Raw genomic sequence first — 72,089 nt, 5'->3', positions numbered from 1 at the left:
AGGTCAACCCTGCATTATTCAGTTTCGTAATATGTATTTTTACTACAAAATACAGTATGGTGAGTTTCATTTGCTCCCTTTTTAAATGCTTTTGCAATATATATTTTTGGGTCTGAGAATACATGCGTTGCTTTATAAATGTTTGACGAAATAGACACAAGTACTTAAAACTATATTTTATAGTTGAATTATTAAACCGAATATGCCCCTTTTTAGCTTGGTAGCCTAAGAATTAGGGAACTGGCCCCTAATTGACGCGAATCCTAAAGGTAGATCTACGGGAACTAACAACCCCCATTCTGAAATTTGGAATGCTTTAGTACTTCGAGTTTATCATGTCCGATGGGTGTCCCAGAATGATGGGGATATTCTATATGCATCTTGTTAAGGTCGGTTACCAGGTGTTCACCATATGAATGATTTTTATCTCTATGCCGTTTGCAAAATGCCTGATACGAGATGTGTATTTATGAGAAATGAAAATCTTGTGGTCTATTAAAATGATGAAAATGATCGTTTATGATAAACTAATGAACTCACCAACCTTTTGGTTGACACTTTAAAGCATGTTTATTCTCAGGTATGAAAGAAATCTTCCGCTGTGCATTTGCTCATATTAGAGACATTACTTGGAGTCATTCACGACATTTTTCAAAAGACGTTGCATTCGAGTCGTCGAGTTCATCAAGATTATTATTAAGTCAATTATAGATGGATATATTATGAAAGGGTATGCATGCCGTCAACTTTTGATGTAAATGAAAGTTTGTCTTTTAAAAACGAATGCAATATTTGTAAAATGTATCATATAGAGGTCAAGTACCTCGCACTGAAATCAACTATTGTAAATCGTTTATAATGTATATGAACGGGTCCTTTCAGTTGGTATCAGAGCGGTGGTCTTAGCGAACCAGGTCTTGCATTAGTGTGTCTAACTGATAGTTGTTTAGATGCATTAGTGGGTCTGGACTTCGACCGTGTCTGTATGTCAAAAGTTTTGCTTATCATTTAGTGTCGAAAATTATTTGCTTATCATCCTTAAAGTCTAGACACGTCTTACTGCCTCTATTGCATAGACAGTGTATAGATAAATTCATATATTAACGTATCTGTTATTGTTACCTTTGCCTGACAGCTTCCGTAGATTCTTCCGTAACTTATGAGATTTTAGTATTATATATGCATATATAAATTATGTATTGCAGGGTACTAATCTACATCCTATAATCTATTTCTTATCGAAAATCCTTCATCTGATCGTACAAGATGAATCCCTCAACCAGTTCGAGTCCTCAAATTCCGGTAGCTATTCCGATAGTTATTCCGACAACTATTCTGACATGGATGTTCACCTAAGCTCCGGAAATAGCGTCACCGGAATGAATCAATCAATCAGCCATCATCAATTCTGGATGAATTAGGGCTGAGTTCGTAGTTGACTCAATCAATGGAGACGAGAAGAAGGCGATACTTTCCATCAACCAAATTTCCTCTTAACGATGAACCAGAAGCACTTACCGGTGAGCCTGTTCGTAATACCATTTTCTCTCTTATTTCCCGAATATCTCATCACGATTATATTCTATCTAAAATTCTAGATCTTATTTAACCGCTCGTCTAAACCGACAATCATCCCGGCGTAATAGAAGAAGTCAACGAGCTTCGCGCTCGGGTTACAGTTTTTGGAGAATATGGTGCAAAATTTACGAGCATCGGCAACATCACTGGCACCAATAGTACCACCAACATCAGTACCGGTAGCATCACCATCACCAACAGCAACATCCGCAATCCCACACTGTGATGATCGCTCCAAATCCATATGGACGAACACGTCATTCATCGATTTCATTGCGAGGTATTTGACCTCTATATGATACATTTTGTAAACATTGCATTCTTTTGAAAAGGCACACCATAAATGAATATTTAAATCAAAGGTTTTTGACAGCTGATGATTTCTACATATAGACAATCACCGTAAATAATAGTTTACAATAGTACTTTCGTTGACAATACAGTCAAAATAAGATACATGGTGATGATTTGGTGAATGCAATGTTTCCTTGAAAAATATGCCATGTAAGACTCCATGCACATAGCTTGTCATATATATAAGCAAACAGCGGAAGACTTCTAGGGAACCTGAGAATAAACATGCTAACAAGTGTCAACATAAAGGTTGGTGAGTTCATAGTTTTAATGTTTTGCATAATCTGTACATAAAGGTGGATCACAAGATTTCAGTTGTTTCATCCAGAAACGTTTATCAAAATATTCTACAAGATTGAGCACCCTGGTAACTAAACTTAACGTATATATAATTTGTACCCTTTGTATAATCATCTTAATAATACACGCAAACCAACGTGTACGCTTCTCAAATAGCATACGTCCGTTAAAAGGCTAGTGCTCTAGCTCGGACGGGGATATCAAGCCCTATGGATCCATATATAACTACTCGAGCCCACCAGTTCTTATAACCAGCAGTTACTAGTTACCAAAGCTAAGGGATTTTCAGTTCAAACTCGGTGTAGAATTTAGTATGTACTTGTATCCATTGCGTTTAAAATAAAGTGCATGTATTCTCAGCCCAAAAATATAGATTGCAAAAGCAATTAAAAAGGGAGCAAATAAAACTCACCTCAGCAGCATATAAAGTCGTTCACCAAAATGTGACTGAAACTCAGAATATTAAATAATCGTAGATCTCAACCTAGAGAACATATGTTGTTCAATAAATGTCTATCAAGCTGGGTCAGGTCATAGTGTATCATAATCCTAATGCTCGATATCGACATACAAAAGTTATCCAAAGTTGTTTCAAAAAGTCAATTTTGACAATAGTTCAACAAACGAGACGTACCTTATATAAGGATTCATTTACTCGGCTGGTAATATTTAAAAATCTATTTTATCAATCTTGTAAACAAGTTGTTTAAATCTTGATCGCAGATTCAAAAGCAATTTCAATTATCATCAATCATAATTCAGTTGATCATATCTTTTAATCCGTTCATCGAAACTATTTGATATCTAAATGAAAAGTCATTGATTTTTCGCCAGCTTTCCAAAAACATGTATATCATATACCTTTTACCAGTAATATATATATTTAATTCGTGATTCATTATAAACTGTTTAGCGACGAAATTTAGCATACAAGCATGTATAAATATATATACTCGAGCACTAGACATGGATACACAATTAATATATAAAAGATAAATTATGAGTGCTTACGTATCAGTATTGAGATTCAATATTGTAGGAAAGTACGTAGACGTAACGGAGATGATAAACACTAGGTTTGATTCACAAATATACCCCCGAACATTACCCATAACCTCCTTGGCAATAACCCATAATTTCCTTAGCTCTATCCCGCTTGAAAACCATTTTGAAAGTGACACGCTCATAATCTCGTCGTAATATTTTATGTATAATACTAATTAATATTAATAATACTAATAATCATAAGATTAATAATAATATTAATCTTAATAATAATAATAATAATAATAATAATAATAATAATAATAATAATAATAATAATAATAATAATAATAATAATAATAATAATAATAATAATAATAATGATAATGCTAAAAACGAACATATATTTCATAGCATTATTCCTCAAGAAAGACAAGCTTTTAGTTGCAATTGTTCTATTTACAAGTGATATTCGTTTAAATAATAAAAGGTGAAGACAAAAGACAGATTCGACGATTTGAAGACGCAAACGACCAAAAAGCTCAAAAGTACAAAAGACAATCAAAAAGGTTCCAATTATTGATAAGAAACGTCTTGAAATTACAAAAGTACAAGATTCAAAACACAAAGTACAAGATATTAAATTGTACGCGAGGACGTTCGAAAATCCGGAACCGGGACCAGAGTCAACTCTTAACGCTCGACGCAACGGACTAAAAATTACAAGTTAACTATGTATATAAATATAATATAATATATAATTAATTATATTAATTATATATATATTATATATATATATTAAAAACCGTCGGCAGCAAGAAACTCCAAGGGTGTGAGCTGTAAATATCTCTCAGCGACTCGCGGAGTTTTAAGGGCATTTTGCCGCGAGTCGCGGAGCCCCAATTTTCAACTCTGGCTATAAAGCCAACCGAATTCTGATCAAATTAAATCATCTTTTTCCTTCCTCTTCATACGTAAAATTTATATTTATATTTATATTTTAATTTTAATTTTAATTTTAAATCCTAATAATAATGGTATGTTAGCGAATGTTGTAAGGGTGTAAGTCGAAATTCTGTCCGTGTAACGCTACGCTATTTTTAATCATTGTAAGTTATGTTCAACCTTTTTACATTAATGTCTCGTAGCTAAGTTATTATTATGCTTATTTAAAACGAAGTAATCATGATGTTGGGCTAATTACTAAAATTGGGTAATTGGGCTTTGTACCATAATTGGGGTTTGGATAAAAGAACGACACTTGTGGAAACTAGACTATGGGCTATTAATGGGCTTTATATTTGTTTAACTAAATGAAAGTTTGTTAATGTTAATATAAAGATTTACAATTGGGCGTCCCTATAAATTACCATATACACTCGATCGGACACGATGGGCGGGGTATTTATATGTACGAATAATCGTTCATTTAACCGGACACGGGAATGGATTAATAGCCACTAGAATAATTAAAACAGGGGTGAAATTACATTCAAGGGTAATTGGTGTAATTGTTAACAAAGTAGTAAAACCTTGGTTTACACGCAGTCGATAACCTGGTGTATTCATTAAACAAAGTATTAAAACCTTGTTACAATTCGAATCCCCAATTAGTTGGAATATTTAACTTCGGGTATAAGGATAATTTGACGAGGACACTCGCACTTTATATTTATGACTGATGGACTGTTATGGACAAAAACCAGAAGGACATATTAAATAATTCAGGACAAAGGACAATTAACCCATGGGCATAAAACTAAAATCAACAAGTCAAACATCATGATTACGGAAGTTTAAATAAGCATAATTCTTTTATTTCATATTTAATTTCCTTTATTTTATATTTAATTGCACTTCTAATTATCGCACTTTTATTTATTTTATTTTATCGCACTTTTAATTATCGTACTTTTTAATTATCGCAATTTTATTTTATCGCATTTTTATTATTCGCAATTTCATTATCGTTATTTACTTTACGCTTTAATTTAAAGTCTTGTATTTATTTTATATTTTACTTTAGGTTTTAACTGCGACTAAAGTTTTAAAATCGACAAACCGGTCATTAAACGGTAAAAACCCCCTTTATAATAATAATATTACTTATATATATATTTGTATTTTTATAAAAGTAAACTAATATAGCGTTGAGCTTTGCTTAAAGATTTCCCTGTGGAACGAACCGGACTTACTAAAAACTACACTACTGAACGATTAGGTACACTGCCTATAAGTGTTGTAGCAAGGTTTAAGTATATCCATTCTATAAATAAATAAATATCTTGTGTAAAATTGTATCGTATTTAATAGTTTTTCCTAGTAAAATATAAGCTATTTTATATACACCTCGTTCGACACCAAGTATTTTTGGCGCCGCTGCCGGGGAAAAACTCTTAAAAGCCGGAAGCGTAACGCTAATATAAAAAAAAAAAAAAAAAGATTTTTAGTTACTTTTATTAAAAATTCGCTTTTGTAAAAATACGTTTTAATTATTCAAAAATATAAAAAGAAAAACAAAAATATATGTATTTTTAAGATTTTGTAAATATTTAAGTTTTATAAGTTTCTTTATTTCTATTTTAGTTTATAAAAATATAAGTTTTATTTTAAAATCGTTTATTTAAATTAAAAACAGAAAACATAAAAAAAAAATAAAAAAAAAACGCGTAAAAACACAAAGCTGTCAACTGAATTCCTGAACCCCGCGACTCGCGGGGTTTTCTTCTTTAATTGCCGCGACTCGCGGAGGGTTTCTGACACACGGACAAAAACCCTAATCAAGCATTGATTACGGGTTATTTTTAATTATTATTATTATTAAAACCTAATTATTATTATTATTATTATTAGTTTTAATTTTACTTTTACTTTTTATTTATATATTTTAGTTTAATTAGTTTTATTAAATTGTAAAATTAATAGTTTTATTAAATAAATAATATAAAAATAATATTTTTATAAAAATTGTACTTTTTACAACTTTTTTGTATATTTTTATATTTTGTACCTTTTTAATCGTTGTAGCGTAATATTTGTATTTTTAGCTCATATTTAATTTTAAACTTAGTTTTTGCTATAGTTATTTTTACTCCTAGATTTTTAGGCTTTGCCGTAGAATTCCTTAAGTGCTTTTTCTTTAGACTAAGATTTAGGTGCTTTAGAATTTTGCGACGCCTTTTTAAGTTTTAGTTTCTTTTTAAGTTATTTCCATTTGGGATTTAGTTTTTCCTGTAAGCTTTAATATTTTTAGACCTTTTACTATGTATCAATTATCATTCCAATTAGTAATTTCAATTTGCGATTATAATTTTAAGTTAGTTGTAGTAATAAGGTTAGGTTAGTTAAGTATTTTTAAGTTTTGATAAGTTTCTTTTATTTTTCCGTCACCTTTTATTTTTTTTCAACCATTTTTCCTTTTTCGACCTTTTTCGACGAACTCTTTTTCTCTCTTATTTCTCGCTATTCTAGTTTTAGGACTTAGAATTTTTTTTTTTTTTTTTTCTACTTCTTATCTAAATTTTCTTAAAATTACGAAAATTTATTTTAAGTGGTTAAATTAATAGACATCAAAATTTTCTGGTTCGTAGTAATAGTTGGATTTGTACGTGGACCGGGTTATTGGAGCCAAACAGTCCTCAATTATATTGAGACCAAACGAATCCTGCCCCTCTGCTGCATCTTTTGGCTATTCGAAACGTGGGCAAAATCAGAAAAGTCTATTGATTGGATAACTTATTATAATTTTTCTTTCCTTTTTAAAACTAATAGGATATTCAGTGAATGCACCGAGCAAGACGTTCATCACCTTTTGTACGTTCACCACCTGTAACTCGATCAAGACATCGTTTAACAAATATAACCGCCGTTGATTTTTCTTTAGAATCATCATCCAGTCGACCAAGTACTTCAGTTCAAATTTCCAATAATCCATTTTTTGAACCCGACCTCACAATTGAGAATCCAGAGAATATTCAGGAACGGTTCGTAGATCCTGAACCATTAAACTTTCCTCCGGAACCACCAATCATTCAAACAGAGATTGTTGAGGAACGAACCATTAAATCTGAAGCATCTAGTGATACCGATTCAACAAATTCAATTATGGAGAATCTGGAACCTTTAAGTATGGAAGACCGAATGAGAGCTAAACGCACTGGCCAAGGTCACGCAATTACTCATCCAGACATTAATGCGCCAGATTATGAAATCAAAGGACAAATTCTACACATGGTGACTAATCAATGCCAATTTAGTGGTGCGCCGAAGGAAGATCCAAATGAACATCTACGTACCTTTAATAGGATCTGCACACTATTTAAAATCCGAGAAGTGGAGGATGAACAGATATATCTCATGTTATTTCCCTGGACTTTAAAGGGAGAAGCCAAAGATTGGTTGGAATCGTTACCTGAAGGGGCGATCGATACATGGGATGTTTTAATTGACAAATTTCTTAAACAATTCTTTCCTGCATCTAAAGCCGTAAGACTTCAGGCAGAAATTGTTATGTTCACACAAAAGCCAAATGAAACTCTATATGAGGCGTGGACAAGATATGGAAAGTTATTAAGAGGATGTCCGCAACATGGTTTAGACACCTGTCAAATAGTACAAATATTCTACCGAGGATGCGACATCACTACAAGAAAAGACATAGATATAGCAGCTGGTGGTTCGATTATGAAGAAAACCGAAACTGATGCTTACAAAATTATTGATAATACTGCTTCCCACTCACATGAGTGGCACCAAGAAAAAGACATCATTAGATCATCTAAAGCAGCTAGAGCCGATTCTAGCCATGACTTAGATTCCATTTCCGCAAAGATAGATGCTTTCGAGAGACGAATGGAAAAGATGACTAAAGATATTCATGCTATACGAATTAGTTGTGAGCAGTGTGGAGGACCACATTTGACAAAAGATTGTCTCAGTATTGAATTAACAATGGAACAAAGAGAGAATATTTCATACATAAACCAAAGGCCTGGAAATAATTATCAGAATAATTATCAACCGCCAAGACCGATTTACAATCAAAACCAGAATTATAACCGAAATATTCCATACAACAACCAACAAGGTCCTAGCAATCAACAAGTATCCAATAATACTTACAATCAGCAAAGACCAAATTTTCAAAACAAACCACCACAACAAACCGATGATAAAAAGCCGAATTTAGAAGATATGATGACGAAGCTAGTTGAAACTCAAACGCAGTTTTTCACATCTCAAAAACAAACTAATGAACAAAATGCTCAAGCATTTAGAAATCAACAAGCTTCTATTCAAAATCTAGAACAAGAAGTAAGTAACCTAGCAAGGTTAATAGGTGAAAGAAAACCGGGAAGTTTACCTAGCAATACAAATGCTAACCCCCGGAATGAAACAGCTAAAGCTATTACCACAAGAAGTGGTACAACACTTAAACCACCTGAAATACCTGTAACTTCTGATGAAACTATTCCTACTCCACAAGAACCACAACCTGATCAAGATAAGGAAAAAGAACCGGTAAAGGTTAATGAAGATAACACAGTTACGGATAAACCTTATGTTAAACCATACCAATCACCACTTCCTTACCCGAGTAAAATGAAAAAAGAAAAACTTGAAGCCGAGCAATCCAAATTATTGGATATGTTTAAACAGATAAATGTAAATCTTCCTTTCATTGATGTGATTTCAGGAATGCCAAGATATGCTAAATTCTTGAAAGATCTAATCACGAATAGAAAGAAAATGGAAGAACTCTCGGCTGTTACTATGAATGCCAATTGTTCAGCAGTGCTGTTGAATAAGATACCAGAAAAATTATCTGATCCAGGAAGTTTCACAATTCCATGTTTTCTGGGTAGTCTTAGTTCAATAGAAGCATTGGCAGACTTAGGTGCTAGTATAAATCTAATGCCGTATTCACTATACGCTAAACTAGACCTTGGAGAATTGAAACCAACCAGAATAAGCATACAACTAGCCGATAGATCAATAAAATATCCTAGAGGGATAATGGAGAACATGCTAGTTAAAGTTGGTACTTTAGTATTTCCAGTAGATTTTGTTGTTTTGGACATGGAAGAAGATTCTCAAGTTCCTCTCATATTAGGAAGACCATTCTTAAACACGGCTAAAGCAATGATAGACGTGTTCGGTAAGAAACTGACCCTAAGTATAGAGGATGAGAGTGTTACCTTTTCAGTTGATAGAGCAATGCAACAACCACAATCTGCAGATGATACATGTTATTATATTCAAACTATAGATGCACATGCAGAATTATTAGAAGAATTTCCAGAATTACAAGGAACAGGAGAATGTTCTTTAGGAGAAGGTAATGAACCAATTGATGAAGCTGAAATGTTAGCTACACTTATAGCTAATGGATATGAACCAACAACAGAAGAAATTCAAATGCTAAAAGAAGAAGACAGATATCGATATAAATCATCGATAGAAGAACCTCCGAAATTAGAGTTAAAGCCACTTCCAAACCATTTGGAATACGCTTATTTACATGGTGAATCTGAATTACCTGTAATAATATCATCTTCTCTTACTGAAAATGAGAAATCACAACTCATTTCTGTGTTGAAAGCTCATAAACCAGCCATTGCATGGAAGATTCATGATATTAAAGGAATAAGTCCTTCGTATTGCACACATAAAATCCTTATGGAAGAAGGTCATAAAACGTATGTGCAACGCCAACGAAGACTAAATCCTAATATGCAAGATGTAGTTAAGAAAGAGATTATTAAACTGCTAGATGCAGGTTTGATATATCCAATTTCTGATAGTCCATGGGTAAGCCCAGTTCAATGCGTGCCTAAGAAGGGTGGCATGACTGTCATCACAAATGAGAAAAATGAGCTTATTCCTACTAGGACTGTAACAGGATGGCGTGTATGTATTGATTATAGAAAATTAAATGACGCCACCAGAAAAGATCACTTTCCCTTACCTTTCATAGATCAAATGTTGGAAAGATTAGCCGGAAATAGTTACTATTGTTTTCTAGATGGATTTTCCGGATATTTTCAAATTCCAATAGCACCCGAGGACCAAGAGAAAACCACATTCACGTGCCCTTATGGTACTTTTGCTTACAAACGCATGCCATTTGGACTTTGTAACGCCCCTGCAACCTTTCAAAGGTGTATGATGGCGATTTTTCACGACATGATAGAAGAATGCATGGAAGTATTCATGGATGACTTTTCAGTCTTCGGTGATACATTTAAATCATGTCTAGTTAATCTGGAACGAATGCTAATTAGATGCGAAAAATCAAATCTAGTACTTAATTGGGAGAAATGCCATTTCATGGTTAAAGAAGGCATCGTTCTTGGACATAAAATTTCAAAAGAAGGAATTGAAGTGGATAGAGCTAAAGTAGATGTAATTGCTAAACTTCCACATCCCACCAATGTTAGAGGAGTTAGGAGTTTTTTAGGGCATGCCGGTTTTTACCGACGTTTCATAAAAGATTTTTCTAAAATTGCCACTCCTATGAATAAACTCCTAGAAAAGGATGCGCCATTCATCTTTTCAGATGAATGTATCAAATCTTTTAATATTCTTAAAGAAAAACTCACTAATGCGCCGATCATGATAACACCAAATTGGAATCTACCATTTGAACTAATGTGCGATGCAAGTGATTTTGCAATGGGAGCCGTTTTAGGACAAAGGATTGAAAAACGATTTCAACCTATATATTATGCTAGTAAGACATTACAAGGAGCACAAACAAACTATACAACTACTGAAAAAGAACTCCTTGCTATTGTCTTTGCTTTTGACAAATTTCGATCATATCTCGTTCTAGCAAAAACGGTGGTCTATACCGACCATTCTGCTCTTAGATACCTATTTTCAAAACAAGATGCTAAACCAAGATTAATCCGTTGGATCTTACTCTTACAAGAGTTTGATATTGAAATCCGAGATAAAAGAGGAGCAGAAAATCTCGCCGCTGATCATCTTTCTCGTCTTGAAAATCCCGAATTAGAAGTTCTGAATGAATCGGCCATAAAAGACAACTTTCCTGATGAATATCTATTGAAGATAGATTATAAAGAAATCCCATGGTTTGCAGACTATGCAAACTACTTAGTTTGTGGATTCCTTGAAAAAGGATTATCGTACCAAAGACGAAAGAAATTCTTCAGTGATATAAAACACTATTTCTGGGAAGATCCACATCTGTTTAAAAGTTGTCCCGATGGAATAATACGCCGATGTGTATTTGGAGATGAAGCTAGTAAAATTTTAAACCATTGTCACACAGGACCAACAGGAGGGCATTATGGGCCTCAACTAACAGCAAGAAAAGTTTATGAAGCTGGATTCTATTGGCCTACAATTTACAAAGACGCACACCTTCTTTGCAAATCCTGTGATGCATGTCAAAGGGCCGGAAAAATAAGTCAACGTGATGAAATGCCACAAAATGTCATCCAAGTATGTGAAGTATTTGACATTTGGGGTATTGACTTTATGGGTCCATTTCCAAAATCTCATAATAATCTATATATACTCGTAGCCATTGATTATGTATCTAAATGGGCGGAAGCACAAGCTCTCCCAACTAACGATGCACGAGTTGTAGTCAACTTTTTAAAACGTCTTTTTGCAAGGTTTGGAACACCGAAAGCTTTAATAAGTGATCGGGGTACTCATTTCTGTAATAATCAACTTAAGAAAGTTCTTAAAAGATATGGAGTAACTCATAAAATCTCCACCGCATATCATCCACAAACAAGTGGACAAGTTGAAAATACCAACCGAGCTTTAAAACGTATTCTAGAGAAAACCGTAGGATCAAATTCGAAGGAATGGTCCATTAAATTGGAGGATGCACTCTGGGCTTTTAGAACAACCTACAAAACTCCAATTGGAACCACACCTTTTAGACTTGTTTATGGAAAAGCATGTCATCTTCCAGTAGAAATTGAACACAAAGCATTTTGGGCTTTGAAGACATGTAATCTTGATTTACATGAAGCCGGACGTCTACGATTAAGTCAACTAAACGAATTAGAAGAATTAAGACATGAAGCATATGAAAATTCGTTAATCTATAAAGAAAGAACGAAGAAATGGCATGATAAAAGAATCAGAAGTTCAAAAGAATTTAAAGAAGGAGACAGAGTTCTTCTTTTCAATTCACGATTCAAGCTATTTCCTGGAAAATTGAAATCAAGATGGTCTGGACCATTCATAGTCAAAAGAGTTTTCCCATACGGAACGATAGAATTGATAAATTCAAATGGGATTGAATTTAAAGTTAATGGTCACAGAGTTAAACATTACATACATGGTCCGATGGAAGTCGACAACGAAGTTAATCACAATTTCGACACCACAGCTAACTAAGTGTGGGGAGAATCAAGTCTTTAAAGGATAATATGTATTTCTGTTAGAGTTAGATTGTCTGTTTTCGTGTAGTTCTCGAAAATGGAACACGTATGGTCTTTCCCTAGCAGACCCTAAAGAACTAGTCTTCTCCCCCCATTCTGAATTTTTATTTTTTTTAGGTTTTTACAAAATGAAGACTGCCTGTGAACTAAACCATGGTCTAATGCTACACGCTTTGATCACTAAAAGAAATAATGACATACTCCCGAGCGAATTAGTATCAGTAATCAGAGAAAGAATGGACGGAGTTAGAAAAGGATCCAGATGCGAAGATAATAAGTTACAATTTGGTAAAGGAAAATCAAAATCCGCAGCGAAAAGAAGAGCACGACACCTAGAACGATGTCACAAATGCGGAAAATGGTCACATGGAGGTAAATGTTCAAATAATCAAACCTATTCAAATACCGAATTTGTTACTTTATGCAGAGACGGACCGTTCATATGTTTAGAAGAAAAGACAATGAATGCTCGAGGTTACGCCTATGCAGCCATGGAAAACCAATTAAACCGACTATCTTATGAATATAATAGATCATATAACTAAGAAATCTATTTCACAGGTATGTCTGTACAGTTTTTATTTTTATTTATTTTTAACCTTTTGATAATAAACGCTAATTTGTTCGCTAAAAAGTATTAAATTGGTATTAAATAAAATTAGGTTTGGCGACCGAAATTATTGATATCATTCAAAAATTTATTACATCACTGCGAAATTTAACGTTTATTCTTAAGGTATAAATATCTTTAATCAATCAACCCAAAATATTTCAAAAATTCGTCATGAGTTAAATTAGGTCTTGGAACCGAAATTACTTTACCGAAAAGAGGGGCGCATATTTTTGATAATATTTGATTGATTAAAGTGGGATAAAAAGACAAAAAGATTTTTAATTTTATTATGTTTTTAATCTTAATATTTAAATCTTAAATTAATATTGTAAACTTTGTAAAAACAATATATTTAAAATTGTAAATATTTGAAAAATTAATATAAGTTTGATATGAATTTATAAATTTTTAAATTAAGTTTGGTGTGAATTTTTAATTTTAAAATATGAAATTTTAATTTTATGCATTTCAAATTTTAAGTTTGGTGTGAATTTTTAATTTTTAAATTTTTAATTTTGAATTTTATATTTAAGTCGTGTGAATTTAAAAACAAAAATTTACTTTATCTCATTAAGTTAAGAATATGATTTTTAAAATTCGTCGTAAGTTGAAGACTAGGTCTTTGAACCGAAATTACTTTACCCGAGGGAGGGACGAGAACTTTTATTATCATTATTTTTAATCTTATTGATTTAAAGTATGCCAAAAACATTAAAAAAAAAAACCCAAAAATCTTAGCTTTTAAAACAATCGCTACAAAAAGACAAATTTTAAAATTTTGTCGAGGGACGGACTAGGACATCGATCCGAAACGACCTCGTCCTAAATAACAAGGGAAACAAAATTTTAAAATTAAATACTTAATTGTTTTATAAGTTAAAGATTATATATAAAAAAAAAAAAAAAAAAAAAAAAAGCAAACTCCGCGACTCGCGGAGTTTTAAGTGCAAACCTCCGCGACTCGCGGAGGGACCAAATTACAGAAAAAAAAATAAAAGAGCTGCACGATCAGTTCACTCAACCCACACAAAAACACACATAAACACCCAAATACTGCGAAAAAAGAACCCGAAAACCACCGAAAATCACCTCCAAAAATCTCAATTTTTAACCGTTAATCACCAAATTTTTTGCTAAAATCATGTTGAGAAGGATGATATCTAAGAACTACTCAAGAAAAACGGTAAATTTCTACACCTAAACACCATTTAATTCGAATTTTAGTGTTCTTGAGCTATTTTTCCCCAATTTGATTTTGATGCTTTTTAGTGTAATTAGACTTAAATTGTTTATGTATTATGCTTGTATAACCTAGATTGATGCTGTTTAACATGATTAGAAGCCTTAAACTTCAAATTTTGAATAATCTAGGGTTTGTGTTCTTGAGCAATTTGGGGCTTTTTGATATAAACAGGTTATGGCCGATTTTTGTCATGAATTGTTGCTAAATTGAGTAGTGTAACATGTCTAGGTAGTTAAATGATCCAAACTTTGAGCCTAAACATGATTTTGAGAATTAAAGTGGACTTTTTCAAGTCTAAAATTCATGAACTTGATTTTTGAAAGATAATGCCATTTGAGACTTGTTTGATTGCTAGTAATGATTATTTTGACATGTTATTTGAGTTGAATGCTTATGAACTTGGCGAAAATTTTCGTATATGCTTATTTGAAAAAGTGTAGATTTGATAAAAATGTGAAAATAAGCTTAAGTTTGATATAAATTGATAATGTCATTGTAATTATTTTGATTGATGATTTTGCTGACACTAATGCATATTTGGATGCACAAAATTTGTGTTTGGTGTGTTTTGCAGAATGAAAGGGGTGAATCTTCATCCCAAGCCCGCCATGCTCCTGCTGAGAACTTGGAACAACAGGAGGTAGATAACTACTACAAGCAGGATGTACCTCATCCAGTCATGACCTTTTCAGATATGCACTTGGAACAGTTGCACCCGAACCTGCGATTTGACAGACTTTGGATAGATTATCCAAAATATCAACGGGGTTTGCATACTCTTCATTCCAAGGTTGTTGAGGTACCGAGGGTCATAGAATGGGGACCCTTGGAAGCTGTAGAATTGGCCGGGCCAATTAGGGAATTACTTGTACAGAGGTATGGTAATTCTTCTTTTAATGACTGGATATGTTTATTCACCATACGCAGACCTGTATATAAAGTATGGTGTGAAGAGTTGTTATGTAGTATAGAGTTGAATGATCGGGTAGCTAGTTTAACCGATCGTTCTTTTATTAGATTTTTGTTAGGCGGTTCGATGCGCCACATGTCTTTACTGGACATGGCTCAGGCTTTACGTATATATACGCCTGAGGAATTAGCGTCTGCCGATTGTAGAGGATTGATACTAAACGGTAGAAAGATAGATGAGAATTTTGATACACACGGTGTGTGGAGTCAAATGACAAGCCATCACCGTTTCAAAGGGGGAAACTACTCTTATTTGGATATAGATAGAGCCGAATTAAGAGTAATACATAGGTTTTTAGCTAATTCGATTAGACAAAGGGGTAAAAACAAAGAAAAGGTAAATGAACAAGATTTGTTTTACCATATGTGTATTCGAGACCCACACAGCGCTGTAAGTATACCATATTGTGTGGGTTATTATTTATCAGCTATGGTTCGGGGGATGCGTCCACATAGCATAATAGGAGGTGGTATTTTTATTACTTTGATTGGTGAATATCTCGGTGTGGATATAAGTCGGGGGGGATTATTAGTAGAAGAGCCGGAACCCCGCGACACTATAGGCTTAAATGTATACCATGGTGCGAAAGTTTTGAAGCGGCGAAATAACGCCGCAGTACGATACAATGGTAGACATCCACAGGTAGAGAGAAACCAGGAACAAGGTAATGTAGGAGGGGGGAATGAGATGCAAGAAATGCATAGGTTTATAGCTTCTCAGGAATACGAAAATGCTAGACAGAGAGCATTTGAAGATTGGCAAGTTCATCAGAACCAGATCATAGCGCATTGCCAACATATAGGTAGAAACTATATTCCTACACCGAAACCCGTCTTCCCTCCTTGGTCGATAGAGATGCAGCCACCATATCCTACGTATGACCCTGCCGAAGCATTCTATAGCACTTATGGTTATGCGTGGAACCCCTATTGGTACCAATATCATCCTTAGTTTACTTATTATTTTTTTTTATTTTGTAATTTGTAATTATTGATATGTTTAATATTTTTGTTAATATTGTAATCATTTTTATAATTATCTAACTTTTATTCTTAGATTTTAATAATTTTTTAATGTGGGGTAATAAACCAAACTTCAAAAATATGTATATATGTTTGCAGTTTATCTTATGTACACAACAGGGTAAAACAACGCATTTTCAAAGACTGGCATTAAGTTCAGCAAAAGCAACTAATTTTGACGACAAGATGCAAAATATATGTGAAATAACAACAAGACGGAATGAACAAATGATGTGCACCATTTATCATTCAGCAAACAAACGCCAATATATTTGGAAAATTTGGTAAAAATTTAATCATTTTCACACAAATCACCCTCAATAATTTAAATTGTTACTGATTTCTTGCAAATGAGGGCATTGCAAGATCTTAAGTGTGGGAAGGGATTAAATTCTTTCGGATTTTAAAATTTTTATATTAAACACTTGGTTACCATTAAAAATACTAGTAAAGCAGTAGTTGTATTAGAATCTAGTGCTCTCTGATAAAAAAGAACAGCCCTAGTCTTATATACTGACTACCCAATTCTAGTAAAATTTTTTCAAAATTAAATGAATTAAAATCATGTTTATACATATTTATGAACGATAAAACTAGGTTTTAACACCGAAATTATTGTTACCTCGGAAAGGACATAAATTGAGAAACAAACTAAAATGTTAAAATTCATTTAAAATGGAATAGAGGACGATAAAAAGGAAAATAAAAGCCAAGTGTGGGAAAATTTACCAAGTTATTTTAAACATATGTCACATATATCTGTAACAAATAACTGAATATACTTTTGCTTTGAACTAAACTAAACTGTTTTACCCAATGAAAGAAAAGAAGAGATGGATCTACATGATGAATCAATTCCATCATTAAAAGGAAGTAAAGTCTTCCGAAAAAGACACGCGCTTCTTGATTTAGGTCATGAAGTTGTCGTCCAGACCAGCTGTAGGTTGACGAAAAATCTAGAAAAGTCATCACTAAAATCAGCAGGAAATCCACGGACCTCAGCATTAAACAGGGTCGCCATGTGGTCAGATTTATCCTAACCATGAGAAGGATTTATCTCGTACAATGGGGGGGCACCATGCAAATTAGCTGGATAAGACTAATGAATCAGATCCCCAGAAAGGATAATCTCCTTAAAGATTAAAAATCAGCTTTTAAGACTGATATTACTCAATCCTAGAGATTGACCTTAAAGATTGAGAATTCAAACTCATGGAATTCAATGATATCTAAACTCGAGCTTAAACGAGAAAATATTTTGATCAAAATTACAAACCAATTTGTTTTCTGAAAACCCTATTTTCAATGCGTTCATTACCATTGAACGTAAAATCCTAGGAATTCACCTGGAATTCATTAGGTCACCTGAACTAAATCGGGTGTCAACCGTAAGAACGGTGGTTGCATAGCATGGTCAAAGACAGGACCTTGTGCCAGACCGAAAAATTATAAGGGTGAGCTTTACTATTGCTCCTACCAAGGATAGTAATTGCGTCCAACACGTTATAGACCATAATCAAAAGCATGTCACGGGACATTGCCTTAACAGTTGCTTGTTCAACGCTTTCCTTTACAACCGAACGGTAGTTTGCCGAAAGGTAATATACGGGACAAGTAAACTGGACGTGTTGCTTTCCAAATACAAGGTTAGCAAGTGGGTGACACAAAACCGCAAGTTTTGAGCTAAAATTTTCGAATCTGAAACCCACCAAACCCACAAAAATATTTTGCAAACACCGGTAAAGGGTTATTCCGGAAAACTAATCTAGGGTAAAAACTAGATTTCAAAAGATCAAATGTTTTCATAAAGATCCAATTTCCTTAATGGATCTAAATTTTTATAGTCATGTGGGACTGTAAACCATATCGTTACTACCATTGTTTATACCGCCGTATAGAAATCACTGATGTACAAAGTGTGAAGAATAAAGAAGTGATTCTAGTATTTCAAGACAATATTGCTTGAGGACAAGCAACGCTCAAGTGTGGGAATATTTGATAATGCTAAAAACGAACATATATTTCATAGCATTATTCCTCAAGAAAGACAAGCTTTTAGTTGCAATTGTTCTATTTACAAGTGATATTCGTTTAAATAATAAAAGGTGAAGACAAAAGACATATTCGACGATTTGAAGACGCAAACGACCAAAAAGCTCAAAAGTACAAAAGACAATCAAAAAGGTTCCAATTATTGATAAGAAACGTCTTGAAATTACAAAAGTACAAGATTCAAAACACAAAGTACAAGATATTAAATTGTACGCGAGGACGTTCGAAAATCCGGAACCGGGACCAGAGTCAACTCTTAACGCTCGACGCAACGGACTAAAAATTACAAGTTAACTATGTATATAAATATAATATAATATATAATTAATTATATTAATTATATATATATTATATATATATATATTAAAAACCGTCGGCAGCAAGAAACTCCAAGGGTGTGAGCTGTAAATATCTCTCCGCGACTCGCGGAGTTTTAAGGGCATTTTGCCGCGAGTCGCGGAGCCCCAATTTTCAACTCTGGCTATAAAGCCAACCGAATTCTGATCAAATTAAATCATCTTTTTCCTTCCTCTTCATACGTAAAATTTATATTTATATTTATATTTTAATTTTAATTTTAATTTTAAATCCTAATAATAATGGTATGTTAGCGAATGTTGTAAGGGTGTAAGTCGAAATTCTGTCCGTGTAACGCTACGCTATTTTTAATCATTGTAAGTTATGTTCAACCTTTTTACATTAATGTCTCGTAGCTAAGTTATTATTATGCTTATTTAAAACGAAGTAATCATGATGTTGGGCTAATTACTAAAATTGGGTAATTGGGCTTTGTACCATAATTGGGGTTTGGATAAAAGAACGACACTTGTGGAAACTAGACTATGGGCTATTAATGGGCTTTATATTTGTTTAACTAAATGAAAGTTTGTTAATGTTAATATAAAGATTTACAATTGGGCGTCCCTATAAATTACCATATACACTCGATCGGACACGATGGGCGGGGTATTTATATGTACGAATAATCGTTCATTTAACCGGACACGGGAATGGATTAATAGCCACTAGAATAATTAAAACAGGGGTGAAATTACATTCAAGGGTAATTGGTGTAATTGTTAACAAAGTAGTAAAACCTTGGTTTACACGCAGTCGATAACCTGGTGTATTCATTAAACAAAGTATTAAAACCTTGTTACAATTCGAATCCCCAATTAGTTGGAATATTTAACTTCGGGTATAAGGATAATTTGACGAGGACACTCGCACTTTATATTTATGACTGATGGACTGTTATGGACAAAAACCAGAAGGACATATTAAATAATTCAGGACAAAGGACAATTAACCCATGGGCATAAAACTAAAATCAACAAGTCAAACATCATGATTACGGAAGTTTAAATAAGCATAATTCTTTTATTTCATATTTAATTTCCTTTATTTTATATTTAATTGCACTTCTAATTATCGCACTTTTATTTATTTTATTTTATCGCACTTTTAATTATCGTACTTTTTAATTATCGCAATTTTATTTTATCGCATTTTTATTATTCGCAATTTCATTATCGTTATTTACTTTACGCTTTAATTTAAAGTCTTGTATTTATTTTATATTTTACTTTAGGTTTTAACTGCGACTAAAGTTTTAAAATCGACAAACCGGTCATTAAACGGTAAAAACCCCCTTTATAATAATAATATTACTTATATATATATATTTGTATTTTTATAAAAGTAAACTAATATAGCGTTGAGCTTTGCTTAAAGATTTCCCTGTGAAACGAACCGGACTTACTAAAAACTACACTACTGAACGATTAGGTACACTGCCTATAAGTGTTGTAGCAAGGTTTAAGTATATCCATTCTATAAATAAATAAATATCTTGTGTAAAATTGTATCGTATTTAATAGTTTTTCCTAGTAAAATATAAGCTATTTTATATACACCTCGTTCGACACCAAATAATAATATAAATAAGTTATACGGAGTGTAAGATGAAAGAAATATATATCACAAAAACTGAATTCGATCGCTTTATAAAGACTTGGCCTGAAAAAGTACCCCATGCGATCGCATGGGTTTTCAGTGCTTTTGCCATGCGATCGCATGGCCGCCTGATCCGCTTTTGTTTGCTAGTTCGTCGACATCAAATAGTGTTTACTGTAGCAAATAGTGTGTTACTGTAGCAAATAGTATTTCACTGTAGCAAATAGTATTTTACTGTAGCAAATAGTGTTTTACTGTAGCAAAGTCGTTTTCACTGTAGCACTGTAGCAAAGTCAGTTTCACTGCAGCAAATAGTGTTTTACTGTAGCAAAGTCGGTTTCACTGTAGCAAATAGTATTTTACTGTAGCAAAGTCGTTTTTACTGTAGGAAAGTCGTTTTTACTTGTAAATCTTATAATATATATACATACATATAATTGTTCATGAATCGTCGAGAGTAGTCGATGGGTAATTGAATAGTTCAAAAATTTTGAGATTCAGTTTTACAGACTTTGCTTATCGTGTCGGAAACATTAAATCATATCGAGAATTTGGTTCAAAATAAGTCGAAATTTTCCGGGTCATCACAGTACCTACCCGTTAAAGAAATTTCGTCCCGAAATTTGAGTGAGGTCGTCATGGCTAACAATAAAAATGTTTTCATGACGAATATGAGTTGGTAAATAGAATTTTATCACCGTTGAATAATATGGATAAAATAATCCGATTACTCGAAGCGTATGAAGGAAGTTTTCGTAATAGAGTGAAATGGAGAATAGAGATTTGTTTTAATTTATGTTATTTATTTTACGCACTTTAAATATCGGGACACGTATACAAGGTTTTGACATATCATATTAACGCATATATATATATATATATATATATATATATATATATATATATATATATATATATATATATATATATATATATATATATATATATATATATATATATATATATATATATATATATATATATATATATATATATATATTATTTGGAATCACCATAGACACTCTATATGCTGTAATGCTCGAGTTCGCTATACAGGGTTGAGGTTGATTCTTAAATAATATATATACTTTGAGTTGTGATCGAGTCTGAGATATGTACACGGGTCACGATATGTATTAATTAATTCGAATATTATATATTAAACTATATATGAATTATTGAATTGCTAACTGTGGACTACCAACATTGGACAATTAAAATGAATTAAAATACTGATTATAAAATATGAAACTAAACAATTTTTCAAGTTTGCCACTTGATTTTATCTTAAATCTTATTTGTATCTTGACTATTACAATCTGCGTTTAAACCTTTCATGATTCTTGAAAACACCTCAAACGAGAGGATGAACCAACCGCATTTCATCTACGGAAGAAAAGATTTATGCATATAGTTATGCACCTGAAAACACTCGAACCCTGAGTAAATGTTTAACATGTATCTGTGCTAAATTCTTTAGCATTATTATTACCCAAAATAACTTTACAATCCCTTTTCAAGGTAGTAAATTTTGTCACAGCTCCAACGGATCAAATACGACTTTCATTCGGATTAGCCTTATTATAACCTTGATATATAAGTTTGTCTTTCATCATCGTTACCGGAGAACCGTTTATATTCCACCACATTAGTAGTAAACTTACCAACAACTCCATTGATCTTTGGCTTTCTGAAAAATCATTATATTCATTGGAACCCATCATATATTCATCCGCACCTTGTAACAAGAATTGCCATACCAATTACCGGGAAATCAGCAATCAATATTTCAAACCGCGCAACGTTTATCAACAGTTATATGTATACATATAACATTCATCTCCTAGAATTATGATCTTCGATTCTGAAATTCTGAAAAGCACCCAGCCTACGAATCAATACTCGGAATGTTGAAAAAGCTGAATGAAGCAACAAAAATTGTAAATGACGTTAACAGTCGAAAGTTTGATGATAAAAAATGGAGTGTTGTAAAAGCTCAATAGAAAATTTAGTATCAAAAAGCGGATTATGCGAAATTATGAAGGAGACTGTGGACAAATCACAAGGACTAAACTTGTACTTAACAAATTCAGATAATTCTGTATCTGATGAACTCTTCAGCGAATATCTTGCTCCTTATTTATTTTAAATCCTTGCGAAAGGATTTTCTTCATCAACCTTCGATCTTAGAAGTTCCAAAATATCGTCATAAATATCTTCGATATTTCTGCAGATATTTTCATAACTATCCTTATCTGAAATCAGTTATCTTTTCACGTCACCTGTATTACACCATGAAGGAAACTGTTTGGTGTCTATATTCTGTAAACCCTCAAGTTTTAAATATGAATGATATTGAAGTAGTATTGGGGACTGAAGCATGAGTTAGTATAATATAATGACACTTGATCAATGTGATTATATTACAGTAAGTCATGCTGAGTTTTTATTGGAACTTGATGATTCGTAGACCATAACGTCATCAGGTGCCATGTTACACGACTCTTACACTCTATCTAATATATAAACGTATCAAGAACATAATTTCTTGATAATTCTACCTTTTCTCCTGAATTCTGGTAATTTAACCAATCAAGATCGTGCTATTACCATTACTCTCTTAGAACATTAGCCATGTTCATTCGAAACTCCATACCTACTAATTTTGGACCATTATTCGCTTGACTTAAAGTCGGGAAGAGAAAACAAAAATATAGAACTCTAAAAAATAAAGGAAACGAAGGGAGTGGATTTATAGTGAAATATCCGACAGAACAATCGAAACAGATCATCGCATTTAATCAAAGAGGATCCTAATTTCCTTAAATTTCGAAGAATCAAATCTTATTACAGAGATTTTCTTTTGAATCCATTAAATTCCGGAAAACAACCGTGATTACATCACCTGTTAAGTCAAATTTTCATTTTCTCATTTCACTCTTTTGTAATAGCTTCACTTGTACTTTTCACATAAATAAATTATCTGGTCCATATTACTCAATGATGATAAAAATTCTAATTTATAGCTCGTATGTGTCATAAAAACATATCTATTGTTAACTATGACAACTCCACTCAAATTTCGGGACGAAATTTCTTTAACGGGTAGGTACTGTGACGACCTGGAAATTTTCGACCAAATTTAAACTTAATCTTTATATGATTCCGACACGATAAGAAAAGTCTGTAATATTGAAATCTCAAAAATTTTGAACTGTGGTCTTACATTCAATTAACCATTGGCCATTCCCGACGATTCACGAACAACAAATTTTAAATAGATACATATATTGGAAATATAATTCGAAATAAAATATTATTTAAGTATTAGAAATAAACATTTGAATTAAACATGTAAAATAATAAATAGGAGAATTAAGTAACTGTTAAAAACATATATATATATATATATATATATATATATATATATATATATATATATATATATATATATATATATATATATATATATATATATATATATATATATATATATATATATATATGAATTCTATAAAGAAGTATTATGTTAAACATATTGAAGTATATATAAAAGATATAAATATTACATGTATTGCATATATAATATAATTATTAGATATTACATAATTAGTAAAATGTAATATTAATATATGAAATTAAAAACTAAACTATAGTTGTTATATTAGTATTTACGTTATTACTTTTATTATTATTAGTAATATTAATATTAATATCAATATTATTATTATATGTATATATAATATATATATATATGAAATGGGATACTTTTAATTACTAATATATTTATTATTATTAGTAACATCATTATTATTGTAACTGTGACGATCCAGAAATTTTCGATCAAATTTAAACTTAAATCTATTACGATTTCGATACGATAAGCAAAGTCTGTTACGTTGATTCTCAAAAATTTTGAACTAGTTTGTGCATACATTTGACCTTTAACCATTTCCGACGATTCACGAACAACTATTTGTAAATAGATAACATATATATTTAAATAGGTATTTATAATTTGAAATATAATTTGGAATATTATATAATCTATTTATTAGAATTTATATTGTAAAATAAATAAAATAAAATGCGATGTAATGGATACTATATTTATGAATATATAGATATATATAAATATGTATATAAATATTACTTTTAAATATATAAAGTTATATTAAATCTATTTGTTTAAAAATATATAATATAATTGTCTTAATAATTAAAAATTTCTATTTTTAAACTGTTTATATATAGAAAGGGAATATATTAAAAATAATTGATTTCGAGCTTAACTAGTAAACATCAGTAATACTCGGTTGACATTTTGTTAGCGTTCATATAGATTTAGCATGAGTTTATGAAGGATTAAAATAAAAGTTGAACTGTAAATCGATTACGAAGATTTTAGATTTGTTAAAAATATTTTTACCTTTTTAAGTTTAAATATTAGCACTCCGTACATATAAATCGGAACAGAAAATTAATAATTTTCGAACCTTTTTGATCAGGTTTCAAACAAGTAATGAGTGAAATAATTAAATATGTTTAATCTAAAAATTTGGGATTTCTAGAAACATTTTATATTTTAACTGTTTAGCAATGGACACGAAATAATATCCGAAGTCATAAATAATACATAGAAGTCTCCGGTGGCTTTCCTATTCTTTAACATGTGTGTAAGTTTATTATTATATTATTATTATTATTAATTAATAATTAATAATTATTATAAATTATTAGCTGTATTACTTGTACATAGATATAGACACAAAATTTAGAAGATATTGAAAACGTACACCAACTCTGCCAACTTGATTTCACAATCACCAAACCTTCCATCACCTTCATCATTTATGTTGAACATCAAAACATCCAACCTCGATCGATGATTATTATTTTCTATCGGATAAAATCAACCACCACCATACAACACCTACATCCGCCACTCCATCGGTCCTGTTTCTAATTGATAACAAGCCGCCAAAACAACAAAAACAATGCTGCAAATGTTTTTGTTTCAGCTGCAACACCAACTCCACAACCCCACTTTGATCACCCTAAACCACCACTTTCACCTTCACAACCACGGTCTCCACCATCAAACCCATCATAAACTACTGTTTTTATTTCTGTTGTTCGTAGTAAACCACCAGCTGCAACCATTGATGTCGAAGGCTGCTTGATGTGTTCTGTCGAGACCCAAATGAAAACCGAACTTACTGTTACCGTTACTATGTATTTTTTTTCATTCTGTCGCTAGAAACCACCACACATACCATTATTCTTTTTATTTTTTTTCTAGTCACTGTTGATACCTGCTGCTGCTAATACAGTACTTCCATATATATTTTTTTTCCTTGGACGACAAGAGATGTTAGTAATGATGATGAAAACCGTATGATAAAGATGATGACGATGAGGTCGTTGGTGATGATAATCATAAATGATGATTAAGAGATAAAAAGAAATTGATAATGATGGGTCGATGATAGCCGTGAAGATAATCGTGATTATGTTATGATGGTATGATTATGTTATTATACGCGTATTATAATAATTAGAATATAAGTATGATAATAATTAGATGATGAGTATGATAATAATTAGATGATGGTGTTATGCGGTGTTAATAAGTATCCGTAAAGTTATGATGATGATGATGATGTATTAAGAGGGATGATATACGCATGATGATGAAGGTGATAAAGGAGAGTATATGATATCTATTTAAGTTAGGAAGAAGAAGAAAACAGGAGGATATGATGTAATGGTTATATAGGATTGAGCTGCGAATTTAAACAGAAAGTCAAGATAGATCAGTTGGTTTGGTGTGGTGATGAGTTAACGAGAGGTCCTGGGTTCGAACCCAGGCCACTACAATATTTTTTTTATTATCTAGGGAAGCTGTCTGGGCTGTGATTGATTTCTTGGGCTGCTATTCGTATTGGGCTGTTAATGGGCCGTGACCCAACTCAGGTCTTTCTGTTGGGCTACCATGTTCCAAGTTGGGTCATAATCTATAGGGTTAAGAAGATTTAGGATACTAGTTATCTCAGAAAATATTAAGCGAAGGAGTGGTTAAGGGTGTGGATGTTTAAGCAAGAGGTTGCGGGTTCAAGCCTGGGCATGAGCATTTATTTTTAGAAAAGCTTTAAAGGTAGTTTTCAATATTATTATTATTATTATTATTATTATTATTATTATTATTATTATTATTATTATTATTATTATTATTATTATTATTATTATTATTATTATTATTATTATTATTATTATTATTATTATTATTATTATTAATATTATTATTATTATTATTATTATTATTATTATTATTATTATTATTATTATTATTATTATTATTATTATTATTATTATTATTATTATTATCATAAAAAGATACAAAATTTTAATTATTATTATTGATATTATTTTACCAAGCAAATAGCTATATTAGAATATAGTTAAAACATATCGCATAACAACATTAATATTTTCATAATAAATATTAATTATTTATCTAAGGTATATAAAATAAATATAGTTAAAATAGTTACAAATGAAACATACAAGTTACTGAAATAACAATTAATATTAATATCTAAACTTGTTCGATTACAAGTATATATTTTAATAAATATATGAATAATATAGGTTCGTGAATCCGAGACCAACCCTACAATTGTTCATTGACGTCATATGTATTTTTACTACAAAATACAGTATGGTGAGTTCATTTGATTCCCTTTTACTCTTTACATTTTTGGGACTGAGAATACATGCGCTGTTTTTACAACTGCTTTATTAAATGCTTTTGAAATACATTTTGAACTGCGAATACATGAAATGCTTTTATAAATGTTTGATGAGATAGACACAAGCAAAACATTCCTCGAATGAATTATGTGGACGTAATAATTGCCCCCATTGTATTATGTAGACGTGATAATTGCCACAATTGATATGAATATTTTTGCCTGATTATTATTGCTTGGTAACCTAAGAATTAGGGAACATCACTAATTTTGAGAATTAGTGCAGGCCTAATTGACGCGAATCCTAAAGGTAGCTACCGGGTTTAACACCCCCACCCAGAATGTTCACTAGACGGAAGGGCTAGTGGGCGTGGTGTTTAGTACTTCGAAGTTTATATGATTATTATACAGACGAGATGTTCTGTTTTGAGGATATTATTATACGTATTATATGTTAAGGTCGGTTACCAAGCCAAGCTATGAAAGCAATGAAAAGTGAATGTTATGTATCGAGAGAATGATTTTATACACAGGTTATGTGTATGTTATTTTTGTGCACAAGATATGTGTACGGTTACTAAGATTTATGAAAGATGATTTCGTACACGAGAAAGGTGTACTGTATTTAAAAGATATCGCATGTACATTACAGGTGGGTATATGATTCGGGCCCATTTGTACCATGCAGGATTTAAATCTTGTGGTCTATCAAAATGATAAATTTTATTGTTTTATGATAAACCTATGAACTCACCAACCTTTTGGTTGACACTTGAAAGCATGTTTATTTTCAGGTATGAAAGAAATCATCCTCTGTGCATTTTCTCATTTTAAAAGACATCATTTGGAGTCGATCATCGCAATGGGACCAGATGTTGGTGACTTCGTCCAGATGGATTAGGACAGGGTATGACATGTGGTATCAGAGCGGTGGTCTTAGCGAACCAGGTCTTGCATTAGTGTGTCTAACTGATAGTCGTTAGGATGCATTAATGATTCTGGACTTCGACCGTGTCTGCATGTCAAAAGTTTTGCTTATCATTTTTGTCGAAAATCATCTGCTTATCATCCTTAGGAAATTACCTGCTCATTATTCTTAGTCTAGACATGTTTTACTGCATTGACTGCATAAATAGTGTATAGACAAAATTCATATCTTAGCGTATCTGTTACTGTAGACCTTGCCTGATATCTCTCGTAAATTTCTCCGTAATTTAAGGGATCCTGGTACTATATATATATCTATGCATATTATGCATTGAGAATACATCCAACTATCAATTGCTGTCACAAAAGTCTTCATACCAAAAATCTTTTCTGTGATCGCGTAAGATGGTCTCTACGAATCGACCACGTTCCTCTGACTCCGAAGACAGCGTGACAGGAGGACATCAACCAATTAACTACCGTGATTACTGGATGAAAATGGGGGTGGGTTCGCGACATACTCACCCTATGGAGAAGGGAAGAAGGTACTCCATATCATGAACCGAATCTACCACCTAACCTTGGAGTACTCGACCCGCTCACCGGCGAACTTGTTCGCAACACCTTTTATACCCTGTTTGCAAGAATTTTTCTTCTTGAGGCTACCATTAACGGAACTAGAGAAGATATCTGACCTATACCTCACACTGATAACCAACCAGGGTTAGTAGAAGAAGTTAAAGAACTTCGAGTTCGAGTGTTAACTTTAGAGAGCACGGTACACAATTTGCAAGCACCAACAGCATCACCAACACCAGTAACATCACCAGCCTCAGCACCAACAGCAATAGTGATGTGTTCTAGAGGGTGTGTATAAAACGGCTATCAGTTTTATATTTATTTACTACAGGAAATCACCTAAATTAAACTAAAACACAAAAGGCAAGTATACCTATCGTGTAATAATATAGCTAAGATAAAGTCCGGGAGGTCAATCCGTGGACACTATTATTGGGTGTCTTACTAGGTCAAATTAGTTAATTTAGTAGTTAAAATAGATTTAGTGATATATAGTAATTATAGGTAACTTTGGGGGTTTTTACCGTTTAATGACCGGTTTGTCGATTTTAAAACTTAAGTCACAATTAAAACCTAATGCAAAATATAACTTAATTTAAATTGTAAAGTAAATGACGATAATTAAAAGTACAATAAATTAAAAGTGCGATAAATAGAATGACAGTAAATAAAAGTACAATGAGATATAAAATAAAGGAATTATGCTTATTTAAACTTCCGTAATCATGATGTTCGACGTGTTGATTTTAATTTATTACCATGGGTTAATTGTCCTTTGTCCTGGATTATTCGATATGTCCATACGGTTTTGTCCATAATAGTCCATCGGTCATAATTATAAAGTGCGAGGGTCTTCGTCAAATTATCCTTATACCCGAAGTCAAATATTCCAACTAATTGGGGATTCGAACTGTAACAAGGTCTTAATACTTTGTTTAATGAATACACCAGGTTATCGACTGTGTGTAATCCAAGGTTTTAATACTTTGTTAACAATTACACCAATTACCCTTGAATGTAATCCACCCCTGTTTTAATGAGTCTAGTAACTGTTAAATCATCCCCGTGTCCGGTCAAATGAACAATAATTCGTACTTATAAATATCCCGCTCATCGTACCCGATTAAGCATATGTGGTTATATATAGATACGTCAAATCATAACCTTTATATTAAATTAACGAGGTATCGTTTAGTTAATATAAAGCCCATTAATAGCCCATAGTCTAATTTCCACAAGTGTCGATCTTTTGTCCAAACCCCAATTATGGTCCAAAACCCAATTATCCCGTCTTTAATATTTAGTCTAACATCACGATTACTTCGGCTTAAATAAGCATAATAATAACTTAGCTACGAGACATTAATAAAAATAATTTAAACATAACTTACAATGAGTATTAATAGCGTAGTGTTACACGGACAGAGTTTCGACTTACAAACTTAAAACATTCGCTAACATAACCTTATTATTATTAAACTTTAATATTAAAATTATAATATTAATATAAATATATTGAGAGAGTAAGAGATTTAGAAAATAGAAAAGGTGTATCTTTCATTACTCCGTAGTCTCGTTTTATAGGCAAATGATGAATTTGAAATTTTCACTTATGACCCCTTAACTATGCTCAATTAACAACTTTTTATTATTTATTATTATTCTTATTATGAATTATTTAAATATTATATTATATTCTTGTGCATATTTGACTTGTACTTTCAGCTCCGTTGCGTCGAGCATTGAAAGTTGGTTCATGTCTCGGTTCTGGATTTTTGAACGCCTTTTCGTATAATTTAATATCTCGTACTTTGCATTTTGCGGCTTGTACTTTTGTAATTTTGAGACGTTTCTCATCAATAAATTGAACCACTTGAATTGTACTTTGTACTTTTTAGCTTTTTGGTCATTTGCGTCTTCAAATCGTTGAATCTGTCTTTTGTCTTCACCTTTTATTATTTAAACGATAATTACTTGAAATTAGAACAATTGCAACTAAAAGCTTGTCTTTCTTGAAGGATAATGCTATGAAATATATGTTCGTTTTTAGCATTATCAAATAATCCCACACTTGAGCGTTGCTTGTCCTCAAGCAATATAGAACTTGAATATAACTCTACTAGAATCACTTCTTTATACTTCACACTTTGTACATCAGTGATTTCAATACGGCGGTTATGAACAATGATGGTAACGATGTGGTTTACAGTCTCACATGACTATAAAAATTTAGATCCGTTAGGAAATTGGATCTTTATGAAAACATTTGATCTTTTGAAAATTCAATCTAGTTTTTACCCTAGATAAGTTTTCCGGAATAACCCTTCACCGGTGTTGCAAAATGTTTTTGTGGGTTGTGTGGGTTTTAGATTTGAAAATTTTAGCTCAAAACTTATGGTTTTGTGTCACCCACTTGCTAACCTTGTATTAGGAAAGCAACACGTCCAGTTTACTTGTTTCGTATATTACCTTTCAGTAAACTACCATTCGGTTGTAAAGGAAAGCCATGAACAAGCAACTGTTAAGGCAATGTCTAATGACATGCTTTTGATTATGGTCTATATCATGTCGGATGCAATTACTATTCTTTGTAGGAGTAATAGTAAAGCTCACCCTTATGGTTTTTCGGTCTGGCACAAGGTCCTGTCTTCGACCATGCTATGCAACTACCGTTCTTACAGTTGACACCCGATTTGGTTCAGGTGACCTAATGAATTCTGATGAATTCTCAGGATTTTACGTTCAATGGTAATGAACGCATTGAAAATAGCTTTTCAGAAAACAAATCGGTTTGTAATTTGATCAAAATATTTTCTCGTTCAAGTTCGAGTTTAGATATCATCGAATTCCATGATTTTGTAATTCTCAATCTTTAAAGTCAATCTCAAGGATTGCGTAATATCCGGCTTAAAAGCTGATTTTTAATCTTTAAGGAGATTATCCTTACTGGGGGTCTGATTCATTAGTCTTATCAAGCTAATTTGCACGGCGCCCTCACCATTTTACGAGACAGATCCTCTCATGGTTAGGATAAGTCTGACTACATGGCGACCCTGTTTGATGATGAGGTCCGTGGATTTCCTGCTGATTTTAGAGATGACTTTTCTAGATTTTTCGTCAACCTACAGCTGGTCTGTACGACAACTTCTTGACCTAAATCAAGAAGCGCGTGTATTTTTCGGAAGACTTTACTTCCTTATAATGATGGAATTGATTCATCGTGTAGATCCATCTTTCTTTCAAAAGTATTACAATAAATCGGGTAAAACTGATTAGTTTAGTCCAAAACAAAAGTACATGCAATAAGCTTGTACAGATATGTGATATATGTTTTAAAGAACTTGGTGAATTCTTCCCACACTCAGCTTTTATTTATTTCTTTCTTTGGCTTTTTATTCTCCTCTATTTCATTTTAAATGAATTCAAGCGTTTTGGGTTGTTTCTCAATTTATGTCCTTTCCAAGGTAACAATAATTTCGGTAGTATCACCTAGTTTTATCGTTCATAAATATGTATAAACATGATTTTGAATTCATTTAGTTAAAAATTTTTCAAATTTTCACAAAATTTGGCAATTAAACCAAGCGTAAACCCGAGAGAATTTATAACCCTTCCCCACACTTGAGATCTTGCAATGCCCCCATTCGCAAGAAATCAGTAAAAATTTAAATTCATGAGGGTGATTAGTGTAGAAAAATGATTAAAAATACCGAGTTTGAAAACATACTGTTTTATATCACATTTGATATTTTACGTCTTATTGTTAAAATTAGTAGCTTTTGATGAACTTAATGTCAGTCTTTGAAAGTGCGCTGTTTTACCCTGTTTTGTACATAAGATAAACTACAAACATATATATACATATTTTTTTATTTATAAAAACCTTAACTTAATAAAACAAATAATTGAGTAATTTAAAATTTTGTTTTCCTTTTTATTTAGGAGGAGGTTGTTTCGGTACATTTACCTAGTCCGTCCCTCGACAAAATTTTAAAATTTGTCATTTTAAAGCGATTGTTTTAAAAGCAAAGATTTTGGATTTTTTTTTTATGTTTTTGGTATACTTTAATTCAATAAGATTAAAAATAATAATAATAAAATTTCTCATCCCTCCCTTGGGTAAAGCAATTTCGGTTCAATGACCTAGTCTTCAACTCACGACGAATTTTAGAAATTATATTTTTAACTTAATGAGATAAAGTAAATTTTGTTTTTAAATTCACACCAAACTTAAATATAAAATGCATAAAATTAAAAATTCATATTAATATTATTAATATTTTCATGTTTTAGTTTTACAAACTTATTTTAAAAATATCAGTTTTTAAAATATTCACAAACTTAAATATATTGATTTTAAAAATTTACAATATTAATTTTAAAAATATGCTAAAAATAAAATAAAATTAAAAATCTTTTTGGTCTTTTATCCCACTTTAATCAATCAAATATTATCAAAAATATACGCCCCTCTTTTGGGTAAAGTAATTTCGGCTATGTTACCTAGTTTTACTCTTGACGAATTTTTGAAATATTTTGGATTGATTGATTAAAGATATTTATACCTTATGAATAAACGGTAAATTTCACAGTGATGTAATAAATTTTTGTATGATATCAATAATTTCGGTTTTAACACCTAATTTTATTGAATAGCAATTTAATACTTTATAGTGAACGATTCAGCGTTTATTATCAAAAAGTTAAAAGCAATAAAAATAAAAATAAAAACTGTACATACTTACCTGCTAGATGGAATTCTCAGTGACCCGCTTTAGCCGACTCATAAGAGAGTCGTACGAATTGGTTTTCCATAGCTACGTAAGCGTATCCACGAATTTTCAATAAATTTTCTTCTAAACATATGTACGGTCCTTTTCTGCATAAAGTAACGAATGTGTCTGATTATTCGAACATTTCCCTTCGTGTGACCATTTTCCGCATTTGTGACATCTTTCAAGTTGTCGTGCTCTTCTTTTCGCTGCGGATTTTGATTTTCCTTTACCAAAATGTAACTTATTATGACCGTTTCTGAGTTCTTTTCTTACTCCGTCCAATTTGGCTCTTATTACTGATACCAGGTCACTCGGGAGTGTGTCATTATTACGTTTAGTGATCAAAGCGTGTAGCATTATACCATGGTTTAGTTCACAGGAATTCTTCATCTCGTATAACCTAAAAAAAATAAAAATTCAGAATGAGGGGAGAAGACTAGTTCTTTAGGGTCTGCTAGGGAAAGACCATTCGGATTCCATTCTCGAGAACTACACGAAAATAGAACATCTAACTCTAACAGAAATTCATATTATCCTTAAAAAGACTTGACTCTCCCCACACTTAGTTAGCTGTGGTATCGAAATTGTGATTGACTTCATTGATTTCAATTGGACTATCAACAACTTGTATATCACTGACTTTTGCTTTAAGCCATTTGCTGATTTCCTCTGTAACATTTACAAATTCTACTAACATCGCTTTTTCTTTAGGCGACAAATTGGATACTAATCGGTTACATAACTTAAAGTTCCCCTTATTTCTAGCATCTTGAATCCGTTTATACAGTTTCTTCGTTGAACTGTTAAAAACGGGTTCATCTAATTTTGTATCAACAACGTGGTTCTTTGTTATCAGTTCATCATTAGGTGTTTCTTTATCTTCCCCACACTTAGGCATTTTTATTGGTTCAACAGTTTTAGTTGGTGGAGATCTAAACTTTCAGTTCACAAAGGTGACTGATTTGTTACCATCCCTAAGTGTCATTCTACCTTTTCTTACATCAATGAATGCTTTGGTGGTTGCTAAAAATGGGCGACCTAAAATTAGAGGAATATCAAGGTCTTCCTCCTTATTAATAACTATGAAGTTTGCAACAAAGGTCAAACTTCCCACTTTAACAAGTAAATTGTTTGATATTCCAACCGGATGTTTAATGGTTTGGTCAAATAATTGAACACCTATTTTGGTTGGTCTTAATTTACCCACACCTAATCTTTTGTGTAAGGAAAGAGGCATAACATTTGCACTTGCTCCTAAATCTGCGAGTCCATTACACATAGCACCATCATTAAGTAAACAAGAAATGATAAATTCACCTGGATCTCCCACTTTAGTAAGTAGATTTGGTTTGTTAACCTTATCTGGGTGATCTTTTCTTGGTTCTTCCACTTCCTGTTCACATTTTTCTTCATTTCTTAGAATGGGAGGTTTGTATAGAAATTCTTCTTCATCACTCCAGTGTGAAGATTCTCCATCTTCCAATTTTTGTTTTTCATATGTTGTTGATAACATATTTATGTTTTCATTCTGAGGGTTTTCTTTGGTGATGAAATTATGATTAACTTCATTGTCAACTTCCATCAGATTATGTACGTAATGTTTAACTCTGTGACCATTAACTTTAAATTCAATCCCATTTGAATTTATCAACTCTATTGTTCCATATGGGAAAACTCTTTTGACTATGAATGGTCCAGACCATCTTGATTTCAATTTTCTAGGAAATAGCTTGAATCGTGAATTGAAAAGAAGAACTCGGTCTCCTTCTTTAAATTCTTTAGAACTTCTAATTCTTTTATCATGCCATTTCTTCGTTCTTTCTTTATAGATTAATGAATTTTCATATGCTTCATGTCTTAATTCTTCTAATTCGTTTAGTTGACTTAACCTTAAATGTCCGGCTTCATGTAAATCAAGATTACATGTTTTCAAAGCCCAAAATACTTTGTGCTCAATTTCTACTGGAAGGTGACATGCTTTTCCGTAAACGAGTTTAAAAGGTGTGGTTCCAATTGGAGTTTTGTAGGGTGTTCTAAAAGCCCAAAGTGCATCCTCCAATTTCATGGACCATTCCTTCGGATTTGATCCTACGGTTTTCTCTAGAATACGTTTTAATGCTCGGTTGGTATTTTTAACTTGTCCACTTGTTTGTGGATGATAAGCAGTGGAGATTTTATGAGTTACTCCATATCTTTTGAGAACTTTCTCAAGTTGATTATTACAAAAATGAGTACCCCGATCACTTATTAAAGCTTTCGGTGTTCCAAACCTAACAAAAAGACATTTTAAAAAGTTGACTACAACTCGTGCATCGTTAGTTAGGAGAGGTTGTGCTTCCGCCCATTTAGATACATAATCAATGGCAACGAGAATGTAGAGATTGTTATGAGATTTTGGAAATGGACCCATAAAGTCAATACCCCAAATGTCAAATACTTCACATACTTGAATGACATTTTGTGGCATTTCATCACGTTGACTTATTTTTCCGGCCCTTTGACAAGCATCACAGGATTTGCAAAGAAGGTGTGCGTCTTTGAAAATTGTAGGCCAATAGAATCCAGCATCGTAAACTTTTCTTGCTGTAAGTTGAGGCCCATAATGCCCTCCTGTTGGTCCTGTGTGACAATGGTTTAAGATTTGACTGGCTTCATCTCCGAATACACATCGTCGTATTATTCCATCGGGACAACTTTTAAACAAATGTGGATCTTCCCAGAAATAGTGTTTTATATCACTAAAGAATTTCTTTCGTTTTTGGTACGACAATCCTTTTTCAAGGAATCCACATACTAAGTAGTTTGCATAGTCTGCAAACCATGGAATTTCATTATAATCTATCTTCAATAGATATTCATCAGGAAAGTTGTCTTGTATGACCGATTCATTTAGAACTTCTAATTCAGGATTTTGAAGACGGATCGGCGACGAGATTTTCTACTCCCTTTTTGTCTCGGATTTCAATATCGAACTCTTGTAAGAGTAAGATCCAACGGATTAATCGTGGCTTGGCATCTTGTTTTGAAAATAGGTATCTAAGAGCAGAATGGTCGGTATAGACCACCGTTTTAGCTAGAACGAGATATGAACAAAATTTGTCAAAAGCAAAGACAATAGCAAGGAGTTCTTTTTCAGTAGTTGTATAATTCGTTTGTGCTCCTTGTAACGTCTTACTAGCATAATAAATAGGTTGAAATCGTTTTTCAATCCTTTGACCTAAAACGGCTCCCATTGCAAAATCACTTGCATCGCACATGAGTTCAAATGGTAGATTCCAATTTGGAGTTATCATGATCGGTGCATTAGTGAGTTTTTCTTTAAGAATATTAAAAGATTTGATGCATTCATCTAAAAAGATGAATGGAGCATCCTTTTCTAGGAGTTTATTCATAGGAGTGGCAATTTTAGAAAAATCTTTTATAAAACGTCGGTAAAAACCGGCATGCCCTAGAAAACTCCTAACTCCTCTAACATTGGTGGGATGTGGAAGTTTAAAAATTACATCTACTTTAGCTCTATCTACTTCAATTCCTTCCTTTGAAATTTTATGACCAAGAACGATGCCTTCATTGACCATGAAATGACATTTCTCCCAATTAAGAACTAGATTTGATTGTTCGCATCTAATAAGCATTCGTTCAAGATTAACTAGACATGTTTCAAAAGTATCACCGAAGACTGAAAAGTCATCCATGAGAACTTCCATGCATTCTTCTATCATGTCGTGAAAAATCGCCATCATGCACCTTTGAAAGGTTGCAGGGGCGTTGCAAAGTCCAAATGGCATGCGTTTATAAGCAAAAGTACCATAAGGGCATGTGAATGTGGTTTTCTCTTGGTCCTCGGGTGCTATTGGAATTTGAAAATATCCGGAAAACCCATCAAGAAAACAATAGTAACTATTTCCGGCTAATCTTTCCAACATTTGATCAATGAAAGGTAAGGGAAAGTGATCTTTTCTGGTGGCGTCATTTAATTTTCTATAATCAATACAAACACGCCATCCTGTTACAGTCCTAGTAGGAATAAGCTCATTTTTCTCATTTGTGATGACAGTCATGCCACCCTTCTTAGGTACGCATTGAACTGGGCTTACCTATGGACTATCAGAGATTGGATAAATTAAACCTGCATCTAGCAGTTTAATAATTTCTTTTTTAACAACATCTTGCATATTAGGATTTAGTCTTCTTTGGCGTTGCACATATGTTTTATGACCTTCTTCTATAAGGATTTTATGTGTGCAATACGAATGACTTATTCCTTTAATATCATGAATTTTTCATGCAATGGCTGGTTTATGAGCTTTTAGCACAGAAATGAGTTGAGATTTTTCATTTTCAGTAAGAGAAGACGATATTATTACAGGTAATTCAGATTCACCATGTAAATAAGCATATTCCAAATGGTTTGGAAGTGGCTTTAACTCTAATGTCGGTGGTTCTTTTATCGATGATTTATATCGATATCTGTCTTCTTCTTTTGTTGTCGGTTCATATCCATTAGCCATAAGTATAGCTAACATTTCAGTTTCATCAATTGGTTCAGTTCCTTCTCCTAAAGAACATTCTTCTGTTCCTTGTAATTCTGGAAATTCTTCTAACAATTCTGCATGTGAATCTATAGTTTGAATATAATAACATGTATCATCTGCAGATTGCGGTTGTTGCATGGCTCTATCAACTGAAAAGGTGACACTCTCGTCCTCTATACTTAGGGTCAGTTTCTTACCAAACACGTCTATTATTGCTTTAGCCGTGTTTAAGAATGGTCTTCCTAATATGAGAGGAACTCGAGAATCTTCTTCCATGTCCAGAATAACAAAATCTACTGGAAATACTAAAGTACCAACTTTAACTAGCATGTTCTCCATTATCCCTCTAGGATATTTTACTGATCAATCGGCTAGTTGTATGCTTATTCGTGTTGGTTTCAATTCTCCAAGATCTAGTTTAGCGTATAGTGAATACGGCATTAAATTTATACTAGCACCTAAATCTGCCAATGCTTCTATTGAACTAAGACTACCCAGAAAACATGGAATCATGAAACTTCCTGGATCAGATAATTTTTCTGGTATCTTATTCAATAGTACTGCAGAGCAATTAGCATTCATAGTAACAGCCGAGAGTTCTTCCATTTTCTTTCTATTTCTGATTAGATCTTTCAGAAATTTAGCATATCTAGGCATTCCTGAAATCACATCAATGAAAGGAAGATTAACATTTATTTGTTTAAACATATCCAAGAATTTGGATTGCTCGGCTTCAAGTCTCTCTTTTTTCATTTTACTCGGGTAAAGAAGTGGTGGTTGGTATGGTTTAACAAAAGGTTTAGCCTTAATTGTGTTATCTTCATTAACTTTTCAACTACCGGTTCTGTTTCCTTATCTTGCTCAGATTGTGGTTCTTGTGGAGTAGGAATAGCTTCATCAGAGATTACCGGTATTTTAGGTGGTTTAAGTGTAATACCACTTCTTGTGGTAATGGCTTTAGCTGTTTCATTCCGGGGGTTAGCATTTGTATCACTAGGTAAACTTTCCGGTTTTCTTTCACCTATTAACCTTGCTAGGTTGCTTACTTCTTGTTCTAAATTTTGAATTGAAACTTGTTGATTTCTAAATGCTTGAGCATTTTGTTCATTAGTTTGTTTCTGAGATGTGAAAAATTGCGTTTGAGATTCAACTAGCTTCGACATCATATCTTCTAAATTTGGCTTTTTATCATCAGTTTGTGGTGGTTTGTTTTGAAAAATAGGTCTTTGCTGATTGTAAGTATTATTGGATACTTGTTGATTGCTAGGACCTTGTTGGTTGTTGTATGGAACATTTCGGTTATAATTTTGATTTTGATTGTAGATTGGTCTTGGCGGTTGATAATTATTCTGATAATTATTTCCAGGCCTTTGGTTTATGTATGAAACATTCTATCTTTGTTCCATTGTTAGTTCAATACTAAGACAATCTTTTGTCAAATGTGGTCCTCCACACTGCTCACAACTAATTCTTATTGAGTGAATATCTTTAGTTATCTTTTCCATTCGTCTCTCGACAGCATCTATCTTTGCAGAAATGGAATCTAAGTCATAGCTAGAATCGGCTCTAGCTGCTTTAGATGATCTAACGATATCTTTTTCTTGATGCCACTCATGTGAGTGGGAAGCAGTGTTATCAATAATTTTGTAAGCGTCAGTTGCGGTTTTCTTCATAATGGAACCACCAGCTGCTATATCGATGTCTTTTCTTGTAGTGATGTCGCATCCTTGGCAGAATATTTGTACTATTTGACAAGTGTCTAAACCATGTTGCGGACATCCTCTTAATAACTTTCCAAATCTTGTCCACGCCTCATAAAGAGTTTCATTTGGCTTTTGTGTGAACGTAACAATTTCTCCTTGAAGTCTTACGGCTTTAGATGCCGGAAAGAATTGTTTAAGAAATTTTTCAACTAAAACATCCCATGTATCAATCGCCCCTTCAGGTAACGATTCCAACCAATCTTTGGCTTCTCCCTTTAAAGTCCAGGGAAATAACATGAGATAGATCTGTTCATCCTCAACTTCTCTGATTTTGAATAAAGCACAAATCCTGTTAAAGGTACAAAGATGTTCGTTTGGATCTTCCTTCGGCGCACCACTAAATTGGCATTGATTAGTTACCATGTGTAGGATTTGTCCTTTGATTTCATAATCTGGTGTATTAATGCCTGTTTGAGTGATTGCGTGACCTTGGCCAGTGCGTTTAGCTCGCATTCGATCTTACATACTTAGAGGTTCTAGATTTTTCATGATTGAATTTGTTGAATCTGAATCACTAGAGGATTCTGATTTAATGGTTTCTTGCTCGACAATCTCTGATTGTATGATTTGTGATTCAGGAGGAATGATTAGTGGATCGGGATCTAGGAATTGTCCCTCCGGATTCTCAATTGTGAGATTGGGTTCAAAAAATGGATTATCGGAAATTTGAGTTGGAGTACTTGGTCGACTAGATGACAATTCTAAAGAAAATCAACGGCGACAATATTGGATAGATGTCTTGATCGAGTTACAGGTGGTGAACGTATGAAAGGTGGTGAACGTTTTGCTCGGTGCATTCACTGAATATCCTATTAGTTATAAATATAAAAATTATATAAGTTATCAAATTAATAAACTTTTCTGATTTTGCCCACATTTCGAATAGCCAATAGATGCAGCAGGGAGCCAGAACCCTTTAAATCAGAAGCTCACAACTCAGCCACTAACAAATCCAACTATTACTACGAAGCAGAAAATTTGGATGTCTATCAATTTAATCGCGTAAAATAATTTTTCGTTTGAAATTTTAGAGAAGAAATAGAAAATTCTATGTCCTAAAAACTAGAGCGTCGAGAAATAAGAAAGAAAAAGATTGCGTCGAAAAACGTCGAAAAAATAAAAGGTTGAAAAATAAAAATAAGAAAGTAGCGCGTCGAAACTTAAAAGGGATTCTAAACGAAAAACGGCAATTACTTAAAATGATACTAAAATTTTAACACGGCGTCGCAAAATTTTAAGCCACCTAAATCTTAGTCTAAAGAAAAAGCACTTAAGGAATTTTACGGCAAATGCTAAAAATCTAAAAGTATAAAAATAGCTATGGCAAAACTAAACTTAATACTAAAAGTTGTAACTAGAGTCTAAAAATCTAAAGGTAATAAAACTTAAAATAAATATATATATTTTTTAATTTTATAGAAAAAATCTTAAAAATATATATATATATATATATATTTTTTAAAATTTTTTTAAAAAAAAATTTTATTTTTATATTTTTTTAACGATTTTAATATTTCTTTTTAAGGATTTTAACATTTTTTAAAAAAAAAAATATTTTTTTTCTTTTTTTTTCACGAAATTAATAATTTTTTTATTTTTTTTTAAAAACTTTTTTTTAACTCATTTACTATTCATGAATAGTAAATGAAACGAAATTAATTAATTTACTATTCACATGAAAGCGACATGATAGAAATTATTAATTATAAGTTACATAATATACCCCTGAAGTATTTAATAAATTCGACTTTTTAAAACTTTACGATTCAAATTTGATTCAAAATTATTATTATATTATTATATTTTATTTCAATATTATTATATTATTATATTTTATTTCAATATTATTATATTATTATATTTAAATTAATATATCTTTAATCAATCAAAAACTAAAAAAAACTTAAATACCCCGTGAAGACACAAAAAGTGTCCCCGGCAGCGGCGCCAAAAACTTGATGTGTTCTAGAGGGTGTGTATGAAACGGCTATCAGTTTTATATTTATTTACTACAGGAAATCACCTAAATTAAACTAAAACACAAAAGGCAAGTATACCTATCGTGTAATAATATAGCTAAGGTAAAGTCCGGGAGGTCGATCCGTGGACACTATTATTGGGTGTCTTACTAGGTCAAATTAGTTAATTAAGTAGTTAAACTAGATTTAGCGATATATAGTAATTATAGGTAACTTTGGGGGTTTTTACCGTTTAATGACCGGTTTGTCGATTTTAAAACTTAAGTCACAATTAAAACCTAATGCAAAATATAACTTAATTTAAAGTGTAAAGTAAATGACGATAATTAAAAGTACAATATATTAAAAGTGCGATAAATAAAATGACAGTAAATAAAAGTACGATGAGATATAAAATAAAGGAATTATGCTTATTTAAATCTCCGTAATCATGATGTTCGACGTGTTGATTTTAATTTATTACCATGGATTAATTGTCCTTTGTCCTGGATTATTCGATATGTCCATACGGTATTGTCCATAATAGTCCACCGGTCATAATTATAAAGTGCGAGGTTCTTCATCAAATTATCCTTATACCCGAAGTCAAATATTCCAACTAATTGGGGATTCGAACTGTAACAAGGTCTTAATACTTTGTTTAATGAATACACCAGGTTATCGACTGTGTGTAATCAAAGGTTTTAATACTTTGTTAACAATTACACCAATTACCCTTGAATGTAATCCACCCCTGTTTTAATGAGTCTAGTAACTATTAAGTCATCCCTGTGTCCGGTCAAATGAACAATAATTCGTACTTATAAATATCCCGCTCATCGTACCCGATTAAGCGTATGTGGTTATATATAGATACGTTAAATCATAACCTTTATATTAAATTAACGAGATATTGTTTAGTTAATATAAAGCCCATTAATAGCCCATAGTCTAATTTCCACAAGTGTCGATCTTTTGTCCAAACCCCAATTATGGTCCAAAACCTAATTATCCCGTCTTTAATATTTAGTCTAACATCACGATTACTTCGGCTTAAATAAGCATAATAATAACTTAGCTACGAGACATTAATGAAAATAATTTAAACATAACTTACAATGAGTATTAATAGCGTAGTGTTACACGGACAGAGTTTCGACTTACAAACTTAAAACATTCGCTAACATAACCTTGTTATTATTAAACTTTAATATTAAAATTATAAAATTATAATATTAATATAAATATATTGAGAGAGTAAGAGATTTAGAAAATAGAAAAGGTGTATCTTTCATTACTCCGTAGTCTCGTTTTATAGGCAAATGATGAATTTGAAATTTTCACTTATGACCCCTTAACTATGCTCAATTAACAACTTTTTATTATTTATTATTATTCTAATTATGAATTATTTAAATATTATATTATATTCTTATGCATAGTTGACTTGTACTTTCAGCTCCGTTGCGTCGAGCGTTGAAAGTTGGTTCATGTCTCGGTTTCGGATTTTCGAACGCCTTTTCGTACAATTTAATATCTTGTATTTTGCGTTTCGCGGCTTGTACTCTTGTAATTTTGAGACGTTTCTTATCAATAATTTGAACCACTTTGATTGTACTTTGTACTTTTGAGCTTTTTGGTCGTTTGCGTCTTCAATTCGTCGAATCTGTCTTTTGTCTTCACCTTTTATTATTTAAACGAATATCACTTGTGAATAGAACAATTGCAACTAAAAGCTTGTCTTTCTTGAGGGATAATGCTATGAAATATATGTTCATTTTTAGCATTATCAAATATTTCCACACTTGAGCGTTGCTTGTCCTCAAGCAATATAGCCTTGAAATAAAAATACACTAGAATCACTTCTTTATTCTTCACACTTTGTACATCAGTGATTTCTATACAGCGGTATAAACAATGGTAGTAACGATGTGGTTTACAGTCCCACATGACTATGAAAATTTAGATCCTTAAGGAAATTGGATCTTTATGAAAACATTTGATCTTTTTGAAAATTAAATCTAGCTTTTACCCTAGATAAGTTTTCCGAAATAACCCTTCACCGGTGTTGCAAAATGTTTTTGTGGGTTGTGTGGATTTTAGATTTGAAAATTTTAGCTCAAAACTTGCGGTTTTGTGTCACCCACTTGCTAACCTTGTATCGGGAAAGCAACAAATCCTGTATACTTGCTCCGTATATTACCTTTCGATAAACTACCGTCCGGTTGTAAAGGAAAGCGTTGAACAAGTAACTGTTAAGGCAATGTCCCCTGACATGCTTTTAATTATGGTCTATAACGTGTCGGATGAAATTACTATCCTTTGTAGGAGCAATAGTAAAGCTCACCCTATAGTTTTTCGGTCTGGCACAAGGTCATGTCTTCGACCATGCTATGCAACCACCGTTCTTACGGTTGACACCTGATTTTGTTCAGGTGACCTAATGAATTCTGATGAATTCTCAAGATTTTACGTTCAATGGTAATGAACGCATTAAAAATGGGTTTTTTTAGAAAACAAATTGGTTTGTAATTTTGATCAAAATATGTTCTCGTTCAAGCTCGAGTTTAGATATCATTGAATTCCATGAGTTTGTAATTCTCAATCTTTAAGGTTAATCTCTAGGATTGAGTAATATCAGTCTTAAAAGCTGATTTTTGATCTTTTAAGGAGATTATCCTTTCTGAGGGTCTGATTCATTAGTCCTATCAAGCTAATTTGCACGGCGCCCTCCTCATTTTACGAGACAGATCCTCTCATGGTTAGGATAAGTCTGACCACTTGGCGACCCTGTTTGATGCTGAGGTCCGTGGATTTTCAGCTGATTTTCGAGAAAACTTTTCAAGGTTTTTCGTAGACTCTACAACTGGTCTGGACAATAACTTCATGACCAAAATCAAGAAGCGCGTTTCTTTTTTGGAAGACTTTACTTTCTTTTAATGATGGAATTGATTCATCGTGTAGATCCATCTTTCTTTCAAAAGTATTAAAATAAATCGGGTAAAACTGATTAGTTTAGTCCAAAACAAAAGTACCTGCAATAAGCTTGTACAGATATGTGATATATGTTTTAAAGAACTTGGTGAATTCTTCCCACACTCATCTTTTATTTATTTCTTTCTTTGCCTTTTTATTCTCCTCTATTCCATTTTAAATGAATTCTAACATTTTGTGTTGTTTCTCAATTTATGTCCTTTCTGAGGTAACAATAATTTCGGTGTTAACACCTAGTTTTATCGTTCATAAATATGTATAAACATGATTTTGAATTCATTTAGTTGAAAATTTTTCAAATTTTCACAAAATTTGGCAATTAAACCAAGCGTAAACCCGAGAGAATTTATAACCCTTCCCCACACTTGAGATCTTGCAATGCCCTCATTTGCAAGAAATCAGTAAAAATTTAAATTCATGAGGGTGATTAGTGTAGAAAAATGATTAAAAATACCGAGTTTGCAAACATACTGTTTTATATCACATTTGATATTTTACGTCTTATTGTTAAAATTATTAGCTTTTGATGAACTTAATGTCAGTCTTTGAAAGTGCGCTGTTTTACCCTGTTTTGTACATAAGATAAACTACAAACATATATATACATATTTTTTTTATTTATAAAAACCTTAACTTAATAAAACAAATAATTGAGTAATTTAAAATTTTATTTTCCTTTTTATTTAGGAGGAGGTTGTTTCGGTACGTTTTCCTAGTCCGTCCCTCGACAAAATTTTAAAATTTGTCATTTTAAAGCGATTGTTTTAAAAGCAAAGATTTTTTTTTTTTTTTTTTTTTTTTTTTTTTTTATGTTTTTGGTATTCTCGTCCCTCCCTTGGGTAAAGCAATTTCGGTTCAATGACCTAGTCTTCAACTCACGACGAATTTTAGAAATCATATTTTTAACTTAATGAGATAAAGTAAATTTTGTTTTTAAATTCACACCAAACTTTAAATTTAAAATGCAAAAAATTAAAAATTCATATTAATATTATTAATATTTTCATATTTTAGTTTTACAAACTTATTTTAAAAATATTAGTTTTTAAAATATTTACAAACTTAAATATATTGATTTTAAAAATTTACAATATTAATTTTAAAAATATGGTAAAAATAAAATAAAATTAAAAATCTTTTTGGTCTTTTATCCCACTTTAATCAATCAAATATTATCAAAAATATACGCCCCCTCTTTTGGGTAAAGTAATTTCGGCTATATTACCTAGTTTTACTCTTGATGAATTTTTGAAATATTTTGGATTGATTGATTAAAGATATTTATACCTTATGAATAAACGGTAAATTTCTCAGTGATGTAATAAATTTTTGTATGATATCAATAATTTCGGTTTTAACACCTAATTTTATTGAATAGAAATTTAATACTTTATAGCGAACGATTCGGCGTTTATTATCAAAAGGTTAAAAGCAATAAAATAAAAATAAAAACTGTACATACTTAACTGTGAGATAGAATTCTCAGTGACCTGCTTTAGCCCACTCATAAGATAGTCGGACTAATTGGTTTTCCATAGCTACATAGGCATAACCTCGAGCATTCAACGATTTTTCTTCGAAACATATGAACGATCCTTCTCTGCATAAAGTAACGAACTCGGTATTGGAATATGTTTGATTTGTCGAACATTTTCCTTCGTGTGACCATTTTCCGCATTTGTGACATCTTTCAAGGTGTCGTGCTCTTATTTTCGCTGCAGATTTTGATTTTCCATTACCAAAAAGTAACTTATTATGTTCGTTCCTGAGTTCTTTTCTTACTCCGTCCAATTTGGCTCTAATTACTGATACCAGGTCACTCGGGAGTGTGTCATTATTACGTTTAGTGATCAAAGCATGTAGCATTAGACCATGGTTTAGTTCACAGGAATTCTTCATCTCGTAAAACCTAAAAAAAATAAAAATTCAGAATGGGGGAAGAAGACTAGTTCTTTAGGGTCTGCTAGGGAAAGACCATTCGGATTCTATTCTCGGAAACTACACGAAAACAGAATATCTAACTCTAACAGAAATACATATTACCTTAAAAAGATTCGAATCTCCCCACACTTAGTTAGCTGTGGTGTTGAATTTGTGATTAACTTCGTTGTCAACTTCCATCAGACCATGTATGTAATGTTTAACTCTGTGACCATTAACTTTAAATTCAATCCCATTTGAATTTATTAACTCTATTGTTCCATATGGGAAAACTCATTTGACTATGAATGGTCCAGACCATCTTGATTTCAATTTTCCAGGAAATAGCTTGAATCGTGAATTGAAAAGAAGAACACGGTCTCCTTCTTTAAATTCTTTTGAACTTCTAATTCTTTTATCATGCCATTTCTTCGTTCTTTCTTTATAGATTAATGAATTTTCATATGCTTCATGTCTTAATTCTTCTAATTCGTTTAGTTGACTTAACCTTAAACGTTCGGCTTCATGTAAATCAAGATTACATGTTTTCAAAGCCCAAAATGCTTTGTGCTCAATTTCTACTGGAAGGTGACATGCTTTTCCGTAAACGAGTTTAAAAGGTGTGGTTCCAATTGGAGTTTTGTAGGCTATTCTAAAAACCCAAAGTGCATCCTCCAATTTCATAGACCATTCCTTCGGATTTGATCCTACGGTTTTCTCTAGAATACGTTTTAATGCTAGGTTGGTATTTTCAACTTGTCCACTTGTTTGTAGATGATAAGCAGTGGAGATTTTATGAGTTTCTCCATATCTTTTGAGAACTTTCTCAAGTTGATTATTACAAAAATGAGTACCCCGATCACTTATTAAAGCTTTCGGTGTTCCAAACCTAGCAAAAAGACGTTTTAAAAAGTTGACTACAACTCGTGCATCGTTAGTTGGGAGAGCTTGTGCTTCCCCCCATTTAGATACATAATCAATGGCAACGAGAAAGTAGAGATTATTATGAGATTTTGGAAATGGACCCATAAAGTCAATACCCCAAATGTCAAATACTTCACATACTTGAATGACATTTTGTGGCATTTCATCAAGTTGACTTATTTTTCCGGCCCTTTGACAAGCATCACAGGATTTGCAAAGAAGTTGTGCGTCTTTGAAAATTGTAGGCCAATAGAATCCAGCATCGTAAACCTTTCTTGCTGTAAGTTGAGGACCATAATGCCCTCCTGTTGGTCCTGTGTGACAGTAGTTTAAGATTTGACTAGCTTCATCTCCGAATACACATCGGCGTATTATTCCATCGGGACAACTTTTAAACAAATGTGGATCTTCCCAGAAATAGTGTTTTATATCGCTAAAGAATTTCTTTCGTTTTTGGTACGACAACCCTTTTACAAGGAATCAACATACTAAGTAGTTTGCATAGTCTGCAAACCATGGAATTTCATTATAATCTATCTTCAATAGATATTCATCAGGAAAGTTGTCTTATATGGCCGATTCATTTAGAACTTCTAATTCAGTATTTTCAAGACGAGAAAGATGATCAGCGGCGAGATTTACTGCTCCCTTTTTGTCTCGGATTTCAATATCAAACTCTTGTAAGAGTAAGATCCAACGGATTAATTGTGACTTGGCATCTTGTTTTGAAAATAGGTATGTAAGAGCAGAATGGTCGGTATAGACCACCGTTTTAGCTAGAACGAGATATGAATGAAATTTGTCAAAAGCAAAGACAATAGCAAGGAGTTCTTTTTCAGTAGTTGTATAATTCGTTTGTACTCCTTGTAATGTCTTACTAGCGTAATATATAGGTTGAAATCGTTTTTCAATCCTTTGACCTAAAACGGCTCCCATTGCAAAATCACTTGCAATGCACATGAGTTCAAATGGTAGATTCCAATTTGGAGTTATCATGATCGGTGCATTAGTGAGTTTTTCTTTAAGAATATTAAAAGATTTGATGCATTCATCTGAAAAGATGAATGGAGCATCCTTTTCTAGGAGTTTATTCATAGGAGTGGCAATTTTAGAAAAATCTTTTATGAAACATCGGTAAAAACCGGCATGCCCTAGAAAACTCCTAACTCCTCTAACATTGGTGGGATGTGGAAGTTTAGCAATTACATCTACTTTAGCTCTATCTACTTCAATTCCTTCCTTTGAAATTTTATGACCAAGAACGATGCCTTCATTGACCATGAAATGACATTTCTCCCAATTAAGAACTAGATTTGATTGTTCGCATCTAATAAGCATTCGTTCTAGATTAACTAGACATGTTTCAAAAGTATCACCGAAGACTGAAAAGTCATCCATGAAAACTTCCATGTATTCTTCTATCATGTCGTGAATAATCGCCATCATTCACCTTTGAAAGATTGCAGGGGTGTTGCAAAGTCCAAATGGCATGCGTTTATAAGCAAAAGTACCATAAGGGCACGTGAATGTGGTTTTCTCTTGATCTTCAGGTGCTATTGGAATTTGAAAATATCCGGAAAAACCATCAAGAAAACAATAGTAACTATTTCCGGCAAATCTTTCCAACATTTGATCAATGAAAGGTAAGGGAAAGTGATCTTTTCTGGTGGCGTCATTTAATTTTTTATAATCAATACAAACACGCCATCCTGTTACAGTCCTAGTAGGAATAAGCTCATTTTTCTCATTTGTGATGACAGTCATGCCACCCTTCTTAGGTACGCATTGAACTGGGCTTACCCATGGACTATCAGAGATTAGATAAATTAAATCTGCATCTAGCAGTTTAATAATTTATTTCTTAACAACATCTTGCATATTAGGATTTAGTCTTCTTTGGCGTTGCACATATGTTTTATGACCTTCTTCCATAAGGATTTTATGTGTGCAATACGAAGGACTTATTCCTTTAATATCATGAATTTTCCATGCAATGGCTGGTTTATGAGCTTTTAGCACAGAAATGAGTTGAGATTTTTCATTTTCAGTAAGAAAAGACGATATTATTACAGGTAATTCGGATTCACCATGTAAATAAGCATATTTCAAATGGTTTGGAAGTGGCTTTAACTCTAATGTCGGTGGTTCTTCTATCGATGATTTATATCGATATCTGTCTTCTTCTTTTAGCATTTGAATTTCTTCTGTTGTTGGTTCATATCCAATAGCCATAAGTGTAGCTAACATTTCAGTTTCATCAATTGGTTCAGTTCCTTCTCCTAAAGAACATTCTCCTGTTCCTTGTAATTCTGGAAATTCTTCTAATAATTCTGCATGTGAATCTATAGTTTGAATATAATAACATGTATCATCTTCAGATTGCGGTTGTTGCATTGCTCTATCAACTAAAAAGGTAACACTCTCGTCCTCTATACTTAGGGTCAGTTTCTTACCAAACACGTCTATTATTGCTTTAGCCGTGTTTAAGAATAGTCTTCCTAATATGAGAGGAACTCGAGAATCTTCTTCCATATCCAGAATAACAAAATCTACTGGAAATACTAAAGTACCAACTTTAACTAGCATGTTCTCCATTATCCCTCTAGGATATTTTACTGATCGATTGGCTAGTTGTATGCTTATTCGTGTTGGTTTCAATTCTCCAAGGTCTAGTTTAGCGTATAGTGAATACGGCATTAAATTTATACTAGCACGTAAATCTGCCAATGCTTCTATTGAACTAAGACTACCCAGAAAACATGGAATCGTGAAACTTCCTGGATCAGATAATTTTTCTGGTATCTTATTCAATAGTACTGCAGAGCAATTAGCATTCATAGTAACAGCCGAGAGTTCTTCCATTTTCTTTCTATTTGTGATTAGATCTTTCAGAAATTTAGCATATCTAGGCATTCCTGAAATCACATCAATGAAAGGAAGATTTACGTTTATTTATTTAAACATATCCAAGAATTTGGATTGCTCGGCTTCAAGTCTCTCTTTTTTCATTTTACTCGGGTAAGGAAGTGGTGGTTGGTATGGTTTAACATAAGGTTTTGCCTTAACTGTGTTATCTTCATTAACCTTTTCAACTACTGGTTCTGTTTCCTTATCTTGCTCAGATTGTGGTTCTTGTGGAGTAGGAATAGCTTCATCAGAGATTACAGGAATTTCAGGTGGTTTAAGTGTAATACCACTTCTTGTGGTAATGGCTTTAGCTGTTTCATTCCGGGAGTTAGCATTTGTATCACTAGGTAAACTTCCCGGTTTTTTTTCACCTATTAACCTTGCTAGGTTGCTTACTTCTTGTTCTAAATTTTGAATCGAAGCTTGTTGATTTCTAAATGCTTGAGTATTTTGTTCATTGGTTTGTTTCTGAGATGTAAAAAATTGCGTTTGAGATTCAACTATCTTCGACATCATATCTTCTAAATTTGGCTTTTTATCATCGGTTTGTGGTGGTTTGTTTTGAAAATTAGGTCTTTGCTGATTGTAAGTATTATTAGATATTTGTTGATTGCTAGGACCTTGTTGGTTGTTGTATGGAACATTTCAGTTATAATTCTGATTTTGATTGTAGATTGGTCTTGGCGGTTGATAATTATTCTGATAATTATTTCCAGGCCTTTGGTTTATGTATGAAACATTCTCTCTTTGTTCCATTGTTAGTTCAATACTGAGAAAATCTTTTGTCAAATGTGGTCCTCCACACTGCTCACAACTAATTCTTATTGAGTGAATATCTTTAGTCATCTTTTCCATTCGTCTCTCGACAGCATCTATCTTTGCAGAAATGGAATCTAAGTCATGGCTAGAATCGGCTCTAGCTACTTTAGATGATCTAATGATATCTTTTTTTTATGCCACTCATGTGAGTGGGAAGCAGCGTTATCAATAATTTTGTAAGCGTCAGTTGCGGTTTTCTTCATAATGGAACCACCAGCTGCTATATCGATGTCTTTTCTTGTAGTGATGTCGCATCCTTGGTAGAATATTTGTACTATTTGACAAGTGTCTAAACCATGTTGCGGACATTCTCTTAATAACTTTCCAAATCTTGTCCACGCCTCATAAAGAGTTTCATTTGGCTTTTGTGTGAACGTAACTATTTCTCCTTGAAGTCTCACGGCTTTAGATGCCGGAAAGAATTGTTTAAGAAATTTTTCAACTAAAACATCCCATGTATCAATCACCCCTTCAGGTAACGATTCCAACCAATCTTTGGCTTCTCCCTTTAAAGTCCAGGGAAATAACATGAGATATATCTGTTCATCCTCCACTTCTCGGATTTTAAATAGAGTGCAGATCCTATTAAAGGTTCGAAGATGTTCATTTGGATCTTCCTTCGGCGCACCACTAAATTGGCATTGATTAGTTACCATGTGTAGGATTTGTCCTTTGATTTCATAATCTGGTGCATTAATGCCTGTTTGAGTGATTGCGTGACCTTGGCCAGTGCGTTTAGCTCGCATTCGATCTTCCATACTTAGAGGTTCCAGATTTTCCATGATTGAATTTGTTGAATCTGAATCACTAGAGGATTCTGATTTAATGGTTTCTTCCTCGACAATCTCTGATTGTATGATTTGTGATTCAGGAGGAATGATTAGTGGATCAGGATCTTGGAATTGTCCCTCCGGATTCTCAATTGTGAGATTGGGTTCAAAAAATGGATTATCAGAAATTTGAGTTGGAGTACTTGTTCGACTAAATGACAATTCTAAAGAAAAATCAACGGCGACAATATTGGATAGATGTCTTGATCGAGTTACAGGTGGTGAACGTATGAAAGGTGGTGAACGTTTTGCTCGGTGCATTCACTGAATATCCTATTAGTTATAAAAGATAAAAATTATATAAGTTATCAAATTAATAGACTTTTCTGCTTTTGCCCACGTTTCGAATAGCCAATAGATGCAGCAGGGAGCCAGAACCCTTTAAATCGGAAGCTCACAACTCAGCCACTAACAAATCCAACTATTACTACGAAGCAGAAAATTTGGATGTCTATCAATTTAATCGCTTAAAATAATTTTTCGTTTGAAATTTTAGAGAAGAAATAGAAAATTCTATGTCCTAAAAACTAGAGCGTCGAGAAATAAGAAAGAAAAAGATTGCGTCGAAAAATGTCGAAAAAATAAAAGGTCGAAAAATAAAAATAAGAAAGTAGCGCGTCGAAACTTAAAAGGGATTCTAAACGAAAAACGGCAATTACTTAAAATGATACTAAAATTTTAACACGGCGTCGCAAAATTTTAAGCCACCTAAATCTTAGTTTTAAGAAAAAGCACTTAAGGGATTTTACGGCAAAGCCTAAAAATCTAAAAGTATAAAAATAACTATGGCAAAACTATACTTAATACTAAAAGTTGTAACTAGAGTCTAAAAATCTAAAGGTAATAACACTTAAAATAAATATATATATTTTTTAATTTTATAGACAAAATCTTAAATATATATATATATATATATATATATATATATATATATATATATATATATATATATATATATATATATATATATATATATATATATATATATTTTTTTTTTTTAAAAAAATTTTTAAAATTTTTTTTATTTTTATTTTTATTTTTTTACGATTTTAATATTTATTTTTTAAGGATTTTAAATTTTTTTTTCTTTTTTTTCACGAAATTAATAATTTTCTTTTTATTATTTTTTTGAAAAATTTTTTTTAACTTATTTATTATTCATGAATAGTAAATGAAACGAAATTAATTAATTTACTATTCACATGAAAGCGACATGATAGAAATTATTAATTATAAGTTACATAATATACTCCTGAAGTATTTAATAAATACGACTTTTTAAAACTTTACGATTCAAATTTGATTCAAAATTATTATTATATTATTATATTTTATTTCAATATTATTATATTATTATATTTTATTTCAATATTATTATATTATTATATTTAAATTAATATATCTTTAATCAATCAAAAACTAAAAAAAAACTTAAATACCCCGTGAAGACACAAAAAGTGTCCCCGGCAGCGGCGCCAAAAACTTTTTGTGTCTTCACGGGGTATTTAAGATTTTTTTTTAGTTTTTGATTGATTAAAGATATATTAATTTAAATATAATAATTTAATAAATATAATAATATTGAAATAAAATATAATAATATAATAATATAGACATAAAATATAATAATATAATAATAATTTTGAATCAAATTTGAATCGTAAAGTTTTAAAAAGTCGTATTTATTAAATACTTTAGGGGTATATTATGTAATTTATAATTAATAATTTCTATCATGTCACTTTCATGTGAATAGTAAATTAATTAATTTCGTTTCATTTACTATTCATGAATAGTAAATGAGTAAAAAAAAGTTATTTAAAAAAAATAAAAAAAAATTATTAATTTAGTGAAAAAAATTTTTATAAAAAAAAATTTAAAATCCTTAAAAAAGAAATATTAAAATCGTTAAAAAAATATTAAAATAAATATAAAAATAAATTTTTTTAAAATTTTTTTTTTTAAAAATATATATATTTTTAAGATTTTGTCTATAAAATTAAAAAAAATATATATTTATTTTAAGTTTTATTACCTTTAGATTTTTAGACTCTAGTTACAACTTTTAGTATTAAGTTTAGTTTTGCCATAGTTATTTTTTTACTTTTAGATTTTTAGGCTTTGCCGTAAAATCCCTTAAGTGCTTTTTCTTTATACTAAGATTTAGGTGGTTTAAAATTTTGCGACGCCGTGTTAAAATTTTAGTATCATTTTAAGTAATTGCCGTTTTTCGTTTAGAATCCTTTTTAAGTTTCGACGAGCTACTTTCTTATTTTTATTTTTCGACCTTTTATTTTTTCGACGTTTTTCGACGCAATCTTTTTCTTTCTTATTTCTCGACGCTCTAGTTTTTAGGACATAGAATTTTCTATTTCTTCTCTAAAATTTCAAACGAAAAATTATTTTAAGCGATTAAATTGATAGACATCCAAATTTTCTGCTTCGTAGTAATAGTTGGATTTGTTAGTGGCTTAGTTGTGAGCTTCCGATTTAAAGGGTTCTGGCTCCCTGCTGCATCTATTGGCTATTCGAAACGTGGGCAAAATCAGAAAAGTCTATTAATTTGATAACTTATATAATTTTTATATTTATAACTAATAGGATATTCAGTGAATGCACCGAGCAAAACGTTCACCACCTTTCATACGTTCACCACCTGTAACTCGATCAAGACATCTATCCAATATTGTCGCCGTTGATTTTTCTTTAGAATTGTCCTCTAGTCGACCAAGTACTCCAACTCAAATTTCCGATAATCCATTTTTTGAACCCAATCTCACAATTGAGAATCCGGAGGGACAATTCCAAGATCCTGATCCACTAATCATTCCTCCTGAATCACAAATCATACAATCAGAGATTGTCGAGGAAGAAACCATTAAATCAGAATCCTCTAGTGATTCAGATTCAACAAATTCAATCATGAAAAATCTGGAACCTCTAAGTATGGAAGACCGAATGCGAGCTAAACGCACTGGCCAAGGTCACGCAATCACTCAAACAGGCATTAATGCATAAGATTATGAAATCAAAGGACAAATCCTACACATGGTAACTAATCATTGCCAATTTAGTGGTGCGCCGAAGGAAGATCCAAACGAACATCTTCGTACCTTTAACAGGATTTGTACTTTATTCAAAATCAGAGAAGTTGAGGATGAACAGATCTATCTCATGTTATTTCCCTGGACTTTAAAGGGAGAAGCTAAAGATTGGTTAGAATCGTTACCTGAAGGGGCGATTGATACATGGGATGTTTTAGTTGAAAAATTTCTTAAACAATTCTTTCCGGCATCTAAAGCCGTGAGACTTCAAGGAGAAATAGTTACGTTCACACAAAAGCCAAATGAAACTCTTTATGAGGCGTGGACAAGATTTGGAAAGTTATTAAGAGGATGTCCGCAACATGGTTTAGACACTTGTCAAATAGTACAAATATTCTACCAAGGATGCGACATCACTACAAGAAAAGACATCGATATAGCAGCTGGTGGTTCCATTATGAAGAAAACCGCAACTGACGCTTACAAAATTATTGATAACGCTGCTTCCCACTCACATGAGTGGCATAAAAAAAAGATATCGTTAGATCATCTAAAGTAGCTAGAGCCGATTCTAGCCATGACTTAGATTCCATTTCTGCAAAGATAGATGCTGTCGAGAGACGAATGGAAAAGATGACTAAAGATATTCACTCAATAAGAATTAGTTGTGAGCAGTGTGGAGGACCACATTTGACAAAAGATTGTCTCAGTATTGAACTAACAATGGAACAAAGAGAGAATGTTTCATACATAAACCAAAGGCCTGGAAATAATTATCAGAATAATTATCAACCGCCAAGACCAATCTACAATCAAAATCAGAATTATAACTGAAATGTTCCATACAACAACCAACAAGGTCCTAGCAATCAACAAGTATCTAATAATACTTACAATCAGCAAAGACCTAATTTTCAAAACAAGCCACCATAAACCGATGATAAAAAGCCAAATTTAGAAGATATGATGTCGAAGATAGTTGAATCTCAAACGCAATTTTTCACATCTCAGAAACAAACCAATGAACAAAATGCTCAAGCATTTAGAAATCAACAAGCTTCGATTCAAAATTTACAACAAGAAGTAAGCAACCTAGCAAGGTTAATAGGTGAAAGAAAACCGGGAAGTTTACCTAGTGATACAAATGCTAACCCCCGGAATGAAACAACTAAAGCCATTACCACAAGAAGTGGTATTACACTTAAACCACCTGAAATGCCTGTAATCTCTGATGAAGCTATTCCTACTCCACAAGAACCACAACCTGAGCAAGATAAGGAAACAGAACCAGTAGTTGAAAAGGTTAATGAAGATAACACAGTTAAGGCAAAACCTTATGTTAAACCATACCAACCACCACTTCCTTACCCGAGTAAAATGAAAAAAGAGAGACTTGAAGCCGAGCAATCCAAATTCTTGGATATGTTTAAAAAAATAAATGTAAATCTTTCTTTCATTGATGTGATATCAGGAATGCCTAGATATGCTAAATTCTTGAAAGATCTAATCACAAATAGAAAGAAAATGGAAGAACTCTCGGCTGTTACTATGAATGCTAATTGCTCTGCAGTACTATTGAATAAGATACCAGAAAAATTATCTGATCCAGGAAGTTTCACGATTCCATGTTTTCTGGGTAGTCTTAGTTCAATAGAAGCATTGACAGATTTAGGTGCTAGTATAAATTTAATGCCGTATTCACTATACGCTAAACTAGACCTTGGAGAATTGAAACTAACACGAATAAGTATACAACTAGCCGATCAATCAGTAAAATATCCTAGAGGGATAATGGAGAACATGCTAGTTAAAGTTGATACTTTAGTATTTCTAGTAGATTTTGTTATTCTGGATATGGAAGAAGATTCTCGAGTTCCTCTCATATTAGGAAGACCATTCTTAAACACGGCCAAAGCAATAATAGACGTGTTTGGTAAGAAACTGGCCCTAAGTATAGAGGACGAGAGTGTTACCTTTTCAGTTGATAGAGCCATGCAACAACCGCAATCTGCAGATGATACATGTTATTATATTCAAACTATAGATTCACATGCAGAATTGTTAGAAAAATTTCCAGAATTACAAGGAACAGGAGAATGTTCTTTAGGAGAAGGAACTGAACCAATTGATGAAACTGAAATGTTAGCTACACTTATGGCTATTGGATATGAACCAACAACAAAAGAAATTCAAATGCTAAAAGAAGAAGACAGATATCGATATAAATCATCGATAGAAGAACCACCGATATTAGAGTTAAAGCCACTTACAAACTATTTGGAATATGCTTATTTACATGGTGAATCTAATTAACTGTAATAATATTGTCTTCTCTTACTGAAAATGAAAAATCTCAACTCATTTCTGTGCAAAAAGCTCATAAACCAGCTATTGCATGGAAAATTCATGATATTAAAGGAATAAGTCCTTCGTATTGCACACATAAAATCCTTATGGAAGAAGGTCATAAAACGTATGTGCAACGCCAACGAAGACTAAATCTTAATATGCAAGATGTTGTTAAAAAAGAAATTATTAAACTGCTAGATGCAGGTTTAATTTATCCAATCTCTGATAGTCCATGGGTAAGCCAGTTCAATGCGTACCTAAGAAGGGTGGCATGACTGTCATCACAAATGAGAAAAATGAGCTTATTCCTACTAGGACTGTAACAAGATGGCGTGTTTGTATTGATTATAGAAAATTAAATGACGCCACCAGACAAGATCACTTTCCCTTACCTTTCATTGATCAAATGTTGGAAAGATTAGCCGGAAATAGTTACTATTGTTTTCTTGATGGTTTTTTCGGATATTTTCAAATTCCAATAGCACCCGAGGACCAAGAGAAAACCACATTCACATGCCCTTATGGTACTTTTGCTTATAAACGCATGCCATTTGGACTTTGCAACGCCCCTACAACCTTTCAAAGGTGCATGATGGCGATTTTTCACGACATGATAGAATAATGCATGGAAGTTTTCATGGATGACTTTTTAGTCTTCGGTGATACTTTTGAAACATGTCTAGTTAATCTTGAACGAATGCTTATTAGATGCGAACAATCAAATCTAGTTCTTAATTGGGAGAAATGCCATTTCATGGTCAATGAAGGCATCGTTCTTGGTCATAAAATTTCAAAGGAAGGAATTGAAGTAGATAGAGCTAAAGTAGATGTAATTGTTAAACTTCCACATCCCACCAATGTTAGAGGAGTTAGGAGTTTTCTAGGGCATGCCGGTTTTTACCGATGTTTCATAAAAGATTTTTCTAAAATTGCCACTCCTATGAATAAACTCCTAGAAAATGATGCTCCATTCATCTTTTCAGATGAATGCATCAAATCTTTTAATATTCTTAAAGAAAAACTCACTAATGCGCCGATCATGATAACTCCAAATTGGAATCTACCATTTGAACTCATGTGCGATGCAAGTGATTTTGCAATGAGAGCCGTTTTAGGTCAAAGGATTGAAAAACGATTTCAACCTATATATTACGCTAGTAAGACATTACAAGGAGCACAAACGAATTATACAACTACTGAAAAAGAAATCCTTGCTATTGTCTTTGCCTTTGACAAATTTCGTTCATATCTCGTTCTAGCTAAAACGGTGATCTATACCGACCATTCTGCTCTTAGATACCTATTTTCAAAACAAGATGCCAAGCCACGATTAATCCGTTAGATCTTACTCTTACAAGAGTTCGATATTGAAATCCGAGACAAAAAAGGGAGCAGAAAATCTCGCCGCTGATCATCTTTCTCGTCTTGAAAATCCTGAATTAGAAGTTCTAAATGAATCGGCCATACAAGACAACTTTCCTGATGAATATCTATTGAAGATAGATTATAATGAAATTCCATGGTTTGCAGACTATGCAAACTACTTAGTATGTGGATTCCTTGAAAAAGGGTTGTCGTACCAAAAACGAAAGAAATTCTTTAGTGATATAAAACACTATTTCTGGGAAGATCCACATTTGTTTAAAAGTTGTCCCGATGGAGTAATACGCCGATGTGTATTCGGAGATGAAGCTAGTCAAATCTTAAACCATTGTCACACAGGACCAACAGGAGGCATTACGGGCCTCAACTTACAGCAAGAAAAGTTTACGATGCTGGATTCTATTGGCCTACAATTTTCAAAGACGCACACCTTCTTTGCAAATCTTGTGATGCTTGTCAAAGGGCCGGAAAAATAAGTCAACGTGATGAAATGCCACAAAATGTCATTCAAGTATGTGAAGTATTTGACATTTGGGGTATTGACTTTATGGGTCCATTTCCAAAATCTCATAACAATCTCTACATTCTCGTTGCCATTGATTATGTATCTAAATGGGCGGAAGCACAAGCTCTCCTAACTAACGATGCACGAGTTGTAGTCAACTTTTTAAAATGTCTTTTTGTTAGGTTTGGAACACCGAAAGCTTTAATAAGTGATCGGGGTACTCATTTTTGTAATAATCAACTTGAGAAAGTTCTCAAAAGATATGGAGTAACTCATAAAATCTCCACTGCTTATCATCCACAAACAAGTGGACAAGTTAAAAATACCAACCGAGCATTAAAACGTATTCTAGAGAAAACCGTAGGATCAAATCCAAAGGAATGGTCCATGAAATTGGAGGATGCACTTTGGGCTTTTAGAACACCCTACAAAACTCCAATTGGAACCACACCTTTTAAACTCGTTTACGGAAAAGCATGTCACCTTCCAGTAGAAATTGAGCACAAAGTATTTTGGGCTTTGAAAACATGTAATCTTGATTTACATGAAGCCGGACATTTAAGGTTAAGTCAACTAAACGAATTAGAAGAATTAAGACATGAAGCATATGAAAATTCATTAATCTATAAAGAAAGAACGAAGAAATGGCATGATAAAAGAATTAGAAGTTCTAAAGAATTTAAAGAAGGAGACCGAGTTCTTCTTTTCAATTCACGATTCAAGCTATTTCCTAGAAAATTGAAATCAAGATGGTCTGGACCATTCATAGTCAAAAGAGTTTTCCCATATGGAACAATAGAGTTGATAAATTCAAATGGGATTGAATTTAAAGTTAATGGTCACAGAGTTAAACATTACGTACATAATCCGATGGAAGTTGACAATGAAGTTAATCATAATTTAATCACCAAAGAAAACCCTCAGAATGAAAACATAAATATGTTATCAACAACATATGAAAAACAAAAATTGGAAGATGGAGAATCTTCAAACTGGAGTGATGAAGAAGAATTTCTATACAAACCTCCCATTCTAAGAAATGAAGAAAAATGTGAACAGGAAGTGGAAGAACCAAGAAAAGATCACCCAGATAAGGTTAACAAACCAAATCTACTTACTAAAGTGGGAGATCCAGGTGAATTTATCATTTCTTGTTTACTTAATGATGGTGCTATGTATAATGGACTCGCAGATTTAGGAGCAAGTGCAAATGTTATGCCTCTTTCCTTACACAAAAGATTAGGTGTGGGTAAATTAAGACCAACCAAAATAGGTGTTCAATTAGTTGACCAAACCATTAAACATCCGGTTGGAATAGCAAACAATTTACTTGTTAAAGTGGGAAGTTTGACCTTTGTTGCTAACTTCATAGTTATTAATATGGAGGAAGACCTTGATATTCCTCTAATTTTAGGTCGCCCATTTTTAGCAACCATCAAAGCATTCATTGATGTAAGAAAAGGTAGAATGACACTTAGGGATGGTAACAAATCAGTCACCTTTGTGAACCGGAAGTTTAGATCTCCACCAACCAAAACTGTTGAACCAATAAAAATGCCTAAGTGTGGGGAAGATAAAGAAACACCTAATGATGAACTGATAACAAAGAACCCCGTTGTTGATACAAAATTAGATGAACCCGTTTTTAACAGTTCAACGAAGAAACTGTATAAACGGATTCAAGATGCTAGAAATAAGGGGAACTTTAAGTTATGTAATCGATTAGTATCCAATTTGTCGCCTAAAGAAAAAGCGATGTTAGTAGAATATGTGAATGTTACAGAGGAAATCAGCAAATGGCTTAAAGCAAAAGTCAGTGATATGCAAGTTGTTGATAGTCCAATTGAAATCAATGAAGTCAATCACAATTTCGATACCACGGCTAACTAAGTGTGGGGAGTGTCAAGTCTTTTTAAGGATAATATGAATTTCTGTTGGAGATAGATTTTCTGTTTTCGTGTAGTTCTCGAGAATGGAATCCGAATGGTCTTTCCCTAGCAGACCCTAAAGAATTAGTCTTCTTCCCCCATTCAGAATTTTTATTTTTTTAGGTTTTACGAGATGAAGAATTCCTTTGATTTGAACCATGGTCTAATGCTACACACTTTGATCACTAAACGTAATAATGACACACTCTCGAGTGACCTGATATCAGTAATAAGAGCCAAATTGGACGGAGTAAGAAAGGAACTCAGGAACGAACATAATAAGTTACTTTTTGGTAAAGGAAAATCAAAATCCGCAGCGAAAAGAAGAGTACGACACCTTGAAAGATGTCACAAATGCGGAAAATGGTCACACGAAGGAAAATGTTCGACGAATCAAACATATTCCAATATCGAGTTCGTTACTTTATGCAGAGAAGGACCGTTCATATGTTTCGAAGAAAAATCGTTGAATGCTCGAGGTTATGCCTATGTAACTATGGAAAACCAATTAGTCCGACTATCTTATGAGTGGGCTAAAGCAGGTCACTGAGAATTCTATCTCACAGGTAAGTATGTACAGTTTTTATTTTTATTTTATTGCTTTTAACCTTTTGATAATAAATGCTGAATAGTTCGCTATAAAGTATTATATTGGTATTCAATAAAATTAGGTATGCGTAACCGAAATTATTGATATCATACAAAAATTTATTACATCACTGCGAAATTTACCGTTTATTCTTAAGGTATAAATATCTTTAATCAATCAATCCAAAATATTTCAGAAATTTGTCATGAGTAAAACTAGGTAATATAGCCGAAATTACTTTACCGAAAAGAGGGGCGTATTTTTTGATAATATTTGATTGATTAAAGTGGAATAAAATACCAAAAAGATTTTTATTTTTATTTTATTTTTATCATATTTTAAAAATTAATATTGTAAATTTTTAAAATCAATATATTTAAGTTTGTAAATATTTTAAAATATAATATATTTAAAATAAGTTTGTAAAACTAAAATATGAAAATATTAATATGAATTTTTAATTTTATGCATTTTAAAATTAAGTTTGGTGTGAATTTAAAAACAAAATTTACTTTATCTCATTAAGTTAAAAATATGATTTCTAAAATTCGTCGTGAGTTGAAGACTAGGTCGTTGAACCGAAATTGCTTTACCCAAGGGAGGGACGAGAAATTTTATTATCATTATTTTTAATCTTATTGAATTAAAGTATACCAAAAACATAAAAAAAAACCCCAAATTCTTTGCTTTTAAAACAATCGCTTTAAAATGACAAATTTTAAAATTTTGTCGAGGGACGGACTAGGTAAACGTACCGAAACAACCTCCTCCTAAATAAAAAGGAAAACAAAATTTTAAATTACTCAATTATTTGTTTTATTAAGTTAAGGTTTTTATAAAAAAAAAAAATGTATATATATGTTTGTAGTTTATCTTATGTACAAAACAGGGTAAAATAGCGCACTTTCAAAGATGGACATTAAGTTCATCAAAAGCTACTAATTTTAACAATAAGACGTAAAATATCAAATGTGATATAAAACAGTATGTTTGCAAACTCGGTATTTTTAATCATTTTTCTACACTAATCACACTCATGAATTTAAATTTTTACTGATTTCTTGCAAATGAGGGCATTGCAAGATCTCAAGTGTGTGGAAGGGTTATAAATTCTCTCGGGTTTACGCTTGGTTTAATTGCCAAATTTTGTGAAAATTTGAAAAATTTTCAACTAAATGAATTCAAAATTATGTTTATACATATTTATGAACGATAAAACTAGGAGATACTACCGAAATTATTGTTACCTTGGAAAGGACATAAATTGAGAAACAACCCAAAACGCTTGAATTCATTTAAAATGGAATATAGGAGAATAAAAAGGCAAAGAAAGAAATAAATAAAAGCTAAGTGTGGGAAAAATTCACCAAGTTCTTTAAAACATATATCACATATCTGTACAAGCTTATTGCAGGTACTTTTGTTTTGGACTAAACTAATTAGTTTTACCCGATTTATTGTAAAACTTTTGAAAGAAAGATGGATCTACACGATGAATCAATTCCATCATTATAAGGAAGTAAAGTCTTCCGAAAAAGACACGCGCTTCTTGATTTAGGTCAAGAAGTTGTCGTCCAGACCAGCTGTAGGTTGACGAAAAATCTAGAAAAGTCATCTCTAAAATCAGCAGGAAATCCACGGACCTCAGCATCAAATAGGGTCGCCAAGTGGTCAGACTTATCCTAACCATGAGAGGATCTGTCTCGTAAAATGGAGAGGGCGCCGTGTAAATTAGCTTGATAAGACTAATGAATCAGACCACCAGAAAGGATAATCTCCTTAAAAGATCAAAAATTAGCTTTTAAGACTGATATTACTCAATCCTAGAGATTGACCTTAAAGATTGAGAATTACAAACTCATGGAATTCGATGATATCTAAACTCGAACTTGAACGAGAAAATATTTTGATCAAATTACAAACCGATTTGCTTTCTGAAAAGCTATTTTCAATGCGTTCATTACCATTGAACGTAAAATCCTGAGAATTCATCATAATTCATTAGATCACCTGAACCAAATCGGGTGTCAACCGTAAGAACGGTGGTTGCATAGCATGGTCGAAGACAGGACCTTGTGCCAGACCGAAAAACTATAGGGTGATCTTTACTATTGCTCCTACAAAGGATAGTAATTGCATCCGACACGATATAGACCATAATCAAAAGCATGTCATTAGACATTGCCTTAACAGTTGCTTGTTCATCGCTTTCCTTTACAACCGGACGGTAGTTTATCGAAAGGTAATATACGGAGCAAGTATACTGGATGTGTTGCTTTCCTAATACAAGGTTAGCAAGTGGGTGACACAAAACCGCAAGTTTTGAGCTAAAATTTTCAAATCTGAAACCCAACAAACCCACAAAAACAATTTCGCAAACACCGGTGAAGGGTTATTCCGGAAAACTTATCTAGGGTAAAAGCTAGATTTAATTTTCAAAAAGATCAAATGTTTTCATAAAGATCCAATTTCCTTAAGGATCTAAATTTTCATAGTCATGTGGGACTGTAAACCACATCGTTACCATCATTGTTCATACCGCCGTATAGAAATCACTGATGTACAAAGTGTGAAGAATAAAGAAGTGATTCTAGTGTATTTTTATTTCAAGACTATATTGCTTGAGGACAAGCAACGCTCAAATGTGGAAATATTTGATAATGCTAAAAACGAACATATATTTCATAGGATTATCCCTCAAGAAAGACAAGCTTTTAGTTGCAATTGTTCTATTCACAAGTGATATTCGTTTAAATAATAAAAGGTGAAGACAAAAGACAGATTCGACGAATTGAAGACGTAAATGACCAAAAAGCTCAAAAGTACAAAGTACAATCAAAGTGGTTCAAATTATTGATAAGAAACGTCTCAAAATTACAAGAGTACAAGACGCAAAACGCAAAACGCAAAATACAAGATATTAAATTGTACGAAAAGGCGTTCGAAAATCCAGAACCGAGACATGAACCAACTTTCAACGCTCGACGCAACGGAGCTGAAAGTACAAGTCAACTATGCACAAGAATATATATTATATTATTTAAATAATTCATAATAAGAATAATAATAAATAATAAAAAGTTGTTAATTGAGCATAGTTAAGGGGTCATAAGTGAAAATTTCAAATTCATCATTTGCCTATAAAACGAGACTACGGAGTAATGAAAGATACACCTTTTCTATTTTCTAAATCTCTTACTCTCTCAATATATTTATATTAATATTATAATTTTAATATTAAAGTTTAATAATAATAAGGTTATGTAAGCGAACGTTTGAAGTTTGTAAGTCGAAACTCTGTCCGTGTAACACTACGCTATTAATACTCATTGTAAGTTATGTTTAAATTATTTTTATTAATGTCTCGTAGCTAAGTTATTATTATGCTTATTTAAGCTGAAGTAATCGTGATGTTAGACTAAATATTAAAGACGAGATAATTGGGTTTTGGACCATAATTGGGGTTTGGACAAAAGATCGACACTTGTGGAAATTAGACTATGGGCTATTAATGGGCTTTATATTAACTAAATGATACCTCGTTAATTTAATATAAAGGTTATGATTTGACGTATCTATATATAACCACATACGCTTAATCGGGTACGATGAGCGGGATATTTATAAGTACGAATTATTGTTCATTTGACCGGACACGGGGATGATTTAATAGTTACTAGACTCATTAAAACAGGGGTGGATTACATTCAAGGGTAATTGGTGTAATTGTTAACAAAGTATTAAAACCTTGGATTACACACAGTCGATAACCTGGTGTATTCATTAAACAAAGTATTAAGACCTTGTTATAGATCGAATCCCCAATTAGTTGGAATATTTGACTTCGGGTATAAGGATAATTTGACGAAGACCCTCGCACTTTATAATTATGACCGATGGACTATTATGGACAAAACCGTATGGACATATCGAATAATCCAGGACAAAGGACAATTAACCCATGGTAATAAATTAAAATCAACACGTCGAACATCATGATTAAAGTTTAAATAAGCATAATTCCTTTATTTTATATCTCATCGTACTTTTATTTACTGTCATTTTATTTATCGCACTTTTAATTTATTGTACTTTTAATTATCGTCATTTACTTTACACTTTAAATTAAGTTATATTTTGCATTAGGTTTTAATTGTGACTTAAGTTTTAAAATCGACAAACCGGTCATTAAACGGTAAAAACCCCCAAAGTTACCTATAATTACTATATATCACTAAATCTAGTTTAACTACTTAATTAACTAATTTGACCTAGTAAGACACCCAATAATAGTGTCCACGGATCGACCTCCCGGACTTTACCTTAGCTATATTATTACACGAAGGGTTTTGTCCATAATAGTCCATCGGTCATAATTATAAAGTGCGAGGGTCTTCGTCAAATTATCCTTATACCCGAAGTCAAATATTCCAACTAATTGGGGATTCGATCTGTAACAAGGTCTTAATACTTTGTTTAATGAATACACCAGGTTATCGACTGTGTGTAATCCAAGGTTTTAATACTTTGTTAACAATTACACCAATTACCCTTGAATGTAATCCACCCCTGTTTTAATGAGTCTAGTAACTATTAAATCATCCTCGTGTCCGGTCAAATGAACAATAATTCGTACTTATAAATATCCCGCTCATCGTACCCGATTAAGCGTATGTGGTTATATATAGATACGTCAAATCATAACCTTTATATTAAATTAACGAGGTATCGTTTAGTTAATATAAATCCCATTAATAGCCCATAGTCTAATTTCCACAAGTGTCGATCTTTTGTCCAAACCTCAATTATGGTCCAAAACCCAATTATCCCGTCTTTAATATTTAGTCTAACATCACGATTACTTCGGCTTAAATAAGCATAATAATAACTTAGCTATGAGACATTAATAAAAATAATTTAAACATAACTTACAATGAGTATTAATAGCGTAGTGTTACACGGACAGAGTTTCGACTTACAAACTTAAAACATTCGCTAACATAACCTTATTATTATTAAACTTTAATATTAAAATTATAATATTAATATAAATATATTGAGAGAGTAAGAGATTTAGAAAATAGAAAAGGTGTATCTTTCATTACTCCGTAGTCTCGTTTTATAGGCAAATAATGAATTTGAAATTTTCACTTATGACCCCTTAACTATGCTCAATTAACAACTTTTTATTATTTATTATTATTCTTATTATGAATTATTTAAATATTATATTATATTATTGTGCATAGTTGACTTGTACTTTCAGCTCCGTTGCGTCGAGCGTTGAAAGTTGGTTCATGTCTCAGTTCCGAATTTTCGAACGCCTTTTCGTATAATTTAATATCTTGTACTTTGCATTTTACGGCTTGTACTTTTGTAATTTTGAGACGTTTCTCATCAATAAATTGAACCACTTGAATTGTACTTTGTACTTTTTAGCTTTTTGGTCATTTACGTCTTCAAATCGTCGAATCTGTCTTTTGTCTTCACCTTTTATTATTTAAACGATAATTACTTGAAATTAGAACAATTGCAACTAAAAGCTTGTCTTTCTTGAAGGATAATGCTATGAAATATATGTTCTTTTTTAGCATTATCAACTAGTATAACCAACAACAACATCCGCATCACCAGCTTTGACATCTCATACTGTACCTCGAGTATAATCATCATTCTACATGACGTTCTACATCATTTATCTTCGTTCGATATAGCGTTTATGTAATCTCTAATGTCTTAGAGATTATATATTCTTGTTCTAGCCGTAAATCTGATGAGTTTAATATCACATTGACTCATTTAAATCCATGATTACGTTTGAAGAAAATATATATGTATATATGTTTTCATAAAGATTGTAATTAAAATTTTTTATTGTACAAACTGTTAATGGTGAAATATTTTAACGGGTAGGTAATACCCGAGGAATATTTAGATTTCACATTAATAAGTTACACTGTACATTCTTCGAATCTGATTCAACAGTCATTTACTATTCTACTTACATCCACCGATATACGTATTCGTTCACCACAGAATAACAATTTTCATTCAATTTCATATTTGGATTTTGACCTATCAGAATCCGACAAGTGGCATAATGAAGAAAACATTGGACAAAATAAAATTTGTTAGGAACAAACAAATTAACTATGAGAAATTTTGGTAAGAATCCACGCTAACAAAATCCTAGCTAACTGTTAATTCCTTATAATACATTTTATTATCGCAATTTATTTATCGCAGTTTATTTATCGCAATTTATATTCTCGTAATTTTATTTATCGCCATTTAATTTCGGTTATTTATTTTACGCACTTTACTTATTGTCATTTAAATATTGTTATTTACGTATTTTAAATATCGGGACATGTATACAAGGTTTTGACATATCATATCGACGCATCTATATATATTATTTGGAATCACCATAGACACTCTATATCCAGTAATGCGAGAGTTAGCTATACATGGTTGAGGTTGATTCTATAATAATATATATAATTTGAGTTGTGATCGAGTCTGAGGCATGTACCCGGGTCACGATACGTATTAATTAATTCGAATATTATATATTAAATTATATGTGAATTATTGGACTGTTAACTGTGGACTATCGACTGCGGACTAATGACATTGGACAATTAAAATGAATTAAAATATTATTTATAACATATGAAACTAAACATTTTTTTCAAGTTTGCCACTTGATCTCATCTTAAACCTCATTTGTATCTTGACGATTACAATCTGCGTTCAAACCTTTCATGATTCTTGAAAACACCTCAATCGAAAGAATAAACCAACCGCACTTTACCTACGGAAGAAAAGATGATACATATAGTTATGCACCTGAATAACTCTCGGAAACTGAGTAAACGTTTAACACATAGCTGTTCTAATTCCTTTAACGTTGTTATTACCGAAAATAACTTGCAATCTCTTTCCAAATTAGCAAATTTTGTCACAGCTCCAGCAATTCAACTTCGACTTTCATTCGGATTAGCCTTATTATAGCCTTGATATATAAGTCTGCCTTTCGTCATCATTACCGGGGAACCTTTCATATTCCACCATATTACCAGCAGACATACCAGCAACCTCGTTGCTCTTTAGCTAAAATCTCTCCGACAAATCACTATATTTATCTATTGAAGTCTTATTATGAACTCATCGACATCTTGTAACGATAATTACTATACCAAATACCGGGAGGCATCAATCAATAATCTTGAATTTCTCAGCGATTCTACGACAACATATATATATATATATATATATATATATATATATATATATATATATATATATATATATATATATATATATATATACATATATATATAACTTCTATCTCCTAGATTTACGAACTTCAATTCTGAATTTCTGAAAAGCGCTTTAGCTTATGAATCAGTTTTCTGTGTTTTGAAAAAGCTGATGAAGCAGTGAAAACTGAAGACTGCCTTAACAGTCAAAAGTTCGACGATAAATAATGGAGTGTTGGAAACACTCAATGGAAAAATTTGTACTGGGAAAACGGATTGAGCAAACCATAAAGGAGGTTGTGGACAAATCACAAAGAATAAACCTGCCTTCAAAAATCCAAATGATTCAGTGTCTGCTGAAGTCATTAACGAATACCTTGCTTCTGATTCCAAACTCTTGCGGACAAATTTTCCTCACCATCCTTCGATATTAGAAATTCCAAAATATCATCGTATCTTTCATTATAAATATCTTCCATATTTCTAAAGATATTTTCATAACTATTCTTATCTGAAATCATTAATCTCTTCGTGCTATCAGTGTTACATCATATAGAAACTGTTAGTTTCTATATTCTGTAAACTGTCGAGCTTAAAATATGAATGTTATTGAAGTAATGTTGGGAACTGATGCATGAGTTAGTATAATATAATGACACTTAATCAACGTGATTATATTACAGTAAGTCATGCTGAGTTTCTAAAATGGAACGTGATGATTCACAGATCATAACGTCATCATGTGCCATGTTACACGACTCTTATATTCCGTCTAATCTGTAAACATATCAAGAACATGTTCTTGATAATCCTATCTTTTCCTTGAATTCTGGTAATTTGACAAGTCAAATTATGCTATTATCGTTTCCTTCCTAAAACATTAACAATGTTCATTCCGAAATTCATATCTGCAAATTCTGGATCATTACAAGCGGTGCTTAATCGCAAGAAGAAGAAAAGAAGGGACAAAACTCCGAAATAGAAATTGGGGTATAAATCGCAGCAAATAAAATAGAGTATTAACTGTGGATGACAATGATTATAAGAAACAGAAATAGGGACATTGAAATATAAGGGGAGATGTAAAGCTCGATAACAACACATAAATTACAAACCGTGTATATCAATGTTTATCGCAACATAAAGACACGTGAGAATTATAAGTACTATAACCCCAAGGGCAAAGTAGAAGTAAGCAGATTCCTCTAGTGGAAGTTAGAAAAGGAGAATAATTGTTGCGATAGTAAGGATAAGGACAAGGATTAGAACTGGATTAAGCAATTTCATAATCTTTGGAAATTGGGAATTGAGTATAGGAATTATAAAAGTAATGGAATGGAAGAAGTTAATTTATAGTGAAATATTTGATAGAGTAATCAAGGCAGATCTCCGCATTTAATTAGAGAGATCCTAATTTCCTTATTCGCCGAAGAAACAAATCTTTTGGATTTAGAAGATATTCTTTAAATCCCTTGAATTCCGGAATTCAACCAAGACAACGTAAAAAGTGAAGACAAAACTTTAGTTCTCATTTCTTTCCTTTTAGGATAGCTTCATTCGTACTCTTCAAGTAATCGAACCGTTTTATCTATATTACTCAATATTGATCAAAACTCTATATACCAACTCATATTCATCATAAAAACATTTTTATGATTAGTCATGACGACCACGATCAAATTTCGGGACGAAATTTCTTTAACGGGTAGGTACTGTGACGACCCGGAAATTTCCGATCAAATTTAAACTTAAATCTATTACGATTTCGATACGATAAGCAAAGTCTGTTACGTTGAGTCTCAAAATTTTTGAACTAGTTTGTACATACATTTGACCTTTGACCATTTCCGACTATTCACGAACAACTATTTGTAAATAGATAACATATATATTTAAATAGGTATTTATAATTTGAAATATAATTTGGAATATTATATAATCTAATTATTAGAATTTATATTGTAAAATAAATAAAATAAAATGCGATGTAATGGAAACTATATTTATGAATATATAGATATATATAAATATGTATATAAATATTACTTTTAAATATATAAAGTTATATTAAATCTATTTGTTTAAAAATATATAATATAATTGTCTTAATAATTAAAAATTTCTATTTTAAACTGTTTATATATAGAAAGGGAATATATTATAAATAATTGATTTCGAGCTTAATTAGTAAACGTCAGTAATACTCGGTTGACATTTCATTAGCGTTCATATAGATTTAGCATGAGTTTATGAAGGATTAAAATAAAAGTTGAACTGTAAATCGATTACGAAGATTTTAGATTTGTTAAAAATATTTTTACCTTTTTAAGTTTAAATATTAGCACTCCGTACATATAAATTGGAACAGAAAATAAATAATTTTTGAATCTTTTTGATCAGGTTTAAAACAGGTAATGAGTGAAATAATTAAATATGTTTAATCTAAAAATTTGGGATTTCTAGAAACATTTTATATTCTAACTGTTTAGCAATGGACACGAAATAATATCCGAAGTCATAAATAATACATAGAAGTCTCCGGTGGCTTTCCTGTTCTTTAACATGTGTGTAAGTTTATTATTATATTATTATTATTATTAATTAATAATTATTATAAATTATTAGCTGTATTACTTGTACATAGATATAGACACAAAATTTGGAAGATATTGAAAACGTACACCAACTCTACCAACTTGATTTCACAATCACCAAATCTTCCATCACCTTCATCATTTATGTTGAACATCAAAACATCCAACCTCGATCGATGATTATTATTTTCTATCGGATAAAATCAACCACCACCATACAACACCTACATCCGCCACCCTAATTCGCCA

Source organism: Rutidosis leptorrhynchoides, chromosome 6 (genome assembly GCF_046630445.1).
Source record: "Rutidosis leptorrhynchoides isolate AG116_Rl617_1_P2 chromosome 6, CSIRO_AGI_Rlap_v1, whole genome shotgun sequence".
NCBI lineage: Eukaryota > Viridiplantae > Streptophyta > Magnoliopsida > Asterales > Asteraceae > Rutidosis > Rutidosis leptorrhynchoides.
The sequence above is the reverse complement of the archived record's forward strand: the minus strand, read 5'-3'. Positions refer to the sequence as shown.